Below are 60948 nucleotides of genomic sequence, written 5' to 3'. Positions count from 1 at the left end.
TCTGCTTCCCTTGTAATCTGCCCAGAGAAGATTTCTGAGATACTTGAATGGCTGCCAGGATCTGGATGGCAGGCAGGGCCCTGGCATGTGAGCTCTGACACCTGATGCTTAGTCTGCATTGAGGCAGTGCCAGCTGGACCCGCTGCCTGCTCCATCAGGAGTTATCTGATCAGGCTGCTGGCTGTGGGCTCCTGCTGGTCCTCCTCCTTCCTCTCCCTGTTGCTGAAACAGCCTTGCTACTGTCTCCTGCCTTCTCTCTGGTTTCTGTTCTCATACCTGTTGGTCCCTTTGTCCTGGTGTCAACAGGCTTCACATTATTATTTTTTCTAATAATCTTCGTGTCTGGGTCACCTGTGTGTAGCCGTACAGACATTTCAGGCAGCTCCTGCACTTGAGTGCCTGGTGAAAGCAGATTAACCTGTTCATTCCTCAGAAAGCAACTGAGCAAGGTATGGAACCCCACATCTCTCCCTCAATCCCCCTTCCCTAAGGGGAAGACCTGCCAGCACCAACCATCTGCATTTGGAGTCGTCCAGCCTTCCCTCGGGGCTTACTGGAAGGCACATACAAATGAACTTCAGTGCAGATATCCTGAGCTGAAGTCCTGCTGCAGCGTTCCCTTGGTTTCTATCAGCATCCATCTAAGCAGTGACTGAAAAAATTGAGGCTGTGCTAAGATGTTGGCTAAAACAAGCTGCTGGACTTTAGCAAGAGCACTTCCCATGCACAGCTCATGTGCCCAAAGTCCTTTCACACCTGTAGCCCTGGGAGTTTGCTGCATGTGGATATTGCAGTGTGGAAATCTGTCTGCTCCTGTTCTTCCAGAGACCATTTATTTTGAGTAAGCCATCAGGATAATGTGGCTGCCATCAGTCACATTCATTCTGGTAGGGTTTGTGCTGGAATGTGTCACAGAAGCTTTTGGGTCACTCAGGTATCTTGTTGATGCAAATGCTGCTGAATGAGGGGAGCAGAAGAGGTTTCCATGTTACTGGCATGGAGACAATCTACCTCTCACTATTCCTTGCTGCACAGGGAAGGAAGGAATCTGTTGTAACTGTCTTGGCCCTGCTCTTTGTTCTGCTTTTGCTCTTCCAAGGGATTGCTGGGGGCCTCAGGTGACTCCTTCAGGGTCAGGAGCACTGTGCGTGCAGTCAGTGGAGGTGTGGGAGGGGTGAAAGGAGGTCAGCCTGGGCTTTACCGTGTCCTCATGCTGGGTTTGCAGGGCCATGTGGCAGTGTCTGATAATGCTGGTGTTCCCCTCGTGTGGCAGCAGGTGTGGTGCACACACAGCAGAGGGTTGGTGCAGCAGTTCTGAGGCTGTTCTGCAGCAGGACTGAACTGTGGTCTTGTGAAAAGAACCCTCTGTTACCAACTCAGTCAGCAACTCCATCAGGCTGCACTGTTCAGTGAGTCCAGCTGAGCTTGGAAAAACAGCCATTTTGAACAAAACAAAATACCTTCCTGGTAGTTACTCAGGCCTCAACAAACAAACACAATGACCTTGGGGTGGGTCTCTGGGTTTCAGGTGTGCCTTTCTCTCTATCCAAGGCATTTCTCAGAGCTCTCCTGTGCCCAGGAAACAAGTTCCCTGCTGAGCAGGAAGAGGAGCAAGCTCAGACCTCAGAGCTGTTGGGAGGAAGGTGGGCACCCCACATGCTGTGGAGCTTGGCTACTCCAAGTCTTGTGTGCCTCCACAGGCATGAGGCCCCATGGCACAGGTTGTGCTTCAGGTCTGGCAGCACTGGATCTGCCTTTGCTTGTTTTCTGCCACTTCCAGATAAACCTTAAGTTTCTGCAGGCCCCTGGGCAAGCTGGCCCTTGGCAGCAGCCTGGCACCAGGTGGGACAGGACCCTGGTGTGTCTGTGGGTGCTGAGTGCCAAGTGCCAGCCTTGCCACACTGTTGTGACAGGCACTGTCCCGTGTCTGGTCGTGCTGAGCCAGGACCGTTGGGATAACTCTGAACGGATGTTTGCAAGCCAGAGCTGATAAAGGTCATAAATACCAGCCCCGAAGTGCAGTGTGGTCTGCAGCAATCCAGGCCGGTGTTTCTCAGGATGTTTGAGATTTTGTGATAAGCCATGACTGAGTGTTTTGTAGTAATTGTGTAATTCTTGTGTCAGTGACTGTTCCTTGCACTACTGAATAAAGAGCAAAATGTCTGTAATTCCTCCAACCCCATCCTGGAGTGTGAAAACCTTTTTAGTGAAAAAAGATGTTCTCTACAGAAGAGTACATTGGTACAGAGGTTTTGCTTATTTTAATTTTGGTAAGTAAATTGTCATTTATTAGCTGAGCAAGGAGAGAAAGAGAAATCTTGGTAATCCCTTATTATCCAGGAAATCCTAGTCTTGAAACAAGTAGGTACCATTTTCCAGAATTAATGGAGACTGTCAGTCACTGTGATGACAAATTTCTACAAGAGTCAACAAGACAGAGAACAGGAATAACATTATTTTAAAAGGTATTTTGCAACAAACATCATCTATTCCCTATTTCTTTGGAAGGGTGGGTCTCTTTTTAAGTGATGTTTTGGCTTCCTCTCCCGTTTGGCTTCCTCATTCCATCTGGCTTCCTCTCCCATTTGAAACATTTGGCTAGAAAAATAATTATAGGCTATTTAAATTACTAGTCAGAGTGGAGAGATTTCTTTGTAGCCATGAAGTAGACAGGATGATTGTGTGCTAAATTCCAAATTTGGTGAGTGCTCTATATATAATCTAATGAGATATTCCTTCTTGGTTTTCCTCATGACTAAAAGGGGTGGTACTCATCTCAGGACTGGGTTAATATGCCTGGAATTCTCCATTTCCCCCCATTCTGTTTGCACAGACACATTTCTGGTCACAAGGGAGTCCTGCTGGTCTCAGTGGTTAATCTTCTGAAAATTTGTTGTGCTCTTTGCTTTTTTAGGAGATAAATTCTGCTAATTCCCTCTGACTCACCCAGCAACAATGGCAAAGCTGGGAGGGAAAAATGGGGGGAAGAGGGGGATTGGTGAATGGGCACTGGGCTGAAGTGCTGACCCAGAGCACACGATGTCAGGTGCTTCCAAAGAATGAACACTCAGTTAGTATCTCCAGGTATCCCACCACTGGGGGCATGTGGTTACCAAAAAACGTTTTTAAAAGTCTGTTAACAAAGTTATTTACAACTGGTGCTCACACAGGCCATGGTTCACTGGGCCTGAGCACTGAGATATGCCTGGCTGGCAAGGACAAAATAATTATGAAATGAAGAATCTACTCAGACACAAAACACATTTATGAAATCATTTTGTCTTGTAAAATACTGTGCATACCAGAGACATCAGAACATTGTCTTTCCCACCTTAGGCATCATCTAGCCAGAAAATGTGCAGCTCCCGGATGCCTCTGAAACCCCTCACCCTGCTCTGCAACCCTCAGTGGCTCCATAACCAGCAAGAACAAAACTGGTCATCTACTAAACTGGTGCTTATCTCAGCTAACCAACTTCCTGTAATATCAGCAAATATTTCTGCTTTTGTAAATCTGTTTTTCCCTCCATAACGGGGTGCCAGCAGGACCAGGAATGCTTTGGATCCAGGAATGTGCTGTTTGGCAGGAGGAACAAAGAAATTGCTCACCCAGAAGGGCAAAACAGGACTAATGGTTTTGTCTGCTGGGAAGAAATCACACAGAAGTCAAGCCAACAGCTCCTCCATGCCATCAGAAACGTGCTGTTGGATGCTACTTTTAATGGCAGACATTGATGTCAGTCATTAACAAGAAATGTTTTCAGTAACTAAAGTAAAATTGGATCCTGAAACACTTCTGTGGTTGCAGTCTCTCGATAGATACTGCCCACTGCTCACTAATGTCAGGCTCTCCCTGGACTTGACAGGGCAGCTGCTGTTCTTCATGGCCTTCTGGAAATAGTCCAGCTATGACATATTCCTGATATCCCTGAGCTGCAGGGTGTGTTTTTTAAAGGCTCCTTCCTCCCACTGCAGAGTTAACTAGCCCAGACTGGAGCTGAACACCTCACTGCAACAATGCAGCATTCACGAGGGATCATGCCCATTTCCTTAGTTAAAATTCACTTTAATTGGTTGTTTCATACAAAGGAACACTTAAATTGATTCCATCGTGTTTTCTGAGCTGACAGCAATAATACTAGGTATTTATTGATTGCTGCAGCTCTTTATAAATAAATTTATTTTTTAAGAATCATTATCCTTTTCTTGGCAGTAAGATTTTATGCAGCATAATATAAAAGTTGATTTTCACCCCTCAGAGCAAGAAGGGGAAAGCCTTCAGCTGATACAGAGTGTAAGAAACCACTAATTTCCATTTGCACTGTTGCATTGTCCTTACTACAGACCTACAGGAAAAGTCAACACTTTATTTCTCTTTCTCCCATTTCAGACCGCTAAAGTTATCCAGGCCTTTCCATGCTTTCTTACTATTTTACCTCAGGATCAAATTTTTCATTTAGACAATTACAGATATGGACAGCAGCTGCAGGCACAGTTCAGCCTTATCTTACAACAAATGCATCTTCTATCCACTTGGTGCAGGGAGGTGACAAGGATGCAGGGGATCCCTTCCTGTTGTGCATGGGAAAGTGGCACCTGTCACTGTCTTTGCCTGGTGAGAAGGCACAGCCCTCACCAACTGAGGGGCACTCCTGAATCAGTTCCCTGCTCTGTCAGATGTGGAGTGGCATCTGTACCATGTCACAGCCATGTGCTGTGACCACACTAATGCTGCAAAGGGGAGCAGAGGAGAAAAATCCCACAATACATTAGTTCTATATATTCGACCCTGGCAAAAGATCAGCTGGAGGTCTGGAGCACAAGATTTGGTTATCACAACCATCCCCACACGGCACTGCCAGCTTGTCAGTGTGCCCTGCCCTGCCTGGGGCCCTGAGAGCTGGCAGTGCCCCGACACCCCAGAACCCACCAGTGCCTTGCTCTGATGGCCTCAGCTGCCTCTGCTGGGGGCTGGATTTCCTCTGCCTGGGGAAAAAGAGGCCCTACCAAACCCCAGGATTCACAGGAAGACACAGAGCCATGCAAACATTCCTGTTCCTTTCCTCCTTCATAAAGCATAAAGCTGCAGTGGAGGGGAGGCCTTCCCTGGTGACAGAGGGGAGCCTGGGTGGAAAAGTGTTCCTGCTGGGCATGGGGGGTCTGTCTGTGGAGCCCCTCCAGGGACAGAACACCCGAGGGATGCACATCCCTGTCCTTGGTTCTGGAATGACAGCAGTTACCTGCCCTGTTCCCCATGAACATGGGAGTCATAGAACCAATTAGGCTGGAAAAGACCTCTGAGATCATCAAGCCCAATCCATGACTGAGCACCACCGTTCAGCTAAACCACAGCACTAGTGCCATGTCCTGTCCTTCCTTAAACACCTCCAGGGGTGGCTCTGCCACCTCCCTGGGCAGCCTGTTCTGATGTCTGATCACTCTTTCTATGAAGAAATTCCTCCTGATGTCCAACCTAAGTCCCCCTGTCCTATCGCTGGTGCCCAGGGGCAGAGCCCGACCCCACCTGGCTCCAGCCTCCTGGCAGGGAATTGCAGAGATCCAGAAGGTCCCCACTGAGCCTCCTCTTCTCCAAATTAAACACACTCAGCCGCTCCTCATGGCCCTTACTCTCCAGACTCTTCCCCAGCTCCATGGCCCTTCTCTGGACCCATCCCAGTGCCTCAATGTCCTTCCCGAACTGAGGGGCCCAGACCTGGACACTGTTGTCACCCTTCCATGGCGTCCTGAGAGGACGGGGACCACCCACCCCAGCCTGGTGGTGTGGAGCGGGAGGGCCAACTCTTGAAGCCCCTGGAGAGGGGATGTGGGACATTGAGGACACTGAGCGCAGGGGACACCCGCACCCGCCGGGCCGGGCCCAGCCGCGGTGAGCCCCCCGTCACCCCCGGGGCCGCGGTGAGGGCCCCCTGTCCGTCCCGGGGTCGCGGTGAGTCCCCCGTCACACCCCTGTCCGCCGTGATTGCCCCCCTGTCACCCCCGGGCCGCGGTGAGCCCCCCTGTCACCCACCCCCTTGTCCGCCGTGATGCCCCCCTGTCCGCCCCGGGCCGCGTTGAGCCCCCCTGTCCGCCGTGGTCCCCCCTGTTCCCCCCGGGCAGGGCGGGCCGCACCGCCATGTTGCGGGCGGGGCGCTGCGGGCGCGGGGGCGGTGCCGGTGCCGCTGCGGTGCCTCCCGCTCCCTGCCCGGCCCCGCCGCCGCCTGAGCCGCTCCGAGCCGCCCGCAGCGGCCGCTCCATGGCGACCCCCAGCCCCTGCATCGTGGTGAGTGCGGCGGGACGGGCCGTGCCGGGGTTAGGGTTAGGGTACGCCGCTGGCCCAGGGAGGTGGAGGGGGTTGTTCTCCGTGCCCCACGGAACGCCGTGATCTCTGAGGGACCGCGGGGGTGCCGTGCCGTGTGTCGTGTGTCCTGTACTGTCGTAGCGTGTCGTGTGTCGCGTCGCGTCCCTCAGCGCCGCCGCCCCGCGGAGTCACCTTGAGGGCAGCCCCGGCCTCCCGGAGCCGGGCCCGTCCCTGCGCTCGCTGCCCCGGCCGGGCCCGTCCACTCGGTGGGATCCCACGGGATGCGATCCCCGCGGGGTGCGATCCTCTCAGGGTGGGATCCCATCGGGGCGGGATCCCATCGGGATACGGTCCCCTCGGGGTGGGATCCCCTCGCGATGCGACCCCCTCGGGATGCAGTCCCCTCGGTGTGCGGTCCCCCCGGGATGGATCCCCGCAGCCCGAGGCCGGCGGGCACAGCCGGCGCTGGCGCCTCCGGAGCGAAGGTGGCCGAACTTCCCCCGGCGCGGCACAACTTCCTATTCCTGTTGCTGTTCCCCGGGATTGCCCCACGTGCGTGGCCGCGGCTGTACCGGAGCAGCGGCATCCGGGGGATGTTCTTCATGTTTTTGCGTTACTGCCGCATCTGCTAAGGCGCTTACATGCTCATTTTTATTAATCTTTTAAAGCCAGTGCCAGTGCTGATGAAGTGCGTGCTGTGTCTGATGGCCGAGAGCTGTGCCGGCCGCGGGGTTGCGGCAAATCTCTGCAGTCCATAAAAAAACTCTGATAAAACCTGTAGAAAGGGCCCGTTCCCTGCCAGATGCAGAAAGGAAGGTTTGGTACTCACGCTGAACCACAGGGAAACACCACGAGCTTTGGGAGGGAGCTGCCTTTTTTCTTAAAATAGCAGCCTGCTGTGGACAGCAGGGACCCAGAGCAGGGACTCGATGTCCGAGCTGTGTGTGTGTGTAGCTCACACAGGGTCAGTTTCGGATGGGAACTTGAAATACTAGTGAAATTGCCCAGGTGAATACTCATTAGGGGTTACCCAACAAAACCCCCATGTGAACAGTTTGCTGATCACTGGCCAGGTAAGTGTTTGCACAGGCACTGAAGGAAGATTGAGCCCTGCAAGGGCAGCAGTAACAAGATGGATACTTAAAATGCCTGCCCTGGTGAGCTGTAAGTAATAAGCTTCTGTTTTCCCTCTGAAATTCTTCCCATAGTAGTGTTTGGCTACATAAGCAGAGAGTGAAGTAATTAAAAAAACACATTGTCATTTTCAAGCTGCAGCCGAGTTAAGGTTCAGGGAAGGCTCTGCTTGATGCGACAAATGTGCCCTGAACCTCAGCAGTGTTTGGTGTCATTGCATACATATGCTAATCCCTTGTCTAATTAACATGCACTTACCAATATTGCAGACAGTTTCATGCAGGGAGTTTATCCATGTGGAACAGGTTGCTGAAGGCTTTAGTTTCAGATTCTGAAAGACCTTGACCCTCCCTGTTTTGGAGATGGTGGTCAGAGAGGACTTTCTTCTCAGCAGCACAACTTGCCATGCTCACGTAGCTGTCTTGTCTTGTCTTGTCCTGAACACCGGCTGGTGTGTTTTGTTGTGGTCGGTGTTGTGGAGATTTGGAAGGTGTCCATGTTAGAACCTCTGCTTGCTTAATTGCAAGTGCAGGTTTTGCATTACACCAGGAAAATCAGAGGGGTCAGAAAGCTCCTTGATAATTTTTTTTAGTGGAATATAGAGCTTGAGGTGAAGAACCTTCACTTTCCTGCCTGCCAGTGGAGCAGAATGTTGTGGGACTTGGGCATTGCATTACAACTTGTGGTAATTCAGGTATCCCTTGTGAACTGCTGGATGTTCAGTGTGACTGATGCTGAGAGGCAAAGTAAGGTGGTTCTGAGGAGCATGGTGGGTTTGGAAGTTTTTACTGAATAGTGCAAAGGACGTGCAGTTTCTCACTTTCTATAAGGCTCTGTAGAAATCTCACCTTATTTCCTTTTCAGATTGGCGATGACGAACAAGGTTATGACCTGGACTTGTTCTGCATACCTAAACATTATGCAGATGATTTGGAGAAAGTCTATATTCCTCATGGACTCATCATGGACAGGTTTGTTTGACTCCAGACAGTGCACTGATTCCATGACACAGGAATAAACAATTTTCCAGTGATAATTTTGCTGCCTGGTGATTGCCTAAATAGATTACATTTAATTAGAGACTAGGACATAGAACTGCTAAGTTACTCTTTTTGGCTTCTAAGAGTCTGTACATTTGCAGTCATGCTATTGTTTGAAAATTGGTCATAATTCTCAAGTGAAATTTTGTGGTAGGTACCAACCTGTGACTCTTTCCGGTATGTCTTTGATGTTTTACCTTCTTAAAACATAATAAGAAGACATTTTGTTATACCAGTTTGGTTTGAAAACAATTATGGTCTCTTGAATTTCCATAAGATATTAATAAAAGTAAATTATTAATCACATCGTCTTAGAATTTCTCGTGTTCATGTGGTAGATAAATAACATCCAACTTTCTCCTACCTTCTAGGAAAGGCATTATCCTCTGCAAATATAAATCTGTTGCTTCTGTGGTTGCTGAAATCTTTGATGTGCTGTGGAAGTTTTATCTTGCGTGATCAGAAATTAGTGCATAAACCTGTGAGGCATTTTTGTTTTGTGTTTGATAGTTGCTAATTCCCTGTAAGAGAATGAACAACAAATTTGGTGAATTTAAGCCATTTATAAGTGGTGCTGGATGGATCTTCCAGGAGCTCCTGTGACTAGGAATGCACCTAGAGTTTGCATGGTCCTGTTTGGCTAGATACAGTGAACATCCCTGTGAAAAAAAGTTAATTTTTAAATGTTTTAAAAACTTTGTACTGGCAGTCCATATAGAGCAAAAAACTGGACAAAGTACCTGTCACTAAGGAATTGATGTAAAGTGTTAAAATGATTGGCTTTGTCTGAGAAACCTGCTGTCAGCTGGCACACAATAAATGCAGACTATGCTTTCTAAAATAAATTGCAAGACAAATTTAGAAACAGTGATGGCAGAAAAACGGTGCAGTGTTCTCTTGCTCTGCGTTGTTGGTACTGTATTCTGCATTCAGGACAAGTTTCTGGCATTCTGACTTGGCAAATAAACTCTTCTGTTTACAAATTGAAAGTTTATTGCTCCTCATTTAGTCAGGGGTGTTGCCCTTTCGGCTGTGTTAGTTGCTCTTTGCATGGAAGCTGAACCTGCCTTTGGAAGGAGAAAACACACCTTTGTGTCCCATATCTGACAGTGAAACAGTTTCAGGGTGTTAAATTTGCTTTGGCTGAGTGTGACGTATGAAAACAAGGCCATTTGGCAGCAGTGCTGTTGGGTTAACCTTGAAGAGCAAAACTCTGTTGACCAGTAAGTGTAAAAGTGACTGAAGGGGTAGGCAAATATTTCTGAGCAAATATGTGTCCAAGTTTGATGTGCTTGTGTTTGCTGCTGTTCACAGTTTGCTGTTCCAAGTTTGATGCTTGTGTTTGCTGCCATGGGGAACAAAAGAAATGTTTTGACAGCTCACTCTGCCTTGGTTTTGTTTAGGACGGAGAGACTGGCACGAGAAATTATGAAGGGCATGGGAGGACACCACATTGTGGCACTCTGTGTACTCAAGGGTGGCTATAAATTTTTTGCTGATTTATTAGACTACATCAAAGCCCTGAACAGAAACAGTGACAAATCAATCCCCATGACTGTGGACTTCATTAGGTTGAAGAGTTATTGTGTAAGTATCTCTGTGGTACTGGGCAATTTTTATCTAAGTTTGGCTACTAATTATTAACAGAGGTGGTTTAATATTGTTACTTCCAGAATGTGCTAATATTAAACAAATAATTATGGTACTAAGAGTCACAAGCTAATTTACTTTTTCTCTACCTTATTAGATAATGTATTTTCTTTTAGACCTTGGTATCTCCTTGGCCTGGTAAAATCCTTATGCAGAGCAGAGAGACCCTTTACATGTCCTTTACTTGTCAGCCCTCTACCCTTTCTCTAAAGCTGTGACTCAGGAATAATACAGAGAATTCTGCTGCAACTATGATTACAAAAATTTAATTCTAGGAATTTTTGTGTGGCCAAGACATCACTGTTGAACAGGATGATTTGAAAGCTGCAAAACTGGTAATACCCAAGTTCCCTATCTCATCTTGTGTTTGGTTCAACCACACAGTGAACCAAATTGGTTCTGTCTTGCCTTGAGGAAATAGATACATAACCTTAGAACTGTGATTAGTGGCCCCTGAGTGTTGTACCACCTTTTCAAGATTAGACATCTTGGGTTGAGTTGCCTTGGGTTTACATGTTTTGGGAAAGTCTTTTCATTCTGAACACAAGAACTTTATAGGGAAATTGAACATTCTGTGACATTTTAAGTTTTATAGAAGGAAGCACAAGGTTATGTTACTCAGGTCAGAGGAATAAGCAGGTGTGTCAGCACTGTGTGATTTGAGTTACTGACAGCTGAGTCTCATGTTTGGGGATTTTAGGAATTTATTTGTTCGCCAAGACCACCTGTAGCATACAAATAATGACTTTTTTGGTTTCTGTTTAGAGTGTTTCAATACATTGTTTCACAAGGTTATGCTTTCAGTTCTGTATCAGTCACTTGGCATTGAAGTCACCACTCTGGGTTACTTGTTGCAGTTGTAGACCAAGTGAGAAAGCAGAAAAATTTGCTGAATTGCAAACTCAGCCTCATGCTTTGTTGCACTAAATTGTGGAACTGGAGATGGAGTTATTTGCAGGCTTAGTTTGGGCTGTTGCAGAACTTCACAAATCCCTGGTTCCTGTGGAGGGATCCATGAAGGTGTCTCAGCAGAGCCCAGAGCTGAGTGGGGCTTTGGTCCCATCTGTGCAGGACAAGCAGCCCTGGCTGCCCGAGGCACTCAAAGCTGCCTGCCAGGGGTTACCTGGACACCACAGAGGTGTTGGCAGAACATGAGGCAGTAATTTAGTTATCTGCTTTAATGAGGAGGCAAGGCTGGTTTCTGCCAGCCTTTGGTTGTATCTCACGAGGCACTCTGGGCTTATGAACTGTTAAAATCAGTAAGAGAGAGCAGTTTGAGCCCTTTCCTTCTGTTCCTCCCAAAGGAGGAGGCTCCTGCTGCCAGTCCACTGAACTGCTAAGCCCCCACATGCCCATGTGTTCTGCTTGTAAAAGCCACTCTGTTACAGAATAACAGGTTAAGGAATAGGAAATTATGGCTCCCATCACCTTTATTGGTAACCCTGGGACAGGCAGTTGTGTGTATCTTCTGCTTTCTCAAAGGAACACTTCCAAGAGCTTTCTTAGCTTGTTTAAAAAAACAATATACAGACTACATCCTTTCACACTCTCTACTTTCTAACTTGAAAAAAAATACTGGAGAAATGGTTTGAAACACCTGAAAAAGAAAGCCTTTCTTAAAAAAGCAAGGCTGCCTTTTTACTGGTGTGTGGGGTGTGTTTTAGTTTATTTCTTTGCTATAGCTGCTTTTGTTTATTTCCCCCAGAACTGCCGTGCCTTGATATTAATAGGGGAGTGAACAGCAAAGTAAATTTTATGGAAATTAAAAGCCTCTTTTTGTAGTAAAAACAAGTAGATGAAGAGAAAAGCAGAGAAAGTCAGACAGAAAGCTGCCTAGGCAGAATATTTTCCTTGAGGTGTTGGCTTTGGGGTTTTTGGTTTTGTCAGCCAATTCTATTAAAGAATGTTTTCTTGTTCTGGATGAGTGAGGAGCTTTTGTTACCTGATGCCTCCACTACAGTATTTACAAGCTCTTAGATGGTTCTTAATATCCAAACTTGGGTTCTTAAACTGGATAAGAATGTCCTAACATGGACATGTAACAGCTTAACTGGGTGTTCCATCAAGAACAGTGTTGGAATGTTAAATCTGCTTTGTAGTTTTGACCTGTGCTTTACTACATGGAGGGATCTGTGTTTAGTGATGGGAAAGGTACCACAAACTGTAATGGACAGTTGAAAGTGGAGCTTTCAACTCTCTTGTCACTGCGCCTGGATGTGATTACCAGATCATCCTGCCTGCCTTTACAGACTGGATAAAAGATGTTAAAAATACCCTGATCGTATAAATGAAGCAGCTGAACCTTTGTAATGGTTCTGTAATTGATGTAATTGAGGTTCTATTCTTGTTTCAAACCCATCATTTAATATTTACAAGCATATGGGGTTTTTTTGTGTTGCAATGCAAAGTTCATACTGTTGTGCACCCAAAAATAATTCCCTAAGAATACTGACATGATCAAGCTGTGATTAAACTTTGCTCATAACTCCAGTTTCCTGAGTCCTTACAGATGAATTTTAATGATCTGGCAAGCTGTTCAGAAATGGAAAGATAGTGTTTATGAACAGTTCCAGCTCTCTGTATTCTTGACAAACAGTTCATTCTGTTTGTGTTACAAGAAGAATGGCTTTTCACCAGTCTACTGAATTTAAACATGCAAATGTTGCTTATATAGTTATGAAGGGCAGCCAAAAGACAGTGGATGTGTTGTGCTGTCACTGGGGAAAATAGGGATTTTCAGTGGAGTAGGTGGTTAACTCCAGTTGGGCTGGTCACAGCAGTGTTCTGAAAGGTCTCTGCTAACCAAGCCTTACAGCAGATGCTGTAAGGAACTTAAAATGCCTTTTTAAAAGGTGGTCCTGGAGTCACTTGAGCCAGGAGTTATGATCCTGTAAAGCGTTATTGTTTTCCAGCAGTGACAACAGGGAGGCAGTGAAAACAGATCTAAGCAGTAAAACTCTTATGTGTTAAACCACGAAGCATTAAAGTCTTACCAGTACTGACCTGGGAAATAAGGCTCCTGAAGATAATTAAATCATTGTTTAATTATTAAACAAAGTTCTTGCCAGTTGAAATCTGGTTACAACCAGTGTCAGAAATCTTTTAAGTGTTTTTTTGCCCTTTCATTGCTCAGGAATCAGCACCTGCATATGGCACCTAACAGGACTTCTGAAACTGTGTCAAGGTTTAAAGTCAGCTCAGTGACTTTAATAAACTGCAGAGATTATGAAGCACTTCTAGCTGCTGTTTTTAACTTTCCTGTATAACAGTTCATTTATGTTTTTATCACAGTTCAGTTTTACTGGAGCAAAAGGCAGTGTTGTAGTGATGGTGTACCTGGGTTGCTGTTCCATTGCTATAAGAAGTAATTTGATCTGTTACCATTATTTATTGTAAACTAGGCAAGCATAAGCTTTTCTGGTTATTTTTGTAGCTTACAGTTTTAAATAGTAATCTGTTCCTTGTTTGCTGGCTATTCTTCTTATGATTGCCTATTCTTATTCAGAGTAAGGCTTTCCAAGGCGTTAAAGTTTGAAATGTAAATTGCAGCTGTGTGGCAGCAGGCAGCTTGGAAACCAAACTGCTCTGTGTCCTGTTTCCATATCTGTGGGGAATGTATAGCACATCCCAGCTTTTTAGATACACATGTCTGTATAGTGGTCACAAATGAGAGGTGGTGCCTGCTTTGATGCAACTCCCTTGTCAAACAGTCTTTAATCTGAAATACCATCTTTGAAGTTGATCACTTGTAATTTCTTAGCTGATAAAGAGATGCTGTTGGTGTTTCTGAAAGCATTAACATTCACTGGTTATGTACTTTGCAATACTGACCTTTACTGCAAGAAAAGAAATCAGTTTTATTCTGGTAATGCTTGCCTTCCTCTTTCTTAGAATGATCAGTCAACTGGAGATATCAAAGTCATTGGGGGAGATGACCTCTCAACCTTGACTGGAAAGGTATGACTCTGTGTGTGTTTAAAAGCAAGCAAACAAACAAACCCACTGAAGAACCCACACACCTGCATGATTTTAAGGCTGCTCTTTTAGTATGTGAAGATTAGAGTTTAAAAATGGAAATGTTTCCTTTAAATATTCACCACACACACACACACACACACACACACTATGTACTCTGAGAGTGGATAAGCCCCATCAAAGCCATCAGTTTAGTCTGAACTTAAAAAATCTTCTATTCACTGTCTTTGGTATCAGCAAAGTCTTAGACTTTTTTTTCTGCAATGCCTGAGAAAAATAACCTTGTGGGGGCTGTTTTCTACAAACTGCCTTTAAAAGAGGTTGGTATTATTTATTTGCTATATTGGTGTTCCAAGGAAGTAGTGGTGGGAATTCATATGTGGACATGTGTCTGTCCATATGTTGGACACGTGTCAGTTCATATGTGGGACACATGTCAATTCACATGTGGGACACGTGTCAGTTCACGTGTGGACACGTGTCAGTTCACATGTGGGACACGTGTCAGTTCACATGTGGACACGTGTCAGTCCATATGTGGAGACGTGTCAGTCCATATGTGGACACGTGTCAGTCCATATGTGGACACGTGTCAGTCCATATGTGGACACGTGTCAGTTCATATGTGGACACGTGTCCGTTCACATGTGGGGCGTGTGCAGCCCAGGTAGGGAACGAAGGTTCCTGTGACAGGCAGTGACAAGAGAAGGCAATGGGAGAGTGTAAATTGGGAATCTGCTGTTCCTCAGCCATTCCATGAAGATACTGAACCAGGTACCCGGGGTTAAACCATCACTGCCTCCTGCTCTGTGGGAACACAGCACTTTCCCCTTCTCTTTACACACGTGATCTTTAAGATGTGTATGTCTCAGTTCATTTCAAAGGGTGTAGGTATGACAGAATTGTGTGTGTCTGTGCAGTAGGAAACTCTTTGCTTTAGAAGAATATGAATTGTGTAGACTTTTTTGAGCTCTTTTGCATATATCTGGAATTTTCGAAGTCTGAATAATTTAAAGACAACTTTGTACTCAGTGTGAGCTGTTGAGAATCTCGGCTAATTGTTATTAGAGCATCACAAATGTTAACTACAAAGAATTTGCTGTTATGTGTGTGAACAAACATAAATGGTGGTACAAATATTTAACTGCACTGAAAATTAATAAGTTATAGACATTAATAAGAAATTGTGTGTTGTCTAGATATTAATGGATTTTCCCTTTTTTTTCCTTTTTCTTCCTACCAGAATGTTTTGATCGTAGAAGTAAGTACTATAATTCACTCTGAAGTTCTAATGTGTCACTGCTAAAAGAGTTCTAATAGTTGTTCTTAGGCAAAAAACTGTTTTCTGGCTTCGTGTCTTCCAGCTTCTGATTCCAGGTGTGAATTTTCCAACTGGTCTCTGAATTTGAACTAAGTCATGTTTTGAATTCTCAAGTTGCATTCAACTGCTATTTTTAACAAGGAAAATAACCGTCTGAAATTGTTTTCATTTGCTTTCAGTTTTCTGGGATTTCGTCAATTCTAAAAGTTGTATTTTTTCCCCTTTTTTTTTTTCTTTTACAAAGTACCCTGGGCAAAGTGATACTAAGCTCATTATTGTTCTGGGGTTATCACAGCAAGGTAGGAAACTGAACCACAGAGTTAGAAAGACCTTTTATCCTAAAATATGTGGAGAACAGATCTAAGCCCAGTGTCCCTGTGTGTAATTTATTTAGAGAATATTGACACTGAGAACACTAATTCTTAATGAGTGTTTTGCAGTTGTTAAATTCCCATTCCTCTCTCTTGTCGTGGTTCTCTGGGTGGTACCAGGTACAGTCTGATTGCCTCGTGGGTACTGTTGCTTAATTCTTGCTTTCTTACCTCTTCCATGATGACCAGCATTGCTCATGTTCAGCAAGTATCACTTCCCTTGAGTACAACTGACAATTTCAGGATAGGGAAGCAGCAGCAGTAGGCAGGAAAAGTGGATGTGCAATCTGATAATGTCTTATGTCTCCAAATAATGGAAATGGCATGTTTGTAAGGACAGAAATATCTATGGCAACTGATTCAGCAGCCAAAGGGAAGGATGTTTCCTTTCATAGAATGTGGGGTTTATGTATTATTTTCCTAATTAGAGAAGGTTATATTATTCCTCAGGAAGAACATTCAGTTCCAAAACTCCTACCAAAATACTATGTATCCAGTAGGCATTGTATGACCAGTGGTGCCCTTTGAAATATATTTTGCTTCAGACAGGCAAGTGTGTTTAATTATGTATCTGCTCCATTTCAGATGAATGTAAGCCCCAAATTAGGTTAGTTTATCATTTGTTCAGTGAACCATCTATCCACTGACTGGTCTTATATGCTGTCAACTATGAACACTTTTTCCCCGTTTGAACTGTCAAGCAATACAAATACACATTCATTGTAGGTTTAATGTCTTGTGCACCAGAGCACATGGGTTTTCTATACTGCATCCCTTTAATGCCAAAAAAATCTATACAAAATGGAGTTTCACCTCCAAAGAACAGCTGATTATACAACACAAAATCAGTAATACATCCTGGTTTTCCCCTAGAGCTTGGAAATAGCTACTTCTGGTTTATTTACCATTTTTCATTTTTATCTATATGCATATATGTCTTTAGGTTCTCTTGAGTTTACAGCCATAATTAAAAGCATTAAGTGTAAATGGTATTGCTGATGGATACTCTGTTGTTTGATTTTTACTTCAACTGGGAGTCATGGGGAAATAAGCTGAAATCAGGATATTGCTACTTTTGTGCTATCTGCCTCCTTCACTTCAAATAGACTTGATTTCAGGCCAGGGTAAGGACTGTCCCTCTTAAGATCCTGTGATTGTTTCAGTCCAAATGAGGAATCCATTTCTGTCACCTTAGTTGTATGGCTTGGCTTACAACCTCTGTTGTCAGCTGTATTTTTTTTTCTGTTTATATGTGCAGTGAATATGATTAAAACAGTGTGTGACTAAAATTTATTTTAGTGTGTTTTAGACTTAGAACTGCACCCGATATTCCCAGTGCACTTTTCCCAGCTATTTCTTGAATCTGTAATGCCCATTACATTCCTTCAATTGCAGTAATGGGTTGTTCTGCCTGTTTTCCCTTCTTACTTTTCTTTCTGTTGAATACATCTGTATGTAACTGAGCTCAACAGCAGGACTAGCATTACTCTTGCCTTACTCCAATTAAACATTGTCTCGTGGCTACAAGGAGCACAAGCCACAAAATCTCCAGGAGGAGCCAAGAAGGTCATGGCAGTAACTGCTGGTTCAGCAACTGCTGTCAAAGCCATGGTTACCCACAATTAAGAACTCCTGTTAATGCGTGTGATCACTTTACTCAGCATGGTTGTTGTCTTAGTTTGAGGGAAAAACCAAAATGTTTACCAAAAGCAGAGGAGAGGATTCCTCCACAATAATCACATCACTCTTTATTAAATTTAAGAAAAGGAACTTTAATTAGAAAATGGATATAAGAAGGATAACTGTTCTTGACTACTATATATATACATATATATGTAAATACAGATATAACTGTAAACAGACCAGAGCAAACTACTCCCCCAGCACCAAAGGTAAAAAACAAAAGAGAACACCCCCCAAACCGGTATATTCCTCCTGGAGCAGTTGTATCTATGGACAGTGTCAGTGTCCCACCTCGGCTGGCTGCGAGATGAATTCTCAGTCTTTTTTTCAGCGAGGCAGAGACGAGCGGGGAGCACTCACATGAAGTCTCTCTTTGTCCTTTGTCCCAAACGAAGAAGGAATAAAGCTGGGAGTGGAGGAAATGGTGATAGTTCTCAGGAATCTCCTTGCAGTCCGAATTGATCCCCAGGAAGAGGGGGAAAAAAAGGTCTGCAGTGTCCTGAAGCAGCTGTGTCTCTCCTTTCTTCTCTCTCTCTCTCCGAAGCTCAGGGTGCCCAGAGATGGAGGGGGGAAAGCAAAGAGCAGAGCCAGAAAAAGAGAGCTCACCAGCAAGCTGTGGCTCCTTTTCTGCAGCTGCCCAAAGAAAAAAAAAACAAAAAATCAAACCAGCATACAGGGAACAAAGAAAGAAAAACAACTTCCCACCCCCAGGTGCTGGGGTTCTGTTTTCTCACCTCCACCCACCATTAAGCTTGAATCTGAAAGCCATCAGCTATCTTTTGTCCTCACTCCTGGGACTCCAAACCTAAACCTTTTGTGTTGGTATGGTGAGAGAAATTCTCTGAGGGGGCTTCTCCCCACACCACCTTCCTGTGTTTGAACCTTTAACCGTTGTGTAAGCAGAGCACGGGTGACATGTCACCTGTATTTGGCTCACAAGCATTTTTATGAGCAGTACTTTGCCATCTTTTCATGCTGCTGTGGATGAGCAATTTCTGTGCTAGAAACTTGAAAATGCTACTGTGATGTATTTAATATTCTGCCTTACATGAGTTTTTTATTTTCAGGATATAATTGATACTGGTAAAACAATGAAAACGTTGCTGTCTCTACTTAAGCAGTACAATCCAAAGATGGTGAAAGTAGCCAGGTAAATTTGTTATGATTATTTGTGGTGGTTTTCACCTTAAGAATGACACACAATGTGAAAAAACCCCAAACCAACGAACAAAAACAAACGTAGAATACATTTTTCCATGGAAGGGAAACAGGAGGGAACATTTCTGCAGGAGTCATATATGATGCAACCTGTTGAAGTTTGGTACATATTTAAACTGCAGAAGCCCTTTTGCTTGTTATGAGAAGATACATTTGTTAAGGATGTTGGAAACACTGTTCTTCCCCGTTTTATTGCTTGAAAGAGTTCCAGTGCTTCGGAAGGGAGTGGCTTGTGCGTGCCTGGGATGTCTCTTACCTGATCATGTTATGGTAAAGTTTGTGGGGTTTTACCACTGAAGTCCAGGTTTAGAAGTAGCTAGAAGAATTTCAGTCTTTTGGGCTTAAAAGAAATACCCTCTCAGGTTGATGGAGATGTTTTCAACACAAACTTGGTTCATAAATGTAGACTTTTACTAGACAAGAGGATAAAAATAGTAAGTTGTTGTCACTTACCTGAATGCAGTGTCCCTCCAAAGATGTTTGTTTCTGCTGGCACTACCTGCAACTTCACTGTACTGCAGTGGTGCACTTGTGCAATGGAGACCTTTTTTTAGTTTGCCTTCTTAACCAGCAGAATTGAATTAGTTTGCCCACCAATATTAATGTTTGTGTACAGGGTATAGTGCAGCTGAGCTTTAGAGGTCATTCTGAGAGACTCACCCAGCCATATGCTCTTCCAGGCTTTTCTGCTTAGTTACACCTTTAATCAATTAGTTTCAAAACATTTCATAATTAAATAACTTGCACCCAACAAGAAATATTGAGGATAACATTATATTATTAACCTATATCAACATTCCTCCTACTTCTTTTTAAATTGCATCTGTTGTGCTGCTGTGCTGTGGTTGTGTGTTTTCCAATAAAAGCATAATGATTGCAGGGGATTAGAGATAAAGCAGAGCTGGGTGTAATATCTAATCACTCCTGTTGCCATAACAGTGTCAGAGCAGTTGTTAGATGTGTGAGAGCAGCTCTTCTTGCTGATAATCTGGAGGTGACTTGCTGAAGGTGAGGTTGTTGAGGACTTCTCCCTGGCCAGATTATAAATATTTGTCACTGAGAAGTGTCACAACACTGCAGTGTAAATCATAAATGTATAGATGAGGGAAGACCAGTTGCCTGTTATTTAAACCTGTTGCAGTAATTTGGGTCTACCAAAGATCTGAGCAGGTAAATGTGATCATTCTGGATAGTTCTACATTCTTAGTTACGTCACTTGCCTCTCTATTTCTTTTCTTCCTTATTAGAACTTTCTGTTTGGTTGTTGTTTTTTGAGGGGGGGTGGGTTTTTTGTGTTTTTTTTTTTTTAAATTTCTTTCAGATAATCAAGCAGTTGTAGCAGGGAGATGTGAATTAATGCTAATATAATTTGGGAGTTTCTCTGATCAATTCCTACACCAATTCTCAAAAGTCAGGTTTCCCAATTGGAAGTTTCAGTAACTGTCTAAAATCAAAGCTGTGACTGGCAAATGAATCCTCATCTCAGGGGTGATCCAGGAAGGAAGGAGGTCTGTGCTCAATGCACAGTTATGCTGATCTCTGTGTTTACATTCAACCACCAGCCAGCTTTTCCTTTCCTCCCAACCGCTCTGTGTCCCATCCAGGCATTGGGATTGTCTTCCAAGGCAGAAATGCTCAACTGAATAAGGAGGGAATCAAACTATGCCAGCAGGGCATTTCTCTCTACTACAGTGCCCCCTACTCTGTATCTCCCTGCTTTTTATACCTCTATTAATTCTGAAAAAGTGGAGCAGGTTTGCATCCTCTGATTGTCAGAACCAATAACATTTTCTTTATGGGGGTAATTAGTACAGTGAAAAACAGTTCAGGACAAGTTGCACAATTGCAATTGAGGTGTGTTTAAGCAACTGAACTTTTGGCCAAGTCACCTTTTTACCTATAAGCTAAATTGCACCTGATGTTCCTAGTGCATATACCCCATTAAGTCACTTTTCACAGTGAAAATGCACCCAGGTCAGTGTCTCCAAGCCTTTTCCTTGCAGAGCTGCTGGTTATCCTTTAGGCTGTAAATAATTCATGATTCTGGGAAGTTGTGATTTTGTCATTATGATCAGCTGTGCCTGCAAATAAAATAATAGTTTAAAATATGTGTAGTTATCCTGTCAGTTATGCACATTTAGGCCTAACTGAGCTTGTCTATCATCAAAACAGTATCACATATTTGTATCCATTGCTTTTCCGTGTTTCAGTTTTACATTGTTTTTATTTGACAGTTTGTTGGTGAAAAGAACACCTCGAAGTGTGGGATATCGGCCAGACTGTAAGTGACTTTTTGACAACCATTATTAATTTTAAAAAATATGTTAGTGTATTGTGTTCCCTTTGGTTAAAGTCCATGGATGTTCCAAATAAGTTTTTACCCTGGAGGTTTTTAAACTGAGATTGGCCGTGGCACTGAGTGCCATGATCTGGTAAAGGGACTGGAGTTGGACCAAGGGTTGGACTTGATGATCTCGGTGGTCTTTTCCAACCAATCAATTCTATGATTCTTGATAGATTTTGCTCTTATTTAGGGAATTTAAATGTTTGGAATGTATTTGGACAGAGTTCATCAGGATTTGGTCAGATTTTTTTTTCCCTAACTTTCTGTACCATTTTAATATATTGAAAACCAAACTTTGATATTTTGCTCTATGTTACACCCTTCTCATGTGCAAAATCTCCCAGCTTGCATGTAGTCAAATGCTTTGATCAGCAGATTCTGTAGGATTCAGCTTTTGAGACTTTTGGGGGTGACTTGGGTGCCTCGTAGCACCTCAAGCCATTTGGATGTCCCCAGGAATGCAGGACAACCACACTGGGTAGCAGGTCTGATAAAAGTTAAGTCTGGTTATGTCTGGGCACCTGAATTACTCCCTTCTTGTCTTCTCCTGTCTGTCCTGAGACCATTAAGGAAGGAATAGCATCCACAGCAGACTGTGGTAGGAGAGTGGCAGCTCCTCTGCCTTGGGAAGGGCTGTGTGTTTTATCCCTGTTCCAGAGGCTGAGTTCCTGTTAGTCCAGACAAGGTACTTTCACCATGGAAATAAAGTGAATTTAGCAGCAGAATCACATCCTCTTCCTTCTCCTTTCCAAGGCCTTACAGTACTGTGGGACTGAAGTGTTTTCAATATCTTAAAGCTTCATTGAGGTGTTCCCCTCAGTCAAGGATGCCCCTCATTGCTGGGATCTCATTATGGGCTTAGCTGGGCTAATGGTGCCTTTGGAACATCCTGCAGCAGATGACTCGTTTTGCCATCTGTGCACAGACAACCCGGACAGTGCAGGACACGTGAGCTCTGAAGGAGAGAGAACAATGGCTGGGCCTCTGTTTTATCGCTTTTTGTGAGGCCAAATAAGTGTTAAATGCCACCTTAATTTGGGAAAGACTCAAGAGTCTTTCATTTTAGCCTGTGGCGAGAAAGCCATTTGGAAGGTTTATATTTTATATAATTTCGTTTTGGTCATTTTGTAGTGTGTGTGTGGGCAGGTTGGACTGAGTCTGCCTGACCACCCATCAACTGTCCTGCTAGAGCTGTTCAGACAGTCTGTGGAAAAGCTGATGTTCTCATTTTAGGCAGCTTCTCTGGGAGATAAAAATCACAAGGAAACACAAAAAAACCCCAAACCAACCTATGTTTCTGAAACCTGCCAGTGACCCTTGCTGCAGTCCTGCCTGGGGTGCAGGTCCAGCTCCCAGAGGTGCTGCCTCTTGAACTGGGCTGTAAGGGGGGTTAGTGCTGTCCTCACCAGTTCACTGCTTATGTGTCAAACATCTAGGAAGTATGGGCACTTTTTTAATGTATTTACAAAGTTAAAGGAAATTTTCAAGGAATTTTACATTCTTATAATATTCTGTCTATATATTTAAGAGCTTCCATTCATTTCTTGCAGATTAGCAGCCTGCAGCTGTGTAGGAACCAATAAATATGTCTATTTGATTTCCTTTCGTTGACAAATCAAGAAAGTGAGTTAAAATTTTTAAATAGCTCAAGTATGAATCTGAGGGTACTTGAGCGGAAGAAATGAAATGAGTTACAATGCTGACATATCTATGGAATTCCAGACTGCTTCTGTAAAAGGCTCCAGTGAACTCTAGGAAGTTCTTTTCTAACACATGTTGACTTATGGTCTTTTTCAGTTGTTGGATTTGAAGTGCCAGACAAATTTGTTGTGGGATACGCCCTGGATTACAATGAATACTTCAGAGATTTGAACGTAAGTAATTTTTCCCGTATGTTTTTTATTCCATTTAAAACTAGGGAGGAGGAGGAAGGGAAATCTCCTCACATCACTCTCCCTCCTCTGTAAATCATGCCTTATGTTCCAATCTGCTCCACTGGTGACGTGCTGGCGAGTCCTAGAGCAGCAGAACAGCATTTGCAGCTCTTATGAAACTGAAATTTATTTTGCTGCATGCAGAATGGGGGCTGCACATCTGTCAGCTTTGAAATAATGTGAAGTTCAGGTGAAGTTTCTTGTCTTACCAGATACCTACAATGAATTAGTGTGTTTGCTTAGTTATGTAAGAGTTAAAGAAGAGAGCTGTGAAGAAGTTAAGAAGGGCTCACTTTTTATTCTAAGTCATTAATTCTTCATCTGGGTATTGCCAGGCTCAGCAGATATTGGGTGGGACAATTAGAGGGAGGAGAAAGAAGGCAGTGTTGAGATTTGTGGACCAAAAAAGGGCTGAAGTTGTTCTGCATAAACAGCGTCACAAGATCCCTTGGTACGGAAACGTGTGCAGCACACTGCATTGTTTTCAGAGGCTCATTATTGATGTCAAAGGTTGGTCTCTTACGTTACTTTTCTAACAGGAGCTTTTTATTTTATTTTGTTCCAGCATATCTGTGTGATCAGCGAGACAGGGAAGCAGAAGTACAAAGCATGAAAGCAGAGTTCAAGTGCTGTGACAACAACAGAGCTTTGAAATGTTTTGTTTACTGAGTCCTATCTTTCACAGGCTTCGGCTCTGATACACCAGCTACACATGTAGAATGCCCCAGCCCCATTGCCATATGCTTACTATAATTTATTGCATGTACAATATAAGAGCTTGTCTTGTTCGTTTATATTTTAGAAATGTAAACAACTAGTGCAATTCTGCACTCCTTATTTTGATTTGCACTATGACTCTACCAACTATCGCTGCCCCTGGTTGGGTTGTGCTGTTTGTGAGCTCCAGAGTCTAACTCTTGCAGTGGTAAATTGCTTAAACCTCATCAACCCAGAACTGAAATAGTTCAAGTACTGTAAATGTAAAGCATTTTATGATAGGGAAGTCTATTAGTAATATTTTTTAAATCTGTAATTTAAGTTTTATATTTGAATGCACAGATGTGATTGTGATTAATGGATAGTTGCACCTTTGGGTGTTATAAAGCATGAGGAGCAGCCAGTTACAGTATCTGTAATCTCCAAGGAGCTCATTCAAATCTCCAGGAGTTGCCTTATTGCTGTAAAGGAAGTCTGGGTGAAAAAATGTCTTTTTTTTTTTTTTTTTAAAGATGGAATGACAAAACAGAATGTTTAAAATCTAGTTTTAGTTGAGCTGCCTATTTCTGTTAGATTTTTTCTTTAAAAATATCCATCAGTCTGTGAATTTGCCTTTTAAATTTAAACAATTTTAATATATTTGTGAAAGAAAATATTGTAATATTTACTTTACAAGATCTACAAAGCAAAGTACTTTAAATAAAGGCTGTCTCTTTAAAATAAGCCCCACACATCTATCCCGCTCATTCTATATATTAAAGTGCTCTTGAAATTTCCTTCTCAGTAATATTTCTCTTTGTGACAGTGAAGGCAGACTTGACATTCATTACTGCTGTAGTGCTTTTGGTTAACATAATCCTGTCTGTGAGAGAGATGATGAAGTGCTGAGGGAAGATACTGAAACAGTTGCACATTGTCTAACCAAACTAGATTTCAGAGAAAGTGGTTCGAGCACTGTTCTTTGTTCTGTCTTGGCAAAAATGAAGAGTGGATGTTCCATGTTCATTAAATATATCCATGTGAAAAAAACTCCCGCAACCATTTTGTAAGTAATCGTTTTGGTTTGTTTCATTAACACTTCTGTTCACGTGCTGTTCAGTTCTGACCATGACAGCCCAGCTCACACCTGTATTCGTGCTGTGCTTTTTGGTTCTTGTACCTCTGCATGTGGATTCTCCCACCATATCCTTGGGTTTAATGCTGCTCAGTGCTCACACACAGTGGAGTTTTTGAAAGATTCTGTTTTGAAAGATTTTTCTGTGGTTTTAAAGTTTGAGTCTTTTCCAAGTACTTCAAACTGTTGCCCACCCATGGCCTGCTCAGGTGTAGTAGGTAATAACAGACCTAAAATATGAATTCATACAGTGGTTCAAATCAAATGACCCCACTGTGTGTGAGATCTATTTGTAAATCAGTGTTCTCCTTAACAAATACTAGAACACTGATCGTGATCATACTGTGCTTTTGCAATGCTCTGGTTAATGTTCCAAAGAGCTTTTATCTCAGTGCACTACAAAGTCTGATTGTATTTCTCGATGTTTGTGTATCTGCCTTTTCAAGAACCTGTGACTTGTTGAAAAAATATGCAATGCATCTCCAAGAAGAGGAAACAAAACATGAGAAAATATAAACCCACTTGAAAACTGTGATATCTGCTCAAGTTTTCATTAGTTCTGGTTGAACTTAAGGTCTTATCTTAAAAACCAGTGTTTTCTTCAATCTTCTTAACAATTTCTACTTCACAATGTTTTAAAATAACTTCATGACATCCAGAGAGTATACTAGGTGGCTTAAAAGTATGTATTTACACATGAAAACAAGGAGAATTGATGATGTTCAATAATTTTTAGGACTTAACTATTTAATTAGTTGCTCCTGAAATGTTTTCCTATCATGGGTAAGAAAGTTACTCACATTCTGTGATTTGGGAATGGGAGAGGAGGTTGAGTTAGTCATAACAAGGGGCTTATCTTTCAAACTTAGCTGAAGTGGGGAATTTCCTGGTCTGTTTGGGGTAGGGGTTGGAACTGTATGGACTTGGGAAGATACTCTTGAGCCACACTGACCCCAGGGTTGGTGCTGGAGGACCCCAGCTCTGCCTTCTAAACCTCACCTGTGTCTGATGGAAAAGGTCAATACTTAAAAAATCTTACTGATGTTCCAACATATCAAGTTCTGGTGAACAGGCACTGGTTTTTTTTTCTCTTCCTTCACACGGGTGCTTCTCTGATGTTGCTCTCTATGAAAATTATTCAGAGAAAAAGTTACCCACTCCCTCACCCTTGCTAGAAGAGTTATAACTGCGGGAGCCTTTCATGGCACCTGTGTGTGCAGTACAGGGAGATAAATCCTCACTTGAAAAGAGCTGAAAACATAACTGTTACTTTTTATTCATTTTGGTTAAAAGACTGAGGGTTTAGTCACACCTTTGCAACTTAAATGCCAACTTTATATGAACCCGGGATACAATGTTAAAGCATTAGAAAGCACAGAGGAATATCTTGATGAACTGTTATGTGGTATTTGAAATTCATTACAGTGCTACATTTTATGAATCACAAATGTATGCTGAAAAATTAATTTTGACTATTTGTAGGCTTTGCCATACCATCTCTCCCTGTGCCATCTGGCATTTCTGTACATTTTGGTAACTCTCCTGCCACAGAGAGCTGTGATAAAAGTCTTGCTGTGAACTGAGCTGGCAATTCACTTGGTTTTGGGGGCTTTTTGGCAGCAATTCTGGTTTCGAAGATTGAAGCAAATAAGGATCTTTGAGTTGCCTTGTAATTGTATATCCTGACTGATTAAGTGTTGATGTTTCATTGTCTATTATGCTCTGAAAATCCTGTCAAGCGTGCACTAATCCAGCAGCGAGAAGCTGGCACTGCTTACAGGGAGCTGGTTACGAGTCATTAAAGGACTGTCTGCTGTGCCTGACTGCCTTTAATTCCCCTGCAGGTTGCACCTTGCAAGATCAGATCTCGACTGCAAGCACCTTTATAAGCTGAGACATCAAAGTGGTCTGGTTTTCAATTTCTCTCCCCCCTTTTAGATTTAATTTTTTTTCCTTTTTGTAGTGTTTAATGACTTTAAATTTATTTAATTTCCCAAGCAGATGTAGTTTGGTGAGTATTCTGCTGGGGAAATTGCTTCCCACCTATTTAAAGATGCCAGTACCCAGTGAGTTCGTGTCACTGCAGGCACCAAGGTAAAGAGAGTGGAAAAGCACAAAGATTCAGCACCATCTGAGCACTGGCCATGAGGATTTTCATCCCTAGGGATGCTGAGAAAGGGATCATGTCAGCAGCTGCAAGGTGATAAAAGGCTGGTGCAAAGTGTGTGTTGGGGATACGTTTGAATGGCTGCAAACATCCTTCAGGCTCTGCTCCAGGCTGTGCTGCTCCACTGAAACAACTGGTGGATTGAAACTTCATCTTGGAAGAGACAGGCTTGTGATGGCGAGTAAATCAAGGTGCAGGCACATGAACCTGTTTCAGTAAAAGGCTGGTGTTTAACAAGTGATTATTAGTGGCACCTTTTTTTTCTCTACTGTAACTAGAAAGGGAACAAACTCTCCTGTGTCTTCTGTGTATCTCCAGGTGACCTCTGGCAAACTGGGTGCCTGTGAGCTACAACTTTGGGCATTATGTGTGTGTGGAGGTTCCTAGACATTCTGTGCCCTCCTACAGGTAGTGATTCCACACCCTAACCCTCAACAAATACAGTCAGGAGAATACCCCCCTAGATAATGTCTGCATGTATAAATAAGCTATTTCCAGCTCTGTTACGTGGCTTCTTGAAGCCGAGTAGCTCATCCATGCCCAGTTTACAATCCTGAAATCTCAGCAGCACCAGCAGGAATGCTGTGGGATTGCTTTTGGAGGAGAATTAAACAAAACTTAGTTCTCCCACAATATTTTGCTACTCATGGCAATGAAATAACCCTACTTAGTTCACCTGTTCCAACCATGCCCCTGGAAGCCCCATTGATGCTGCCTGGGGGAGTGTGTGGATGGTGGTGTGGGGCTGGATTTGCTGCTGGAGCTGCAGCTCGGACAGGGATGCAATCCTTGTCCCTGGGAAGGGACTGTCTGGTTATTGATGAAACATGCTGCCTTTCCTGTGCTTTCCATCAGATAGCCTGTGGGTTTGGGAAGTGCCAGAGCAGCGATGCTGATGCTTCAATTGCCTGTTTCCCATGGGAGGAACTGGGACGTGACTAAGCCAGCCCTAAGGCAGGGAGGAGAGGGGTAGGGGTGTGTGTGTGTGTGGTGTGTGGGTGTGTGTGTGCATGTGAGCTTCTACATGTTCACTGCAGTGCCTTTATCAGATCTTTGCTCCTCAATCTCTGTGACAAATTTTTCTTTTCCATTCAAAAAACACAAAGTATCCTGCAGCAATCAGAAAATACAAAAAATATGGAGGAGAAATATAATTTGTGGTATAAACTTCTTACACTTCCAATTAGAAAACCATCCTAGTACAGCATAACTACAACTCCCCTCTAGCTGAGCTGCATCTTCCACACACCCCAGTCCCCTCCTGGCCATCAGACCTTACCTGACAGTCATGCACTCCAATAATTTCTTTTCAGTAATATGAGGGGGAGGCAATATTCTCTCACAGACCATGTGGCACAAGAACTCACTCTGGACAATTTATAAATGAATATATGCACTACTTGAGTCATAGTTTGAGTAACCTTCAATGTGCTGTTACTTGAACAGCACCTAAGGATGGGTTTACATGAGAAATTGCTTAGAGCAACGTCTTACACTTTGCTTCAGAAATGAAAACATGGAAATTTGTGTTATTTGTCCATTTGAGGAGTTTGTTGCCAGGAACCACTGTGTCATCAGGGCGCCAGTGCCATCCTTTGTGCTGGTCATCATTGTCACTCCAGCAAACCCTCACTGGGTGAGCTGGCTTCTGCTTTGCCATGTGGGTGATACCTGCCATGTCTAATTTAACCCGAGATTCTTCTCCTTTGTGCAGCTTCCCACCGAGGCCAGCTGCACAGCTGGGTACCCAGCCAGAGGCACCTTACTTAGCCAGAATTACACGTGATAAGAGAGAGTGAGACATACAAAAGATCTCCATAGTGCAAAGAGCAAGACCTGAAGTCATTAATATCAGGCACTGGGAGTTGCTGTTGTTGAAGGCATTGCACAAACACCTACCAAAGCCAGTCCTGGCTCTGAACATGCTGGATACGAGCTGAGGAAAAGCAGATGAGGTGGGTGGGCAAGAAATGCAAGGAAAGCAAGATAATGCTGGATACCACAAGGAGCTGCCAACCTTTGCCAAAAATTCCATCTGCATCAAAGGAGGTGAGCAGGAAAATGCTGAAGGTAGATAAGGTGGCTTTTTGGGTTGCTTTTTTTAGTGTTTACAGGAATCTGCAACACCTCATTTGGCTCCCACACTTCTCTAATGGAGGTGCCTGGTACTGTTAGCAGAGTAACGTAAACCTCAGTCTTAGTACGTGGGAGAGTTTCGGTCCGGGGAAAACAGAGGGAAAAAAAAAAAAGAAAAGATGGGTGTAGAAATGTGTGAATTAGAGGCTCGTTTAACGTCTGTCTTCTAAACCCAGCAGCCACACAGTGGTGTGATGATGTGCTGCACGTATTTACCTACTGCAGGGAATTGCTGCCTTCCAGCTTTATAAAATCACCCCAAAATCTACTGAGGAAGCTCAAAGACTTCCTCCACAGTGGCCACACGCATTTCTGATGCTGCAAAAACCACGTTTAGAAAAACAAACAAACAAAAAAATCCTGCTTGATCTACACAAACCAGCAAGTTTGCCCAGGCTGTTTTGTATGTGCTGCTGCCCCGGCAAGGCAATGCCTGCAGGGTCTGGTCAGCCCAAGGATGCTCTGCAAAGACGTTAGTTGCTTTTTTCCCCAAGCGGTTTGCACTTACATGCAGAGGGGAAGTCAACCTGCACTCACGTTGAAGGCAAACTTCTATTTTCTGTCTTCAGGGAAAAAATAGACAGGAGATTCCCCAACTTCTCAGAGAGCAAAGGATGTCTGCCCCCTGCCCCGCCCCGGGCTTTCTGTATTAACCGGCAATATCCTGAAACATTTGGGGCAGAGATGCTCACAATGTCCTGGGAGCAAGCACTGCCCACCCATCCTGCGCTCTCAGTTCTCGCTCCCGACATCCCACGCCCGCATTATGGAACATCCATCGCCCCCTCTGGGAGTCAGACAGGGACTGCTCCCACAGCTTGTGCTGCTGGTTCGCTACAGACACCTCCAAGGACACGTTTTTCTCTCCCCAGGGATCTATTGGCTTGATTTACCGTCTAAATTTCACTCTCATTGCTGCTCCGAAAACTCCACGGTACTTTTACTCTCCCGTTACCATCGTTTTGATTCTGACAGGAGACTGTAACCTGAGAGCAGTTTTAGCAGGAGTCTTGTTTGTGAACAAGGTAGAAATCTCTCTTTCTAGCTGATTAAAATCAAACTGACCTCAACAGAAAGGGCTAAAAAGGAGAAATAAACCCGATTTTTAACTCTCATGCTCCATCCGTAAATGTTAACAGAAGTCTTTCTTAAAAAAAATCTGATGCAAAATTAATAAAGCAGAGAAGTACAGTTAATCACTTTATTGACCAATTTCCCTACTAACAAAGTCACTCACTAATTTTCCTGAGGGAAAGCAGTATGTTATATGGCAGTTAAGGGTTTGACTCGTAGAAAGTGGGAAGGAACCATTTTACCGACACGGGTGGAATACCAATGTCTGTCTTAAAATGTATTGGTTGTGTCCACACATTTTGATTTTCACTCTTTGTGGGTAGAGGCATTTAAAAGCTGCTCCTACCCACGCACACATCTCTTGCACCTCCTTGTGCCAGATACATTTGTGTGCCAGGAGTGCCTTTTGCCGATCCTTTGGTGACACTGACACTCACCGTGCACACCAGGAGCTGTGTTTTAAGCTGTAAATCAGCAAGAGCACTCCCCCCCCCCCCCTCCCCACCCCAGAACTACTGATCATGATATAGTAATGCCTTAAAATAGCTGGGGGAAAAAAAAAAAAGTGTTCCAGAATTCACAGCCACCAGCGCTCAACAGGAGGGTGCTGGACTGGGGTTGTTAATGAGGTACCAACATTGTCAGGACAGACAAGCTCATTCCCAGCACAAAAGATGAATCTTGACCAGGAAGGCACCATCTCAGCCCTTCCCAGGAGCATCCCTACCTCCCTGGTGGTCCCTTTACTTATTCCACCAGGGTTGGAAAGACTCGAGTGGTGCAAAACTAGGGAAAACCCTTTCACCTTGGGGCTCAGCTGGCTCTGGAGCCACTGTTGCAGTGATGGGTCTGTGGACTAGTCCTCAGGTGTTCCAGACCGCTCCAAACTCTCCCTACCATGGTCCAAGTTCCCCTTACTCAGGCTGTGCCTGCCCTAGGGCACTGCAACACTGCCTGGGGAAGCTGCAGGGGTTCAGAGGACAATCCTTCCCAGAGCAGAACTTCCCCAGGAGTACTCCAGGCACAACTACAGGGTCCCTCTCCTGCGCTTCACTGGGATGAGCTGGTCCTCACCAGTCCCTGCATCGCCCCAGAAGACCCCCACAGTTCCTTCCCAGCAGCTGCAGGCAGGGTGCAGCCAGAGGCCAGCACTGGCCCTTGTCCCTCCCCACACAATCCCTCCTCAGAGATTGCAGGGAAGGGTGTCCTGCCATCTCTCTGTCCATGGCAGTGCCCTCTGTCCCTCCCACAGCACTGGGTACCCAGCAGCATGTTGGGGTGCAGCCCCTCCCCAGTAACGACACCAAGCCCTCGTTGGTTGCTGCCTCCGCAGTGGTTTATTGGTGTGGGAGATGGAGCCCCCCAGCAGTGTTGGAGGCACTGTGGGAGTGCCAGGAGGTACCCCCAGAGCCAGAGCCCTGGCTCCTGCAGCAGACACTGATTTCCAGCCTCACTAAAGCAGCAATGCAATACTGGAGAGCAACAGGCAATCCCAAACTCCAGTATTTACGTGCTGCTAGAGCACTGCTGACAGCTCTCCATGGCCTCCAGACCCCCCTTTCTGCCCCAAACGCAGGGCAAGGGTCACCTTGGCCAATCCTTTGCCAGCAAAAGGATCAAGGAGCCATAGGTGAGGGGTAAATATTATATATGAAGCTCAAGCCAACATGGGTCACTGCCCACGTTGGGGAACAAAAAGGAGCTACAAGTGAGACACACAGGAACTCACAGGGAGTGTGTTTGCAGCTGCCAGGATGTGCACAGACACAAGCACCAAGAGAACGTGTCTACATATCTGTTCAACTCAGCTAAAGGGATACATGGGAATGTTTTAGCTTCCACATCTATGATAACCAGAAGCTCACTTTCTTGTCTTATCCTTGAGGTAATGAGGCAGCCCAGAATGGTCTGTATCTCCTTGTCCCTACAAACCATGATGTGCTGCTACATCTCCTCAAAGCCCACTGAATGTTGACATTCCAAATGGTATTTTGAATATATATATAATTTTTTAAACCATGATATAAGGAACTGAAGAACACTCTACAATGAAGACATTTAACATGCATGCATTACCACCACAGGACAGGGTTTTTTCTTCAGGGGTGCTATCAGACAGTCTGTAACTATAAGAGAACAAGCAGTTACACAGTGCAAACAAACCAGTTCAGAAACAAAATCAGAAAAAAAAATAACTGTTCCCCTCAGACCCAAAGACTATGTAGTATCTCAGTCCCAACAAATACACATTTCCAGATCCTTCAGATCTCCTGCTTTTGCTACTGCAAAGAGCCTGCAGACCTTCCCAGCCCTTCCCAGTGGTCTGTGGGGAAATGTTACCTTGAACTTTCCTCTTAGGGCCAGCTGAAGGATTTTCCAGATGTTACATTAGTAATTCAGATAAATAAATCCACATTCCAACAGTCAAACCTGGTAAGTTTTCCTTAAAATAGTTTTATTCAGCTTTGTCTGACTTTTGAGAAATCTAAAAAAATCCCTTTTTTAAAAAAATAAAGACTAGATTATGCTTATTTACTATTTGAAAGGACAAAGCTTATGTGTCCAGGAATTAAAGATCTCTAGAACTTCATGCCCTCCCCTGCCTGTGCCAGAACAGAAGGTACCAGGGCAGGACAGAGGCTGCAGCCCTGCAGCTGCCAGCAGCATTTACACACCAGCCTGGGAAGGCTGCACAGGAGTAGTGCAGACAGACTGACATTTTTTGTGTTTCCTTTCAACTTCTTCTTTTCCCCCGTCCCCAGTTATGGGACAACTTCCGTCAATTCATTTTCTTAAAAAGCAGCATCACAAAAAAACCCTGAGCAATGTCAGAAATGACGCCGCTGGTTTGGATTCTTGTGCCATCCCCTCGTTCCCGAGGAGCCACTGGGCCCCAGCCCCGACTCCTGAGTCCCTGCCTCTTCAGCAACTTAAAAAATGGGAACTTCAAAAGCTCTCATGACTCGTGCCAAATGATTGCAAATTTTAAATCAAATATTTGCCAACAAAAAAAGCAGTATTTTCACCACTTCAGTGTCCTCAACACTGACACCACCAGGGCCAACTCCCTAATGAGCTACTTACTGTGAAGCCAAGATGTATCCAGCGTTAAACCTGCATGAGCTAAATCAAAACAACTCCCCACATAATTTTACCTTTATTTCTGTAACAATGTTTTACTTGAATGTACCTGTGCAGTCTTATTTCTTTCATCTCTTCAAGTGACTCCAAAAGAAAAAAGCAATAGCAAACACTATGAACTCTAGAATCCATTTTGATGGTGTTAGGTTCATGTTTTAATTAATGTTTTTATATATATATATAAACCAAACTTTAGCCTAGTTTGCAAGAAGGGCAAGAGCTCTCTTCAGCAAGGACTCAGTACCCTCCACAGCCTCTAGCACAGTGGGAAAATCAACACACTGAGCATTGGGCAAGTGGAAATTTGGGATAGGCAGTGAAATACGTATTTGAGAAAATATGCGTGTTTATGACATGACAGCATCATTATTTTAAGCAACAGAAAATTCTGTGTTTGAATCACCCCATCTCTCACTTCAGCTTCTAAAATTTGTGCTTTGCAATCTCAAGCTTTAAATCAGAAATGGGCAGCTGAATGGGATGACTGGAGTTCATCTCAACCTCTCCAAGGCATTGCCTGCAGCACCCAAGAAGGGAAACACCTTTCAGAGGAAGCTGCATTTATCCAGAGGAATATGCCACAGGTGTTTCGGAGCAGGTGGGACACGTGAGCTTACCTTCCAACTTACCTCTGAACACAGGCAAATGGGCTCCCTCTGCACGGACTCCATGGACACAATCAAGCAATTGCTGCCTCACTGGGAACTACAAAGCAACACACAGAGGGTTTAGGAGGCCCTGGCAGAGGCCCCGCTGTGCTGCAAGAGGGGACACTGGGGCTGTGTGTGGGACAGGTCCCCTCTCAAGGCACACACAGACCACAAAGGCTCAGGTGGGCACAATACTTTTAAAATCAGGGGGGAAAAATATATTACCAAGTTTCCAGCTCCAGACAGGGCCAACTATGAAGCCGAACTTACTCTCTTCTCCCTGTCCCTGCAGCCAGGGCTACCAGCACCACTGGCACCAGGGGTGTGACTGCAGGCAGTGGTACCCAGGGCACCCTGGTAACCCTGAACCACAACCCTGTACAGCAAGGAGGGATGAGCCACACAAAACCAGGGGCAGCTCTGAGGTGGGTGGAAAAGCACCGGGCATAACCACAGCTGGCAGCAAGCCCACCTCCCACCCTGAAGGATTAAAACAGCAGCAGCAAGAACAACCCATTGCTCCTGGCATACCAGAAGCAAAGGAAACATTTATGCTGGTTTGGGTGGTAATCCAGGCCTAGGACAAGCAAGTAGGATGCAGAGAGGCTGTCTGAGGGTTGGGGTTTTTGTGGGGGCACCATTGGGTGCTCAGCCCCTCCCTGACAGAGGGAGGCAGCACCCCAGGAGCACCCCCAGCCGTGCAGCAGAATCCCCACCACAGCCAGGAACAGGGTGTCCTCCTGTATTGGTAGCCCCAAACATGAAGAGAACGGTCCCAAAATCTCCACCTCTATGCAAAAGCTTTGCAAGAGCCCTTCTGCTGCCGTGAGCTCCATGCCTGCAGTGTACACCAGCTACCTCCAGAAATAGAAACCTCTACCTGTCATCTCAACCACCCACGGAGCTTTAATTAAATCCCCCAAATAACTGGGGAATTTGAAAACGCAGAAATCCATTAATGCAGTTCACAAAACAATACAACTTCTGCTTGCCAAAGTATATTGGGCAATTAAGCGAAAAACACCCTCCCCTCCCCAGTCACAAACACATGCACAAAACCAAAACAAATTCCCCCTGAAATACAGGATTCCCTTAAAATACAACCTTATCCCTCCTCACTGACACTGGAACCAGAAAAGAAAAGGAAAAAAATGTGAGAAGGAGTGTCATGGGAAAGGAAAGGAAATAAATACGGGAGCCCATGACAGGACAGATTTGCATACAGAGCCTTTACTGACCGACACACTGCAGGGCTAGATGAGCTCAAAGACAAGTAAATATTCAGCATTTCCTCTCTCTATAAAAAACAGGAACAAAAACCCCAACTCTGCTATCGAACAGTTTTCCAGAAGACAAGCACAAACAAATCCTGAAGTCATTGTTCTCATTTGAAACAATAAAAAAAAAAGGCATTTACTACTTCACAAAAAAAGACTAAAATAAATCATGTAATTACAGCTGAAGGTCCCAAACATTTATCAGCAAGACAAAATTGTGGTGACAAAACGAAAATAAGGGTGTGAGTAACACTACTGAAACACTTCTTATCTGCCTGGCTCTGAAAAATCCCACCACTTTCGTTGCTGCCTCCCTTTGAACAATGCAATTTAAACAAAAGTCACGTCCCGATATTTACAGATGTGGCCAATAGCCGGGATCAGACCCGGTGCTTGATGGACAACCACCACATGGTCCCACTGCTCCATTCCCAACAGGACTTGCCTCGACAGGCTGCTGAAGGCGAGTGAGGGCTGTGGGAGAAGTGGCTGTGAAGGAGCTCAGCAGTCGGACGTGGGAACTGCACTCAGCCAAGTTACTTTCATTTGTGCGGCACCTCCAGCGCATCTCCCTGCGCTCACATCGCACCAAAAATCGCCCTCACACGTGTTTTACCCAACTCACACTCACTCCCGGCGGCACAAAATAAACATAAAAAGTGTATTTTTCTCCCCATTCACCTGTTGGAGCTGTATGGGAGCAAACAATTTCTCACAGGCTCTATTGAAAAATAATTTTTCTCACTAGTTTACCATTAAAAAGGTTGAAGAAGCAGCACGTAGTTGATACAAAACAAGCAAGTTTTCATTCTAGCACGGTGCACCTTCTGTCTGCTAAACCACACACGCTCTGAGGTGGGGCCGAACACCCGAAACCAAACTGCAGCTACAAAGGGCACATTCAAATAATGCAAAAAATTAATTCGTTAACTTCACTTGGTGTGAAACTCGACCCCGACATTGTTACCAGCAGGATCAGCTGTATTTACCAACGCCAGGGTGTTACTAGGACAGGGAGCTACTGGTGCTGGCAAAGGCCTGCGGGACATGACTTCAACTTACAGTACTCCAGAAAACCAGCAAAATCCACAGTCATATTCCAGGATCCACAGTTTTTCCTCAACGCTGCTGACAAGACAAGTATGATGCTTCTTGTTACTTCCATTTTTTTTGCATTGTCATCTCGTCCAGTTTTAAACAACAAGGGACAGATCTGGAAGCCCGATTCCTATGAAGTTTATTTGTTAAGAACAGGAAAAAAAAACAAAACAAAAAACCTATTTTTTTTGGTCAGAAGAACAGTAATTCAAAACATAACAAGAGCACTTTGATTTTATTTTTTTCTTAGATTCGGGTCAGTTTGCCTGAAGCATTACTTAAAGCTTCTCTCTTACATTTTATAAATGTTTACTGCATTAGCAGCAAAATGTTACTCTATGTCCCACCAAAGTGGAATAACTAAATACAGACTTTTGCAAGTTGCCGGTCAGTTCTTTGGATTTCTTCAGAGCAGAAGATGATGAAACTTGGCAGATGGTCCCTCACCTACACGTAACACACACACAACACACAAGCTGAATTTCTATTTTTTTTGAGGGGGGGGGGAGGGAGGAGGGAGGCGCGCAACAATTAATGTTTTAACCTCGGAAAACTCTCTCTCCAAACGCAAAAAAATTGTCTTTATGTACCTGATGCACATGTGGGAAAAATATTGGATTTAAGATCAATTCGGGAGGGAAAAGCCGCAGCGCTGCGCGCGTTGCTCCATCCCCGCAGCTCCCGGAGCGCTGCGAGGCTGCCCTGGGAAAGCCGGCCCTTGCCAGGATATTCAAATTTCCTGTATAAAGCGAGTAACCAGCGAGGGGAAAATAAAAAAAAAGTAGCAAAAGCTGGCTGCCAATTTTTTTAATATTTTAAATGATGTCGGCGAATTATTCTTTGGTTACAGCGGCATTTTTCTGTTAATTTATAAAAACTATTCCCTACGCGGAGGGGGCGCGCAGACCCCGCGCGTCCCGACCGGCAGCCCGCGGGTCTCCGCGTTTGCTTTAAAAAAAGAGGGAAACGGGCAAGAAAAAAAAAAAGGCTCAACCCCGAGCCACACCTGCGGGGGGCGGGCGCGGCTCCCCGCGGCGCAGAAAGATTAAAAAAATAATTCAAAAGAAAAAAAAAAGGGGGTGAGATGGGGAAGGAACCCGGGGGGGTCGTCGGGGCGCCCCCGCACCCACGTGGGAACCGGCTCCGCTCCGCACCATCGGTGCGGGGGCTCGGAGGGGCCCCGCCCGCCCCCCCCCGATGTCACCGCCCGCACTCCCGGTGTCACCACCCACCCCCCCCAAGTGTCACCGCCCGCCGCGTCACGGCCCCCCCGACCCCTCGGGGCCGCCTTTGTGCGGAGCGGGGCGGCTCCCCCGGGATGGAAGGGGGGGCAATGTCCGTGCCGCCGCGCTCCCCCCACCTCCTCTCACCTCCCAAAAAGTTTTCTTGTAGTTTTTGGGTTTTAACTTCTTTCGCAACCCCCCCACCCCGCCAAAGTTTCTCCCGAGCCCGCCCGTCCCCCGTGGGGAGCGGCGCGACCCCGCCCAAGGGGCAGCGGCGGGAGAGGGTCCCGCCGTGTCTGTCCGTCCTTCCCCCCCATCCCGCCCCGTCCCACCGCCCCCAATCCCGCCGGGACCACCCCGTCGGGCCGAGCCGGGCCGGGCCGTCCCGCCCGCGGTGGGCACGGGGAAAGGGGCGGCGGCGATCGCCCCCCGCGGCGCCCCGGCCCCGCCGCCCCGACCGCCCTCCCTCCTCACCTCGGAGTCCACTCGAAAATGGCGCCGAAACCGAAAAAACTTCGCAAATTTCATTGTAGGCGGCAGCAAGGGCTGCTGGGAGCGGGGGCGGCCGCAGCACCGCCCGACGGGGCGGGTCGGGCCGCGCTGGGCGCGGCGCGGGGCGGAGCGGGGAGGGCGATGCTCCGGCGGTGCCGCCCGGCGGGGGATGCGCGGCCCTTCGGGGGATGCGCGGCCCGGTGGAGGATGCGCGGCCCGGTGGAGGATGCGCAGCCCAGCGGGCACAGACCGCGTGGGGAGCCGGCGGGGCGGCCCCGTGGGTGCGGCCGGGCCGGGGGTGGGTTCACCTGCCCGCGGTCGGTGCCTTGAGCCGGGACGGCCGCGCCCCGTAGCCGGCGAGAGCTGCGTGCAGGGGAAAACCCCCTCAATTTAAGGAAAAAGTAAACAAATATGTATAAACCACGAGAGCTGCACGGGAGCGATGGGAAAGCTCAGCTTCGCCTGTCGTGCAAACCGGCGCGTTCTGCTGCCTCTTCCCTCCACTGTTTATGGCTTCTTGTAATCCACCCAAAGCTGGGATGATGCTTTTCCAGCCCTGGCAGGGAAAAAGTTGATGTCTCGGTACTCAGTGTGTGGCTCTGTCCTATATCAGAGTGAGACTTAAAATTGTTCTTTTTCCCTCCATTACTGTGATATTAAGTTCTCCCCAAACACTGATCCGCAGCCCTCCTTTCCCCAGCCTAAAGGCTCGGGAGATGTTCCCCCCGTGTTCCTTTGTGTTCCTTTATAACCTGCCCAGAGTCGCACAGGAGTGATGGGAGCGGGATTTCTGAGCCCACATCTCACATCCTGGGTGTGGGATGGCACCACAACACACTTGTGTAGGTGGACAGTTTGGAAACTCAGTTTTCTGAAGATTTTTAAACCTGAAGAATCAGATCTTGGAAGGATGGTGGTTTTTGCTGCTGGGGAGTCTGGCAAGCTTGAGGCCTTGGGAAAAGATACTGGAGCGGAGTGGTCCCTTCCAAAGGGAGAATCCAGATCTGGTGGTCAGGTTTGTCACGTTCATCATTGGAAATGGGCAAACCTGCTGAGTCTGTTGTTGGCTTGTGGGTTTGTAATCTTCCTGTATTTTTTATTTCTACCCCCACCCCAAGCAGTGAAAAAAACCCCAAATTCTGTTGCTAAATAATTACTCTGTTCTCACAGGTGAGCAGCGAAGCTCAATTAATTCTGCTTTGTGAAGTGCTTCTGATCCTCTGATGGAAACATGTAGGGGCAAAACACTATTATTTTGCAACTTGCAAAGGCTGATAAGAGCAGTGAAAATGGAAAAGCCTCACCAGTGAGGGGGTTTACAGCCCCGCGCTTTTTCCACTCTTAGAGACGGGTTGATGGCTGCTGCTTTTCATTTAGAAGGGTCCCCCCCCCCCTTTTGAAAGAAACGCAATCACTACCAAGTATTCTGGAGGGACTTCATCTTTAAACAAATAATGTTTTTCTTGTTGGGTGTGCACTATTATTTTCTTAATTATTCCTGGATTTCTGCCTGTTCCACCAAGAGTTTTCTCAGATGGCAGAAACAATTGGTCCTTTTTTTATTACGTTAATAGCAAAAAGTATCCCTAATAAAAAGACTGTACATCCCATAAACTCAAACAGGACACATTTTGCCAACAATCACACCTCTTCATTGAGGCATCTTACATGCCTCTTTATTTTTTTAACTTTTTTAATGCGTTACTATTGTTTACTACTCGGTCTCACTGGCTGGCTGTGTTTCAGTGCCAAAATGAAACGAATCGAGTAATTTATTTAGGATCAGAGCCCTCCCAGTCACCCTTAGTGTGTATGTTGAGATCTAGGCAGATGTGGTGGGGAATGAATGGGCAAAGAGATTCACCTACACAGAATCACATCTTCTTGTGGGTGGCCTTGAATTAATTTGGCTTTGAGGCTTCGCTGCAAGGTAGATGGGTTAGGAAGTCTGGCCAGGAGTCATCCGGTTGAATCATACCTATTCTATGGAGAACTTCATTGTGTAGCTGTGTCTGACTCCCACCCTTGTGAGAACTAATTAAAAATGAAAAAAAAAAGCCCCACACTTATTGGAAGTCAAATATACATGTCAGCATTTCGTATGAAATGGTATCTTGGGAGGCTCCTGCACATTTAATCAGCTGGTTGCGCCATGTATATCATGGCCTCAAAAGCTTCACTGAGATCCACGAAAGGCACTGGCTTAACATCAGCAAAAGTGTTTGCCAAGCTTGGATTATGTCACTGCTTTATGATCTTGCTTTGTAAAGGGAGAATACTCTTGGGGAGAAAGGACTCGGCATGCTGGATCTACAGCGAGAGCGAGGAATGAATGCTGCTTGCAGAGACCGGGGGGAGGGCAAGGGATTGTGTTTGCTGGGTATTTTTGCAGATGGATGCTGTATGGCCCCTGCCTCTGAGCAGAGATGCGTCCCACAGATCACTGGGGGTGAAAGCAGAAAGCCCAAAATGCCCCAATGAAGCCCTTTGCTGCCTGCCCTCCCCCAGGCACACCTGCCCAGGTCCTTTCCTTGTCTGTCCACCAGGTCTCGGGGCATTGCCACTGCACTTCAGGTTATGTGGAGATTCAGAGAGGCCCACTGCCTTTCCTATGGCTTGGGATAGGCACCCAGCCAGACTGGGGCTTGTCAGGCACTCAGAATACAATACCCTTGCAGAGGTGGCAGCTGGCTAAAAAAAATAAACATCTTGCACCACACATATGAATGGTGGCCTGCTGAAACCCTTCTGCTGTCTGTCACATGGCTGAGCTGTGGCCACTCATTTTGTGCTGCAGGTTGGTGGCAAAGCAATGAAACTTTTTGAGAAAACCAATTCTGTTTGCCCAGCACCCAATCAGATGCCAGGTTTGCCTCTGTTGTTTGCAAGTGAAAGAAGAATAAAACAAAAAGCTTACAGGTTATGTGCTCTCTCAGGAGGGATGTTGGTGGAACAAGGGACACTGGAGGGGACAAATGGCTGAAGAGAAACACCTCTTCAAAAGTAGCCCCTGGGGTCTGAGAGCTGTGCTGCTCAAACTGTCCTTGCTTTCCTGTTGCAATGAGAGCCTCGTGCAGCCCCAGTCCGGCACACTGCCAGAGCATCCTGCCCTGCCTGGAAACTTTCCACTGCTACTGGGCTAATAAACTGCACTGCTGGATGAGTGTCTGGCCAGTCCCTAACCATATCCTTACATCAGGATTTGGCATGGGAAAGGAGGTTCCTGTATCTGCAGGAGCCGTGTGGGGCTCAGGGAGTGTGGGTGGGCAGCCCAGGGTGCCTGGGATGGGGCAAGGAGCAAGCGTAGTGTGCATGGCCACAGCACCTTGTGTTTCCTGATGTGCAGAATGGGGAGTGATGCCTTTTACTTATTGCATTACTTACCCCCCAATAGAGTGCACCATCCATCTCAAGCTCTGGTTTCTGCACTAACCCTTCCTCCTCTGTTATGGTCCCTTGTGACCAGACCAAATGGTGGGTTGGTGCTTGGTTTCTTTCTGGGTCTCCTTCATCTGCCCTTGTGCACCAGCCCTGGCATTTCACAATTCCCCCAGCTCTGCACGTGGTGTGACAGTCCCAGCCTTGACTTTCTGGGCACCCTCAGTGCTTGTATCCTCAGCCACTCGCTGCAGTGTGGAAATTGGGTGTGGTGGCCGTGCCGATGGGTTTTTTGGCAGCATCTCCTGCCTTCCCTTGGCTCAAAGTGTGCCCGGAGCGTAGCACTGTCTGGACAGGGATTTCATTACCCGCCATTCAGCCTGCCAGCACAACCTTGTCATTGCAATTTGTCACACATGTTTGGTATGTGTTTAGTATCTCGTTGAGGGCCCGTTTGCCAGGCGGTTCATCCAATCGCTCCTTGTCTGCCGTGAGGAGCAGCCACACCTCGCTGGGCCAACAGCGGCCACGCCACGGGGCTGTGCTGTGGCCTTCTGAGGCAGAGAGGTGTGAACCAGCAGCATGGCATTCCCTACCATCAGTCTCCTTTTTTTTCCCCACTATATGGGAGTTATTTGTGTAAACTATTTTTGTTAAAACACTAATTGTAAAGGATTTTTTTTGTTGTCTGGGGAGGGAAACCTTCTGCAGAGGCACCAGCTCCCCACTCCTCCCCTCCTTTTCTTTGCAGTTATTTGTTGTATTTATTTACTGCAAAATTTTCTGTATTGCCTGACATTTTTTGGTTATCAAAATATTTTGATTATGTGCAGAGGAGGGGGCGGGTTGATAGTGCAGCCGACATCTCGATAGAAAACTGCCTGTAAAACATTCTAACTAAATTCAGGGCGAGGAGGAGTGAGACACTCCAGCTTGTCCCAGGCAAGCCCTTGGCATTGCTGCTGTGACCTGGCCTGTGCAGAGCCCAGGGTCAGCTTGGACCCATTTTCTCATGTATTTTCCACTCTTTTGTGAGCTCTCCCTATAAATGCATCAACAAGCAAGCACGGAAAGGAGGGGAGGGGAGAAGATGATGCTGCAGGACAACATCCCAAAATCACTGTAGAGGTTTTCTGGTGCAGTGTGAAAGGAGACAGAGGCCGGACAGTAGAGTTCAAAGGGGTGGGAGGAGAGTTACATATCAAGGTCACTCAAAAAAGAGCTGGAGCTCTTTCCACTTTGTTCTCTCTCACTGTGAGGAGCAGAAGCATGGCTGTCTACAGGATAACCACCAGCACGTTGGCTGTGGTGAGATCTGCTGGCATCATCCTTGAGCAAATGCCACCGGCAGGAGCTGTGCTGACCTGTGAGTGAAGAGCTGCTCACATCCTGAAAAGCAATGCTGCTCTCACGAATTTGAAATAGCACTGAGAAATTACATCTTACAGCAGCTCTCCAGCTTCTGGGTGCAAGAGTGTTAACAATTTTGGAAATCAATGTTTATTGAAATGATTACTTTGTCTGCTCCTGCGATTTTTCTGTACCTCAATAAGCTCCTCTGACTTCCCTAAAGCCAAGCAGCTTGAAAACTTTTCTCTGACTTGCGTTACCAAACTTGCAATTTGTCATTGATACAGTACTGTGTCAGAAGTGCAGTACTGTGGGCATGTACATATAAATATTGTGCTCTTCTGGAAAAGCAGAATGTCATGATAGGATAATGTGTTATTTAATACAGAGCCACAGATTAGACAGGGACATTTGCAATACAAACCAGTCCCAACATCAGACAGTTGCAAAAGTCCTTGTTATGCTGATACAGTAGGAAAACTGATATTTCTAGCTGAATATTTTTTATGTATTGTGCTCCATGACCATCCCATAGACCTCTGCCATATGACACACAATCTTAAATTGTACCATCCAAAAGTCATTTGGTATAATTCGAGGCAATAGCCCCAGGAGGAATCCCTTAGACATGAAAGGAACCTGTGAATTGGTAAGTTAGTTGGCCAGTCCCAAGCACTCTGCTGGTGTATCCCTTGTTTTCCACCCTGGGAAGGAGTGGAAAGGCTTTGGAAAGGCACTGTGGCTCTCCAGACCACGACCACTTGCCTTGATGACTCTTTGACCCCCACCTGGGAAAAGTTTATCTCAAGGGTCTTTCGGGGGACCCAGATCCCGTCAAGCTCTTCATTGCTTTTGAAAATCCTTATCCTGGTTTTTGTTGGAAATACCCTTTCTCCTGAGAAGAAATGTTGCTTTCTAATAATGCAGCTTGAGTAGGAATAGCAGCTCTGTGCCAAGGCACCAGATCCCAGCTGCTTTCACTGTGTTCCAGGGAAAAGAGGAAATCATGGCATAGAGTGCACAGGTCAGCCATGGGCCAGTTATCCTCTTAGCAGAGTTTCAACAGGAAGACAAGCATTGCTCCTGGGAATAGACATTCATTATGTTTCTACATGGCCAGGGTTCAATATACCTTTACACAAACTTTTTACCCTAAATAACTCAAGCTTTTTTAATTACCCGATTACCTTGAGTTGCACCTGCTGTACAGGGTGTTTTCCACTCTGAGGAGGAAGATGAAGAAATGTTGGTCATGCCATCAATACTGGCAGAGTGCAGGGGAAGGCAATTTATTTGCATCTTCCTTCTACTAAGAGCTTTCTATTTCATGGTGCCTCCAGCTAGCAGGGAGGCTTCAGGGGAGAATCTGGAATTCAAAGACATGCAGGACCTGACTTTCTGTGCAAAACTGCAGGCTTGCACCAGGAATTAGTTCAGCATTGCACAGTGCAGAAACAATGCCAAAACAGGCCCCAGACTGTATTTCTTGTCTTGCCCTGGGTACAAAGAGATGTTGCACAAGCGAGAGGCCAAAACCTGCATGCAGACTGACTGCACCACACACGGCTTAGCAAATTCACTTAAAATAGTGTCATTTGGGACAGAAGCCCAGACACTTACCTGCCACATCTGGACCAGTTCCAGTGAAATCTAATAACAGCTTTATGCTTTCCACTGAAAATGCAAACTTCGGCACTATTTGTAGACAAAGAAGTCGTATTTATATATATAATATAAATTATATTATGTATCCAGTGGTGTGTGTTTAACATCACCACTGGACATTGCCACTAGAAAGCTGCAGAAATTCCTGGGCTTGCCATGCCTTGGTGTGTCTGTACCTGTGACCTGCCCTGGCTTGTGCAACTCTGCAGGCACCCGAAGCACTGTGTGCTGGGGAAGGATGCAGCACAGCCCAGGGCAATGAAGGTAAAGTCCTGCAATCAAGCAAGGGGCAGGATGCCTTGGAACTCCCAGACACCACAGAAATCCCCTGCAGGGATGGCTGTACTTACTGGGAGAGGTGAGAGAGGAGAAAACATGTGAGAAAGGGAAGCAGCAGTGAAACCAGTCTAGCCCAAAAGGCAGAATGCCAAAATGAGACCACCCAGAATATGTTTAATTAGTACTTTTCCTAAATTAGTGCTTCTCTCAGCTTATCTTTTATTCATTTTTTGCCTTCATGAACTGTCAAGTCTAGTGGGTGTGATAACAAGTAGCTTTTGTGCGGAATAGGAGAAGGGTGTGCAGGCAGCGAGGAGGCAGTACCTTCAGACTGCCGTCAGGATGGGCTGCAAGATTTGGCCCCATGCCAGTCTCAAAGCCTGTCCTGCTGGGCATGGGTCTGTTTTTGAGTGGTGCTGGTGGGGGGAACCCAATCAGGTGTGATGGGACAGAGCAGAGATGCCTGCAGAAATGCACATGTACATCTGAGTGCTGTGCACAGCAGAATCCTCTCCCAGCCTGGGAGCTGCACATCTTAAGAAGTGTGTACAGTTATGTTTGCCCAACATTATTTATTTCAGTGGATGATGAAAATTGCAGGAAATAATTAGTGTCTTTTAATGGGGGTGGCACAGAAAGTTTCTTCTGGATTGGTTCCTGTTGCTGTGCCCCGACTGCTGCCTGGGAGAGCAGTGGGAGACCCACGGCTGCAGGCAGCAGCTTCCAGGGTTAGCTCAGCCAGTCTCAGTCCTTCCCAGCAAGTCCCTCACCTGGACAGACAAATGCATGGTCCTGAGTGCCCCAGCTTTATGGAAGCACACTGAAGAGGCAGGTTCTCTGTGGGAACCCACAGAGAAGCAGAACTGTGTAACCCACGGGGAGAAGCCAAGGTGACCTACCTTTTGTTTTCCAGTCTGATATGTGATTGGGGAGAGTCGGTAATGAGACAGGCTATTGGAGCTGCTGCCTTTTAGTTTAGTCTTTTGCACTGACTACATCTAATAAAGTATTCTAATAAAAAAATAATGATTTCTGAATCCTGCTTCTGGGAACAAAATCTACATTTCTGTACTCTTTACAGGAATGAAATTCCATTTTGTTTGCAAGACAGAGAAATTTCAGCCTCTCGGGGAAAATACCTAACTGTAAAGAGACAGAAGAATAAGCCCAATTAGTTTCATGATGTCAGTAAATGATACCATGAACTGGGAAATCCATGAGTTTCACTGAAACCAGTCACGGTTTCCACCTCCCTCTCCCTCTTGAAACACTTGGTTCAGGCTTGGGGCTGGAGGAGTGCAGAGGTAGCTAAATGTTTCCACATCTGGTTTGGGGAAGATTTGGAAAAATAATTTTGCTGCAGAATTAACAACAGTAATAGAGTTTACTTGTGTCTCTCAGTATATGGCAATATATTGTAGAGTTTCTCCTTGAGCTCATTTCTGTAGGGCTGCCTTGCTTGGTGTTACTGACTCACCTATTCCTAGGAGAGGAAAGTTTGCTGTCTCCCAGAGAGATAACAGAGCTATTCTCAACCACAGAAAAACTTTTGCTGTTTTATTTTAGCAGCATCTGGTTGGGAAGGTTTCACCATCTGAGCCCTGGCTCTTCTAGGCTTTCACTTACTTTGACTTTGTGGTTTCATGCACTGAAAGGATATCAGCTGTCAATGATACCAAGGAAAGTTAACATGGAAGACAGCTAAATGTCTTTAACTGTTTCTTTCCAACCACAAAAATGCTCCCAGAAAGCAGAGGGATCAGTTTGAAAGATGAGGGATTTCTCTATAAAAAATATTTTGCCTAAAGAGCTGTGCAAAGTGAAAGGGTTGATGATGATGCTTCACCTGGAGAAAGCCCATGGTGTGGGTCACTGGCTATGCCTGTCCAGCCCTCTTTGGCTCTGCAGCAGTCTGTCAGATGTGGAGTTGCACCTCCTCGCAGGCAAGGACTAACCTGCAAAATGCAGAAGCAGCTGGTTCCTTTCAACAGCACTGCTCAGGGTCATGGGGAGGTGCCTGCACTGGTGGGTGGCTGTCCCCTGCCAGTGCTGCCAAGGCAGAGCAGGACACCTAAGAGAGGCTTGGGTGTGGGGTGGTGGTTAGATGGGAATAGCCCTGTGACATGCAGAAACCAACTGTGAGCTCTGCACGAGGAGAAATTTCTGTGGGGCTTCACCTTGCACTTGCAGCTGGTGTTGGCAGCTTCCCCCAAAAAGGCTTCAACAGAGTGTCCTGTGGCAAGACGGGTACGTTGGGGCTGGGAAAAAGCAGCAGCTCATGGTTCTGTTCACCCCTGGTGACCAGCTGCATCAGTGCAAGGCATTGATGCCTCCTGAAACTTCTGGACAGGTTTTGTTTTCTCCAGCAGTCGCAGTTTACAAACTGGAGCCAGCACTCACCTCCTCTCTGCCGCCTCTGCGGTCCCCCTGGGAGGGCCGTGGGCAGAGAGCCACTGCGCTCAGGAAGAGCCTTTGTTGCAGGGCTCAGCCATTGAATTCAGTGACTTTAAGAGAACCCCACACTTACTTTAAAGATTTCTTGTTTCCTCTAGAAAGCAGCTCTGAAACTCCGAGACTGCCCTGACCCAAACACTGTTGGGAGCTGCTGGGCTGCTTGTTGCTCCCAGGAAAGGCTGGACTTGGACCCTGTGTGGGTCTAATCAGATTTTGGGGTGGTAGAGGCAGAGCCTGGAGTGAAGCATATGCCCAGCACAGCCTCCAGTCAGTGATGCACAGTGGGTCACTGTGGCTCCTGGGATGCACTGGCAATGCTGAAGAGGAGAAGGCTATATGAGAAGGATAACAGCATTCTTTTTCTTGTTCAATTTATATCCCCTTTCCTCCTCCCCTGCCTTGGAGCTCCCCATTGTCTTGGACTACTCCTGGGGCACAGCAAGAGTTTTAGCTTGCTTAGGGCAGGTATTTCACTGCCTTTGAAAAGCAGTATCTCCCAATTGAGTCCCAGGAACATCAGGGGCACAATGGATACGTGGCAGGGAGTGAGGCAGCTGGGCATCGCTGCATGGACAGGGATGTGGACACAGGGCTTTGATCTGGGAGGGCTGACTGTGCAGCAGCCTCCCGTACTGGGTCACCCTCCAAGATGTCTGGCTGAGACAAGGCAGCCTGAGCCATAACTGGGCTTTTATAGGGCCTTAGAGAAGGTGTCTTGGCAGCTGCCATTTGCGCCGTGCAGAGAGCAGCTCCCCCACCTCCTTCCCAAGTTGGCAATAACCGCTAGAAAGCAGCCTTGAAACAACAACCAGCTTTCTAATAAACCTGGCAAGTATTGCCGAGACAAAAACACAGGAGAATCTCATGCAGGGCTGGAGCACAGCCTGCAAACCAGACCTTGCACAGCCATGCCCTGGCCCTATTTGGTGTGTCCTTGTCCCCTTCAGCAGGCCGGTGAGTGGCAGCCACTGGGCTGAGCTGCAGCCTTTGCTCTGTGTCAGCATTCTCTCTGTGCCCTGCTGGTGGCACGTTGGTGGCAGGCTGTACCTGTGCAATGTACGTGCAAGGCAGGTCACCTCTGCCCAGGAGGGCGTGTTGCACAGGTGACACCAACAGTGCAAGCCGTGGAGGTCCTGATGCAAAAAGCCACCAGTGTGTGTGTGTGTACAAAACTGGGCTGACAAATCCACAGTGCCCTGCCCCTGTGTAACTTAATTTAATACCGTGATCCCTGCAGTTCCAGTCCAGTCTGTATCATCTTCATCATATCCATGTCTTGTAGTATCAATTCCCAGAACATGTTTTAAAATTTTGGTTTTGGGCAAGGGTTTTTTTGCTGCTTCCCAGGACGTATGGACCCTGTCTGGATCCTGGCATGCCCTGCTTGGTGCAGTTCCAGGAGCACCCTCTGTCCGGCTGGCACCGGGGCCTCTCCTCCACCGCAGGCTGGCTCGGAGACACGCCTTAGGGCGCTGCTGGTCCTGGGGAGCGCGGGGTGGAACCCAAGGGCTCGCAGTGCCGAGCACTGCGGGAGTGGCGAGGGAGCGATGCGGGAGCGGTGCGGGAGTGATGTGGGAGCGATGAGGAAGAGGTGCGGGAGCGGTGCGGGAGCGGAGCCGGACTGAGGACCACCAGAGGGAGCACAAGAGTGCAAAAATCCCACCGGGAAGCTGGGGGGACGAGGGCTCCGGCTGCACTGGTGTGCACTGGTATGTGCCGGTGTGCACTGGTGTGCTCTGGTCCAGCGAGGGCCCCACGGCTGCTCTGCCTTGAGGGAGAGACCCCAAAGCCCCATACCGGAGCCACGGGGCTCCTCGGAGGGACCGATGGGGAAGGGTCCGAGTGCCGCAGGCAGCCTCCCTCGCTCCGGCTCTCCACCAGCAGCCCCCGAGCCACGTTATCCGATGGGATCCCGGGATCCCGTGTGGGCATCTGCATCCCTCTGTGCGGCTTGGCGCGGCCGCAGCTCTGCGGGGACGCTGTGGGCTCCTGAGGTCGCGTTCAGTTCAGATATCTCTATCCCCCGAAACTGAGTCCTTCTCTTCATGCTGCTGGAATGGGCAAACCCCTGTCCAAGGCCGGGGGACACAGCAGCAAGTGCATGCTGCACCCCAAAGTGCCAGGCTGCCTGTCAGGCCCTTCAAAAAGAGCTTTAAGCACCTCCAAGCTCAACTTGCTTTTGGAGTTCGCTGTGAAAAATGCATCATGACAAAGCCTGGGGGTTATTTTTGACAGAAAACTGTATTTAAAAGAAAACATACCAGCCACAGGGCCCTGTGATATCCCTTCTGAGGCTTGGGATGCTTTGGTTGCTGCAAGGTCTTCTTTCCCCAGAGGCAAAGACACCATGAGACACGGCTTAACACCAGGTTATTCACATGGGGGGTGGCTGCTCACACATTTAGTGTCCAGAACCTGGCTGTCCTCATGGAATAAATCTCCAGCAGCATGTGCAATGCGATGCCTGGGCTGGGACTTCCTTCAGCATACTGTGAAGGGCAGTGGCAGCCAGGCAGGTCCCTGCACTGAACAGGCTCTACCCAGACCAGGGGCTCACAGCATAAAAAGGCAAATAATTCCTGTCACGTCATTGCTGGTGCTGTGGTACTGAGGGCTGGTTTTGCCTGCTTGTTCAATAAGAGGTGAATTCCACCCAGGAGGAATTCACTCCTTGCCTGTGCTAATATTAAAAACGTGCTGGATGGTTTAATTTTAAGCCCAGTTATCTTTCTTGCCACAGAGTTTAACACAATTGCATGGCAGGATGTCTGCAGGGTCAGATGGGAATAACAGAGGTGTTAGTCACTCCAGAAGAGGAATTAAATCGCAGCAGGCAGTTTGCACAGTTACTTCTGGTGCTGTCATGGGGAGAACCCCTAGATCTTGTCTAGCAAAGCTTCAACATTTATTTGGGGAAGTATAGCCAGCATTTTTTTTCATTTTTGGCTGCCTTTCATAGCAGAGCAGTGGGTCCGTGTGGCAGCTGCCGTGGGGACTGTCCCGCTGGTGTCCAGGCGCCGAGGGAGGGTCATTGTCCCATTGTGTAGAGGGGAAATGCGAGCACAAGGATGCAGAGCTCTGCTTGGAGGCTCCGAGCTGGAGTCTCTGGAGGCCTGAGTTTAACTACAAAACCATGTCTCACAGTCCCCCATGTGCCAAGCAAATAATTTCAGAGCATCCCTCATCCTGCTCATGACCCTCTGTCAGCAGCTTCCCTGTACTTGCTGCAGGGTGTCTCTCTGGAAGCCCTGCCACTCTCTCCAGCTTAGGCAGCAGCATGGATGAACCTCTGTTACAAAAGCTTGAGCCCCAGCCAGATTTCCCAGAGACCAATCAAGATCCAGCAGCGCAGAGCCAGTTCTGGCTTGCCCCAGCACTGATGCCCAGCTCCAGATCCCAGGGGCTGGTCCCTGGGCTGTGGGTGCAGGTGAAACCATGCATGAGTAGGACTGACCTAAGGAGCCAAGGACCTTCTTGGCTGAAGCTGCAGAGCAAAGCACACATCTGCCTGAAGCCACCACAGAGGAAAGGGTCCAGGCTAATGCCCGTGGGAAGGAATGGCAGTTTTGGAAAAGTGTGAGTCATACTTGAGTCTGACACTCATGGTGGAAGGGCTGAGCTGTGCAGGCTGTGCTGGCTTCCCCAGCAGCCAGTGGGGCTCTGGTGGGTGCATCCTTGTGGAGCCTGGCCCTGCCACCCCGGGGCATCCCCAGACACACAAGAGCAATTGTGGCTTTCTCACTGTTGGGCAATGAACAAGGCCCAAATATTGTTGTGGATTTCAATAGAAAATGCTTTCAGATTGAAATGACCTTGATTACAGCTGGTTGTATAATTTGTTGTGAATAAGGTTCTCTGCAAAGTTTGGCATTTTTGTTTTCATTGCATAATAATTAGTGAGTATGTTTTTTCCAGTATATATCCTGTGCTGATCTTGATATGAGCCTGAAATGCCAGCAGTGCAATGATAAGAGGCAGAAACCATGCCAGCATCCCTGCCCAGCATCCATCCAGCCTGGGCATTGCTTGCTTTCTATAGGCAAGGAACATCAAGCAACCATGAACTGCTTCCCCCTCAGAAACATACACCATACAACTCACTGATGCTCATTTGTCCATTTTTAATTTGATTAAGGGCTCCACAAGTCCCCCTTGGGGGGCAGATGCAAATGGGGAGATGTGTTTGTCAGGCCTGTGCATGCTGTGAACAAAAACTTTCTGTAAATAGGTATTCCTGTGTAAACCAATTTATTCCCAATTTATTCCCCAGTTTCTTCCATGTTCTTTTCCATCGTTATGGAATTATGGTTTTAATAATGAAAATAAGGATGGGCAGTCCCTGGTATATACACTGACAATCTACAGAGGCAGAACTTCCTGCCTTCCATGCAATTTCTGGCAGAAATGTGTCAACAGAATTATTTAACAAAATAATAATAAATATCAGTGGTTATTCATAGAAATGGAATTTAGATTCAATGCATATTTTTCCATGTGATATGGATCTAAGGACACACATGGAATTGCATTGATTAAAATACAGATGCAACATTTAAAGTGGAGAAGAACCTATATGTGCACTGGTATGTCTTATTCTAAGCTTGACTATGTCCAATTTAAACTGTTTGGGAGGGGGGTTTTAAGTAAGCCACAAGAAAAATTTGCTTTAAACCACCACAATCATAGGGAGGAAGTTGCATCACTGCCTCTAAGCCGATGCAAATCTGCGTGCAGACAAACCCTGTGTGACTTGTCCTCGTGGGGGATCACATTCCAAACTCACAGCTCGCTGTACCTTGAGTGCTGGCTGTGAACAGGTCAGCACCAAGAGCTAGGGCAGAAGCTTGAAAAAATGTGAGAGCATTAGATTTGTCTGTGATGATCAATGAATTCAGAACAAAAGCATTGCACTAAGTCATCAGCTGCAGGGAGCTAATCACCTGGTATTTGATGTCGGTCACTGTATGTGTTCAGGATTTGTGAAGCACCAAGAGGGCTCTGGGAGCTGCTGCTGCTCCGAACCCAGCCATGCAAAGGATGGCTCCAAGTATCCACAGGAACTGGGTGGGAAAGATGTTGCTGGAGCATCTCCAGTCGGGCATCTCCAAGGGGCTCTGTGGGAAGGTGAGCTTGTGCCTTCCCAGCACAGACATGCAAACACCAAGCTGGATTTGCAGTAGCAGAGCCATAGAAGTAGGGCTTGCCCCATGCAGAACTGGGAGATGAGACTGCTCAGGCTTCTGCAGCCAGGACCCAGGGGAGTCCAGCAAGCTCAGCTGTAAATGTTACTGTATGTTTATAAACAAGAGCAGGCTGGAGGGATGACATGGCTCTGTTTACCCCTGTGGCATGTAAAAGTAAACACCCTAGATGAGTTGATCATTAACTTGCCTGCCCTGATTTTGTGCCTTCTTATGTGAATAGGAACATTCCTCCTTCACTCCTTTGCTCCACTGTTTTTGTTTGCTCTATCTCCACAGGGCTGATTTAATAGCCCTCCTTGAACTCAGAGAAGGCTATCATTTGCTTGCAGATCAAAACAATGCTGACTGCCTTACATCTGAAAAACACCCAATTTCTGCTTTATGACTGAGATAAAAATCCTCCTCTCAGTTTCAGAAAACAGGCAGAGAAACTTTGTGTGGTTCAGGACAGTCCCACAAAATCCAAGACTTTATTGAAAGCTTGGGAACAAGCCAATTTGATGCATTAATCTCAAGAAATAAATCACATAAATAAGAGATAAGCACATGTTTCCCCCCAAGCAAATAGAGGCCACTTGGCTGTGAAAGGCACGTCCTTCTCAAATAATGAGTGGGAGACTCTAATTCCAGGCTTGCAGTCAGTGTTTCTGTAGGGGCTTGCAGGCTGTGAGCAGAGGAGTAGCTGAGCATTATCAGGCATCTATTGAGAGGGTGTACGTCTGACACAGCTCGCAGAGCCAGCAGAAAAGTCAGCACAGACTATTTTCCCACCCACACACTTTCACAAGGAGTCAACGGCGCCACTACTGCACAGGTCTCGTAAAGGGTCAAGGATTTATTTTTCTTGAGTGAGCAACAAACTTCTTTTTCCACCAGCAATAATATTTTGTGACAGCAAGGCACCATCCCTAGGAAACAGTAGTCTCTGACCCAGCAAATGCTGAAACTGCAGGCACACCACTGGGTGAAGGCCAAACATCCAGTGTTGAGCAGAAACCCCTCCTTTGCACTGGGTGATATTTCCAAGACAGATGCTGGGAAGGTAAAAAACACCTGAACTGCTGCTTGGGAAATCTGAATCCACCTCTTTCAGGTTTTGTTGCATGAATCTTGGTAATCAGGGCTTTGCAGAAATCTCCAGGGCTGCTGGTTGGGATGTCAGGATGAACAGACTGATGGGGCTGGTCCAACACCAGGCACTGGCAGGACAGGAGGGAAATTAAGAAAACAGTCTGTGTTACTCTGCATCCACCTTGATCTTTATTTTCCTTTTGGACTGTGAACAGCCAGGGAATTCTGTACGGAAAAGCCACATGGATGAGGTCTGGTTCAGGTTCAGTTGTAAGCCCAAGTGCCGTAACTTTATGTAAGCAACTACAGCAGCAAACTGGTTATTCTGGAGTTTGGGTTTTGTGCCTCTGGAATGTGCTTCATGAACACTCAAACCAGCCAAGTGAAATCAGTGTAAGTTGTAGATGCTCCTGAACAAGTATCCGCATCCTTGGTAGCCTGACTGATAAAGTGCCCTGAGATGAGCTCCTCTCATCAGCTCTTTCCTAAACTTGTCTTTCCTTTATTTTCTTCCCCTAGCAGCATCTGCAGAGCTGGGCAGCACTGCAGCTCACTGTGGCCACCCATCTCCAGTTCCCTCCTCAGCAGTCCCATCTCTGCAGTGTCCCTGAGGTGGCCCAGGCTGTGTTCCTTGGCCCCAGCATTTTGCCTCTCCATCCCCAGAGGCCTCTTGTTTATTCTGGACTGTACTGGCAGCTGGGTTGATTCTGGCAAAGCTACCAAACCACATTTCATGAAGATTGATCACAGAAGCCATTGTTGTCCTGTGGAAAGCTATTTATTTGTTGGTTAATCCCCAGGGAGTCTCTGGAGGGAGAGGGGGAAAGTGGACAATTATGGGAGTGAAGTGTTCCTGCTCAGCACAGGCTTTCTCAGGGATGCAAAACCCCAGCTAACCACAGCGTGCTTCACCCAGACAAGGGGTTTTTTTTAGTGTAACATTTCAGCTGGATTGCTGTTCCCTCCACACAGAGCCCAAATGTTCTCTCAGGCACTGACCATTGTGAGTGGCCTGAGATGGGAGGGTGACTTTTCCCTGCAATCAGAGCAGGTGACAGATCCAACAACCTTACCTGCAAAGGTTTGGACTGGTAACTCAAGGCACAGGATAGGCATCTTGTGCCCTTCTTTCTCTGTTCAGGCTCTGTTAAGCTCCCAGTGCTGAGTGCAGCTCCCAAGCCACAAGTCCCTTGTGCTGGACCTGCAGGACCGGCCAGGTGTGGGGAGCAGGCAGGGATGTGCAGGGATGCCTGAGGCCTCTGAATGACAAGGAGGTTGGCTGCTCTCAGATGCATCTGTCTGTGCTGTCAGCTCGTGTAACACCTGCCTTGTGGCAGCTGAGCCGTTGCAAAGGGTATATAGGAAAAAACAAGGTCTAAAAAACAGCACACCATTGATCTGCATCAGCTCTTTTCAAGCTCTTCCCCCACCTGCAGGCAGGGAAGTGCAGGAAAATGCTTTGACTTCCTGCTCAGCAGAGCAGCCCCGAGTCCAAACCAGCTCTGTGTTCACCTCCCAGCCAGCCCAGTCTGTCTTGCCCTCCTCAGGGGCTTTCCCCATCAGCTGGAGCCGTCTCCTTGGGACAAAGTCACTCCTGCTCATGGGGCCTCTGTGTGCAAGGACAGGAATTATTGGATTGCTGACCCTGAGGCACAATCATGTCCTCTAGGAGAAACAGAAGAAGACACAAATACTTTGTTTTAATGATTGCCACTGGAGACAGAGGTAATCACCCTAGGAAACAGAGTCTCCTCTGAGGGAAGATAAGGGTTTCTAAGCTGAGCTGGGTTGTTTTCTCTTGCTGGGCGCTCACCAAGATATTTGGAAAGTCCTTTGTGCTAGTGAGCTCTGCTCTGTGTGTGTGCCTGGCTGGGCACAGAGCAGCTGTTCCTGCACCTGGACCTGGAATGTTTTAAATAGAAGACTGAAGAGTAGCAAATAATGAACACCACACTCCAATCTGAGCTTTTGGGGTGAATAATCATTGGTGTTGAAATATATGAGACTCTGTGAGTGAGGGCTCTCAATACTTTCACCAGGACCCAGAGGATGTCCCAGTACAAGCAAAGAACAACCACAGAAGTGCAGAGTGGGGAAGGAGAGTGCTGGCTTTGCTCTGACATTGAGCAAGGGGACAGAGACTTGCCAGGTCTCTCAGGAATGCTAAGGCCACTGTGTGTCTGGGCCACATAAAGGGCATTCAGTACCCAGATCCGCTCCTTGATTCCTGGTTCCCTCTCCCTGTGCCTGCCCCTTCTGCAGCTGGTGGGCTGTAAACCTGAGGAGCTCTGGCTACACAAAACTGCCCAGTCTGTGCCCAAGTGCTTTGCCTAAGACTTGACCAGAGTTTTTTCCATTAAGAAATTGCTCTGGAAGCCCTTGGACGTGGCAAGATGGTTCATGTTACCTTCAATAACCTTTGGAAAGTGTCTATAGCCAGCCAAGTCTCAAACTGCCAGCTCCAACCAGGGAACTGGGTTACCAAAACAGAGTCAGATGGCCGGGGTTTAACTTGAGCTCTTGTTCATTACCTCTGTCACGACACTGCTGCCTTTGCTGAAACCAGGGGGTTGGGCTCCCTTTCATCCCTGGCTCAGTGGCATCCTGTGCCCTGTATGGGCTCTGTGGGCAGTGTTCACACCTTCCCTGCCTGGACCAGTCTCTTTATACACAGCCATACTGGGAGTAGTGGAACAGGTCTGAGAGAGGAGGGGAGCACAGGGCTCTGATCTGCAGGGTAAGAGCACTGTCTGAGAGCCACATCCCACAGAGATGGGGAAAGACATGGGCCAAGCAGGGAGGGGTGCAGGGAGGTGATGGAGCTGCTGGGGATGAAGAAAAATCAGTCCAGTGCCCAGCACAAATGTAATTATCACAGTAGCAAACCTGCCATTCCCCAGACCCTTTGCATCAGCACTGACTACAGACTTATTGAAGGATTTTGCTGCCGGATTGCAAAGGGTCCACCCCACTCCTCAGGATGCACTGGCATCCAGACTGTTGTCTAAGTCTAGAACGGGCAGCTAAAGGGTCCTGGGCCTCATACAGCACCCACTGTACCCAGTCCCACATGGGATAACTGCATTGGCCATCCTGCTGTCCTGCAGTCTGGGGAATTGCAGCCTCTGGAGATGCCCACCCCTCATCATGGCTTGCTGAGTTTTCCCACATTCCTCATCCCATGTCTCGGTTTATGCCTAGGAAGAAGTCTGCATAGGAGGAGATGTGTCACTTATTCTTCAAGCATCATTGCTAGTTCAGGCCTATGTCCCCTCAGTCACACCTGGAGTCAGTCAAAGCTGATGTCTAATCCAAATAACTGCTCAATAAAAATGAGAGGGATGTATCAGTAACAACATGAGAGATTCATTCCATGCATGGGTGGAGAGAAAATAAATGTCAGGCAATGCTGAGTTCCATCAGCAATTTAAATGGCTCTCTGGATGTGAGAGAAAATGTCCCCTTATAGGGGAGCACTGCACTGCACTTGCAAGGCTTCCTTCTCTTCCAAGCAAAATTGTCTCGAGTCAGGAGTCACCAGCACTTGTTTTTTATATAGTCTGGTTATTTTAAATGCTAACAGTGTTTGTTTGTTCAGCCACAAGCTTTACACAGTCCCCTCCTCCAAATCCACCTGAAGGAGAGCAGTTGACTGCTGGCACAGGTGCTGCTGTGGTGGCACGATGGGCTGACACATCTGCCCATGGATCTGGGGGCTGTCCCCACCCACCACCATGAGCAGCATAGGGGCAAATCCTTGGCCAGAGCCTCCTCAAGTGGTGGCAGCCCAATAGGAGCCTTGTGCCCCTGTTTAGGTGGTCCTGAGTGACACCTGGCCATGGGTGTCCCTTGCCAGTGTCAGAGCTGCTGGTTTGTGCGGGTTGCTGTTCCTCTGATGTGCCTGTGCTGGGTGAATCCAGCTTCGCCAGCAAAATTTTTGTTGAAACATCAGCTGTACTAAATTTTGTGAAGCATTTCTCATGCTGTCCAGATGCCACTGCTTCTAAAAATAGTCCATTCTAGTCTCTTTTCCCAGATTCTTGCCTTTTATCAGTAGCAGTTTTAATAGTCTTTGCAATATTTAAGGAGTCATTTGTCCATGTCACGCCAGCAACTACTGGGAACAAGAGTCCTTCCCAGTTTCCCATATTCCCATTCATGCCCTACACAAATAAATCTATGAAGAAGTTTTTGCACGGGAAAACACAAGTTTTTGGTACGTAGTAATCAAGAGCTGTGCAGCACTGGGTCAAATCCAGGCTTTCCCTGCAGAGGTTCTCAGCACACAGGAGCTGCTGTGGGTCTTTCCCTTGGCACTGGTACAGCACCTGGAGTGGGAACAGGATGTTCCTGAGGGTCCCCAGCATGGTGGGTTGTTGTGCAACGTGGCCAAGAGATGGAGAGCCATAGGATGGGTTGGAATAGGGTAGGACAAGATGTGATGGAATGAAATGGTATTTGTTCAGTTGGGCTGAGGCATACACTTGTGTCTCAGTTTCTCCATTTCTCAGTGGGTCTCACTGTGCTGTTTGAGAGCCTGGCAGCTTCGTGGCTGAGATTCTCTGCATCAGCAGTGCTGTTATGAGTGCCAAACACAGATACTATCGTGCCTGCTATTATTTTATTTCATGTAAAGTTTGTGCCATTTCTGAAGCATTTCTGCAAACACAGTTCTTAAGGACTTGTAATCATTTAAGTATCCAGTGATATATCCAGTTCTTGAATGTTGTGGCTTTTCCTGTGTTTATTTTTCCTCCTCCTGGACCTTTTGCTCAGCAGACAGGCTGGGGTTTTTTTCTTTTGGCTCTGCCTGCCTGAAAAGAACATCCCAGGAGGTGCAGCATTGGCAGAGCCAGTGCAGGACTATGTTGAAATCCCTGGGGCGGTTAATTGGGATGCTTGGGAGACCAGGTGGAGATGTGTGTGCTGGCAGCCCTGCTCATGCTGGCAGCAGAAACAAAAACTTGAATTTCCCCAGTACCAGCTCCATGGGACCCACAGCATCACCTCTGTCTGCTGGGGAAGGAGAGCAAGGTTAAAGACCCTCTCTAGCCCACGCTTGCCAGGGCTACTTTGTGCTTTGGTTCTCTGTGTGCCCAGCAGCCTGCCCAGCAGCCAGGGTGAAATGACCCCAAGAAAATGCAGGCAGTCAGCTTGGAAAATCCCAGGGAGTTTGATTTACTCATAGAAAATGTTTGCGTAACAATACAATGAGGGGAGCCCTAGTTTTGGTACAATGCCTCATTTCCCATGCCAAGATGTGCTGATACTCCCCAGCTCAGGCAAGCACCAACACAGCCATGCCAGGGTTGCATCTTGGCTGCCCACCCTTACCCTGCAGCCCCTGGCAAAAAGGTCCAGTGGGGGTGCCCAGACCCCAGCAGGGGCCAGTGCTGCTGCTTTCAGGGCTCCTCACTGGGCTCTAAGAACTTGTGGAGTAATTGGCATTCAAGGTATGCATTACCAAGCCAGCTTTTGGAGGGGAAGGCTGAACAGATCATTGTTCTTCAACAGGGAACTGGTGGGAAATAGTGGTAAATATTGCTTAGTAGATGGAGGGGCCTCCACTGGGGTCTGCTCTGTAGGAAACCCCGTGGCATCTGAAATGCTCCACCTGGCAGCACCATCCACACCTGGCTGAGCTGTTTGCTTGACTCAGATTAGGAGGTTTTGGTGTAGAAAAGAGCTTTGCAGTGTCACCCTGGCAGGCAATGTCCCACAGTGGCTGCTGGGTGAGCATCCCCCTCCAGGTCACCCCTGCCCCTCCACTGCAACCATTCTGGGACAAACCTCATTCCCAGAGATGATGAGGGAACTGGTGGGCTAATTGTAAAGCCAGTTACTAACGAGCACTTCTGGCTGCAACTGCGACATCAGGCCTGGCAGACACTGGCACAGCATCTCTGGGGCTGGCCAGCTCCTTCTGGCCTGGGGACGGTCCTGCTGCCCAGCAGCTGGAGTGTGGCTGTGTGACCTGGGGCTCACAGGTGACCTGGGGCTCACAGGCAGCCCTGGCACAGGTGACTCCAATCCTGGCAGAGTCTGCACAAATTATTCCTCGCCATCCCCACAGTGGTGCAGAGGAGCCAGGGGAACAGCTGTGCTGCTTTGGTTACTGCTGGCCTGAAATAGCTGCTCCCTGTCAGATGGTGGTGAGGGCTCTCTCTGCTCCTGTTGAACAGGGGCAGCCACCCCCACAGTCTCCAGGCACAGGCCAAATCAGCAGCTGCTGGGACCCTCCTCCACAGTGTCCCAGGAGAGTGATGGGCACCTTGAAGAATTAAAGGGCAGAGCAGGAGCAAAGGCTTTCCTGCAACACAAACAGCATCAGCCTGGCTGTCCCTCAGGTTGCATTCACATTTCAAAGTGAGATGTGCCCAGAGAGGCAGTCTGGGAAAGAAACAGCACTCCTCCTAAAGTGGCAGCATCACTTCAGCTTTGCAGCTGCATTGGGCTCGTACCCGAGACCCTCTGGCAGCGAATTTCTGCCCCTTTGGGTCCGACAGACACCACCGTGCACTCACGTGCTTGCCCAGGCATGGACCAGCAGCAGGATGTGCCGGCTGTGCCGCGGGCAGGGATGCTCCGTGCGTGCGGTGCCCAGGGAGGTTCAGCCAGGGCACGCAGCCCTGCTTGCCCGCCCGAGTCCCCTCTGCGGGAGCTGCTCCCGTACACTGCCCTTTATTCTGCCTCTTCCCAGCGGCTGCCGGGAGGCCGCGGAACAAACAAACGCGGGAACAATGCTTTCCAGGAACCGCGCGTTTCCTCCGAGCGCCCCGGGGTCAGGGCTGCGAGCGCCGCAGAAAACACCCTGTGCTGGCCCTGCAGCGAGCTGGGGCGAGGAGCATCCCGCACAGCCATCCTGACTGCGGCTTGGGTGGAAACACAGCCAAAAAAAAAGATATGTGACTTATCCCTCCATCCTCCAAATGAGTATTTGAATTCCCAGTGCGAGGACCTGAACACTTGTGCTTTGCCTGTTGGTGTTTCAGGGAAGGCTCAGGAAGCGCTGATGAAGCATTTGGACTTCAGGACTTACAGGCTGGAGGGGAACATGCATGGTGAGAGCCTTGTTCCCATGGCTCCTCCAAAAAAATCTATGCCAGGGTGCATTTGTGGAATGGGCTGCATATAAATTATACATAAATAAGCTTAACTTTAGTGAGCAGGTGGAACAGGGCAGGAAATTATGCAAAGAGAGTAGACAAAGAGCTGGGCTGCGATTGCTCTTTGTGTTGGGAGCCAGGCTCACTTTGTGCAGTCACAACGAGTTAGTGCAGGGCACAAAAGCTGCAGTTTTGGATTTGATTAAACTCTCTGACAGCATTCATATGTTAAATGATTATGTGCTACTATCTGCTGCTACAGTATGCATATCACAGAGAATCACTAATGAATCTGTTGAGGCCAGAAACCAGTGTCACGGGAGATGTAATTAATAAGCCAAACAGGAGGAGTGAAAAAAAGGAAATTTGTTGTGGTTTTTCATTT

The 60948-nt window shown here is 46.7% G+C and overlaps 1 protein-coding gene and 1 long non-coding RNA gene across 3 annotated transcripts; one reads left to right on the top strand and one right to left on the bottom strand.

The window, feature by feature from the left end:
- The first annotated feature begins 6145 nt into the window (after positions 1-6145).
- Positions 6146-24460, top strand: HPRT1 (hypoxanthine phosphoribosyltransferase 1). The gene is made up of 9 exons (XM_071569265.1): positions 6146-6279; positions 8296-8402; positions 9875-10058; positions 14013-14078; positions 15340-15357; positions 18539-18621; positions 20924-20970; positions 22831-22907; positions 23533-24460. The coding sequence occupies exons 1-9, from the start codon at positions 6253-6255 to the stop codon at positions 23578-23580; spliced, it is 657 nt and encodes a 218-aa protein (XP_071425366.1). The 5' UTR covers positions 6146-6252; the 3' UTR covers positions 23581-24460.
- Positions 24461-30700: 6240 nt separating this feature from the next.
- Positions 30701-38124, bottom strand: LOC139678410 (uncharacterized). 2 transcript variants are annotated; one of them, XR_011699020.1, is made up of 3 exons: positions 38039-38124; positions 36306-36471; positions 30701-34021 (listed from the first exon to the last, which is right to left on the bottom strand). It is a non-coding gene; the product is annotated as an uncharacterized lncRNA (long non-coding RNA). The 2 variants fall into 2 exon arrangements; XR_011699021.1 differs by lacking the exon at positions 38039-38124 and adding an exon at positions 36932-37270.
- Between the last annotated feature and the right edge of the window lie 22824 nt (positions 38125-60948).

Source organism: Pithys albifrons, chromosome 14 (genome assembly GCF_047495875.1).
Source record: "Pithys albifrons albifrons isolate INPA30051 chromosome 14, PitAlb_v1, whole genome shotgun sequence".
Classification (NCBI taxonomy): Eukaryota; Metazoa; Chordata; class Aves; order Passeriformes; family Thamnophilidae; genus Pithys; species Pithys albifrons.
This window is presented reverse-complemented; position numbering and strand designations above follow the sequence as displayed.

What these genes read in the sequence shown, in the direction of transcription:
- HPRT1 (XM_071569265.1), top strand. Translation starts at nt 6,253, where the DNA reads ATGGCGACCCCCAGCCCCTGCATCGTG. An exon ending in CATGGACTCATCATGGACAG is followed by an intron (nt 8,403 to 9,874) that starts GTTTGTTTGACT and finishes GGTTTTGTTTAG; the next exon opens with GACGGAGAGACTGGCACGAG. An exon ending in TGTGGGATATCGGCCAGACT is followed by an intron (nt 20,971 to 22,830) that starts GTAAGTGACTTT and finishes GGTCTTTTTCAG; the next exon opens with TTGTTGGATTTGAAGTGCCA.